Raw genomic sequence first — 60,948 nt, 5'->3', positions numbered from 1 at the left:
TATATTCTTTGTTTATTTAGCAAAGCACGTATATATTTTGATAAATGTGTATTTCAACAGTACATTGTATTTTGAATAAATCAAATACAGGTCATCTGAAATGCATGTATCATTATATTTGTAAAAGCCAAGAATATTCTGGATATTCCTCTTTTTTCAATTGTTTTGAATATCCTCAAGATTTGATTTCCTGAATGTTGAAGAAAACTTATTAGATAATAATACCACATATTTACAACTCACTTTTTTAATAGAGACCATAAATAGTTTTAAAAAGTGGTTTAAATTGTATATTTACTTTTTCAATAGGATACAACCATAATTAAACCAAGAAGTTTATGAAGAAGGGATCACTGGATTTTGTCACTTTGGTACAAGAAACAGAAAAGGTATACTTATTTAGCTGCATTTTTTTCTGTTGATTTCATTTGAGAATATTGAAATAATTTGTAGATAATGTTTTCAGATATTCAGGCAAGTTGAGATTTCATTAATTTTTTTTTTATGTCATTTCACAATATTCTTGAATGGAAACAGAAAAAAACACAGTTCAACGAACTAATTGTTGATATATAAAACAAAGTCTTTGTATGTAAAAGAATTTAAAAAATGATCCTACACTACATTAGGTGAATATTGAAATTTTACAAAAAAATCTGACAGGAATGTTAAAAAAATGGTGTCATGAAAAATAAAAAATTCTATATGTACATGTAGCTACATCTTGTGTCAAATTCTTAGCTTTATGTTCAAAACATTTATTGTTAAATGCAGAAATGTCTTTTCAAGGATATCATAGACCACCTTACTTATACGGAAGCATAGGAGCTGTTGAAGGAAATTGCTGCCAGACAGTCAGCAGTTATCACTGACAGCCTGTCCTGGCCCAGCTGGGACCATCCTCAAGCTAACCATGATGATGTGTTTGCAAGAATTGTCCATTTGGTAGAACATGATGAAGACGAGCTTTGTTGTGGCATGGCCTGACAATACTGTACAAGCCAGAGACCAGTATGTTTACTGTTGTTGAATATGACCCATTTTTCATGTTTATTTTTCTGTGGGCCTGTTTAACAGAATTAATAATGCACTTTATCTATTTCAAATATGTTATTTTTTTGTGGACTGTTTAACAGAATTATTAATGCATTTTATCTATATCAAATATTTTATTTGTCTGTGGGCTTGTTTAACCGAATTAGTAATGCATTTTATCTTTATCAATTATTGTTGCTTGTAATATGAATATAGAACACGTAAAACTACTTATGTAATTGTCTCAGCTTAAAATTAAAAGTGTAGAAAATTTAACTCATTTACTGTCGAAACAGTGGCCATTATGTTCCTGCATCTTAAAAGTTGGACAATAACAGCTAATATATATATATATATATATATATATATATATATATATATATATATATATATATATATATATATATATATATATATATATATATATATATATATATAGATAGATAGATTTAGCAAGGGGTTTTGAGTTTTTTATGTGTTCTTATTTTTCAGAAAAAGGGTTAAGTGGTGACTGATCCTCTCACCCTCCTTATCCAGGAAACGTTTCGGAACAACGTGTTGGCACTGAAGATGTGGAGGACACAGATTGGTCACAGTACATCCTTTGGATACATGAACACCTTCAACGGGACGACAACAAAACTGTACCTGCCTTTTTTTTGAAAGGAAGTAGTTAATAAAATTATTGATAACAGCTTTTTTTAGTTTTGTTGTTTAAGAATGCTTGCAACATTTAAGTGGATAAACGGTTGTTTTAAATTTGAAGCTTCAGTAATGCATTCTTTATTAAATGATGTAATCTTATTTCTTTCAATATAGTGTAAATAATAAGAACATAATTATCCTTTGTATACAAAATGAAAACCAAGTTTACTGTTCTATTAATCATTATTTATTTATCTTGTTCTTTTGTCAGAAATATTACAGGGGCATACATACAGTATTCCTTAAATAAAAGGGGCAGTTCTTAGAAAATTAACATGTATTTTAGCAATGCATATTCAAACTTTTTCCACATTTATAACCAGCAACAATATGTAAGTATTATAATGTAACACAAATTAATACTATAAATTTACTACTGATTTTGCCGTGCTTGTCATCAAATAAACATGTTTTACTGAAAGTTTCTTAAAAGATGTTATGTGGAAGACTTAATCAATCAATTAATAAATATTTGAGCCTCGCTCTTGGAAAAGGGGGTTTAATGCATGTACTTAAGGTTGTCCAAGATTAGGCTGTGCAGACTGCACAGGCTAATCAGGGGTACACTTTCCGCCTTATCTGGATTTTCTCTCTCCATTTCAACAAAAAATACAATAAAGCAGCAATTGTCTGCCTGATTGGTATGATCAGCACATGTTAATCTCGTACGACAATTTACGCACATGCATTAAGCCCCATTTTCCCAAGGCAAGGCTCACCTATTTAGGTTTTAGCTGTCTATATGCTCTTTAACTTTTGAATCATGATGCAGTTTCATATAATAATGTATTATGAGTCGTTTTTAATTGATTCGTATTTTTTTGTTCAGTGTTGAACTCAACATGTATTATAATAAGGTGTTCACTTAACATTCTTGCAGTAATGTTTTGCTGTGTAATATACATGTAATAATAAATCAAAATTGAACAACTAGCTTCTTATTTCTTCTTGTTATTTATTAAAACATTTTAAACCAAAACAACAAAATCCATAACATAATGAACACAAAACATAATACTCTATATTCATGAAACAAAACTATAATTGATAACATTTTGAATAAATGTTTCCAACTTTTAACATTTGACAGATCAAATTATTTCTGAATTCCACCAATTTTTTATTTATGAATAAACATCACTTTATCATCTTTATGACAGTTTATGTAAGGCTATTACAATAAATGGTTGTTTATAGACTGATAAACAATGGAAAACAATACATAATCTATATATAGCATTGTGCTTTGATGTCATTGTTAATGGAACATAAACAAATGTGGTGTGCAGCATGCACTCAACATTGACTATGGTAGCTTATACCTAAAAGAGTTAATAATTCCTTTTCATAGTCTTTACTTGTGACACAAAATCAGGAAAATGCTGAGCCCAGTGTTTATTTAGCTATTTGCCAGACAAGGTAATCACAAATTCTTCTGTTTCAGAGTGACCTATGATCGAATACTTTGGATCCTCTATTGTAATAACAAAACAATTAATTCACCATGTTTGATCATGGGTCTCCCATAAAAAACTTAACACAGATCATGATACATAACACCTATAAGTGTCAACAATTCCTGTTAATGGTCTTGACTTGTGACAAAAAAATCTGGAACTTGGCAAATTGTTTATGTAGTTATTTGCCAGACAAGGTTTTTACTTATTCTTCTTTATCAGAGTGATCTATGATTGAATACTTTGGATCCTATATTTATGCCCCCCTTCGAAGAAGAGGGGGTATATTGCTTTGCTCATGTCGGTCGGTCCGTCCACCAGGTGGTTGTCAGACGATAACTCAAGAACGCTTGGGCCTAGGATCATGTTACTTCATAGGTACATTGATCATGACTTGCAGATGACCCCTATTGATTTTGAGATCACTAGGTCAAAGGTCACGGTGACCCGAAATAGTAAAATGTTTTTTGAATGATAACTCAAGAACACTTATGCCTAGGATCATGAAACTTAATAGGTACATTGATTACGACTGGCAGATGATCCCTATTGATTTTCAGGTCACTAGGTCAAAGGTCAAGGTCACAGTGACCCGAAATAGTAAAATGGTTTCCTGATGATAACTCAAGAAAGCTTATGGCTAGGATCATGAAACTTGATAGGTACATTGATCACGACTGGCAGATGACCCCTATCGATTTTCAGGTCACTAGGTCAAAGGTCAAGGTCACAGTGACAAAAACATATTTACAAAATGGCTGTCAGTACAACTGAGAGCCCATATGGGGGGCATGCATGTTTTACAAACAGCCCTTGTTTTATAACAAAACAATTAACAAAATTCACAATACCTTACACACTTAAAACTCAAATACATATTCTCATGGCATTTCAGGGCACTTGTATGCTATGTTTGTCAGTATTTTATCAATGGTATTTCTGCCCTATGTTTATAAGCAGTTAACTTATCAAAATCACATTTTATCACCATGATGATGACAGCACAGTCGACCATAATGTCACACATTTTGTCACGCCTTCATATTACACAAATAAATTCAAGCATCATTTCAAATACTAAAGTCATCTACTGACTGAAAAAACAGCCAGGGTCACACATGCACTTTCATACTCAATGGTATACATCCTATAAAACCATGCTGCCAAATTCACACAACATGTTCCTACCCATAGTCAGTTATCATTGATTTCAGCTTTGTCAATTTTTTAATTCATAATAATGGTATGTTGAAGTTAGTTAAAACAACATATTTACATACACCATGTACCAATTTGTATGAGTAAATCTTCATATTGTTTCCGGGTTGCTTGCCCTTGACCTATTGGATATTGCAGCTCCTCATTAGCCGCAGGTGGATATATAAGGGGCAATTGTAGGGGCAATCAGCTGTGGATAAGCTGAATCAAAAAGGAACTTTTATCGAAGGGTTTTTTCCTTGATAATCTCTGTGTACTCAGTGCATGTACGTGTATCCCTTCTTTTCATTGACTGGCACCACCGTCCAATTGTTGGCTGCCTTCAATTTACTCTGAAATAACATATAAGCATATTTGTAATTTTGAAATGTACACTAAAACTTATGATAAAAACTATGTATGAAATTTGTTTGCTATTTTAAACATTATTTTATTCATATCATGCCAATCAGGTAACATACCAATACTTTTCTGGGCTACTTGATTCACCAGTATTAACTTATGAACCTACCAATACTTTTCTGGGCTACTTGATTCACCAGTATTAACTTATGAACCTACCAATACTTTTCTGGGCTACTTGATTCACCAGTATTAACCTATGAACCTACCAATACTTTTTTTGGCTACTTGATTCACCAGAATTAACTTATGAACCTACCAATACTTTTCTGGGCTACTTGATTCACCAGTATTAACTTATGAACCTACCAATACTTTTCTGGGCTACTTGATTCACCAGTATTAACTTATGAACCTACCAATACTTTTCTGGGCTACTTGATTCACCAGTATTAACTTATGAACCTACCAATACTTTTCTGGGCTACTTGATTCACCAGTATTAACTTATGAACCTACCAATTCTTTTCTGGGCTACTTAATTCACCAGTATTAACTTATGAACCTACCAATACTTTTCTTGGCTTCTTGATTCACCAGTATGAGCTTATTATATGATGAAGTTATCATACTTGAGTCACTAACTGACAATTACTGTACAACTAGAGATTGGAGGAGAATGGCATTGAAATAATTTCATGACCAATCACCATGTAAGTTATCTAAACGGTTCAGAAAACAAACCAGCTATCGGATATCCTCTGGTTTTCATAACATAAAAAGTTTCTGGTAAAAAAAATGATAAAGCAATTGTATTACCAAGGAACTTTAGAAAGCACATAGAATCTTATTGAATATAAATATATTATTTTATCAATTAAAATATGCTAAGACAGGGTTGTTTGCATACTCTTAGTAAGATGTTATCTCTCCAATTCCTGACACATGACCAGGTGTGGTACTTCCTTGTGACACAAATGACAGGCCAGGACCTGGCGGGGGCTGATGACCGTGCATAGGTGAAGAGTTTGTTGTTCTAACATTATGCTGAACAGTCAAACTTGCAATAGTTTGGCCGGCACGTCTTCCTAAATACCTTAAAAAGAAGGTTTGTTTTAGAATATAAAATTGATCTCATATCAATTTAAAGAAACAACAAAATTGATGTTAAAATTAGGGAATAAACTGTATAATCATATTATCATATCATGATAATTGATTACATAATATAACATATACATTTGCATACCAGTATATTTTATAATATAATATATACCGTATAAATTAATCATTCATAATTCATCATTTATCATTAATTTCATGCTTCATTTGACTCGTGTTGGAGTGTTCCTTATAAGTTATAACGAATTCATTAAATTGATACGAACATCTTGGCATAGGGGCATAAAGGCTTATTTTAAAACGCGCAATGAACAAATTATGTTATCAGTGCGTATCTGGTTTCGTTGCAGAGTAAAATATCCATACAATAAAACTAAATACCTATCCCAACTTTTGCTAAAATTCCTTTGTAAACAGGCAACACTTGCCAAAAACTAAACGTAGCTTCTAAAATATGACTTACAATTCGTGTGTTAAAGCCATTACCCTGTCTTCGTCTCTTCCAACGATACTCCTATGGTTCTGCAAACACTCAGTCTTGTCGCCAAGATTGAATAAATTCGAGCGATGTCGCTGGCTCCGGCTTTTGTTTCTCTTTTTTTATATTTTCGATCACAGAAATAAGATGCATTGTTTGTAAATCAAAAGCGGATAAGCGCAGCGCGCATGCGCAGGCTGCATTCTGGTATACTAGTTGGGATCCCATTCACAATTTCTGACTTAAAATAACTCATTTCGCGTTTGAGACGCTTTATAATTTTCAGGTTTTCAAATCGTCAAAAGTTGCATTTTATGGAAATTTTAGAGCATGGAAACAATTGGGTATTTTTTTTTAAAAGCAAATATCATAACTACAGTAAAAATTTGCAAATCCGAAACAATTTTTTTCAATTTTGTCAATTTATCAAAGTGTGAACAAGCCCCTTTAATATGGGTTCAACAGTTTATATTTACTTTTAACATGCGTTCAGCATTTAAATTTTTTTAAAAATATGTTTTAACTAAACAAGACTAGTACCATGTATTGCGTGTATTATTATTTAACGTCAGATACAAAATTAATGTTCGACCTAGAAATTAATAGCTTTTTAATCATTTATCATTTTATATCATAAACACCTTGATCCTAGCAATAAAACAAAGTTATTTTACTATTATATTCTGCAGCCAGTAGGTCCTGTAAAAAAAGAAGGAGGTCCTGTATTTTTTCCCATTTTACATTACCTACTTTCCTGATAAAATTTGCCTAGTTTGGATTTGACTGTAAGTTTATAGTAGCAAAGATCCAAATGCCAGAGTTGCAAGTTTTTAAGTAGTTGTTTATACCAACTTGCCGCCTAGAGTACAGGTAGCACTTTGAACAGTTGTATTTGTTTCCAAACTTAATATTTTTGTTTAAGAATATATGATAAAGCTATGATCATTATGCCATTTTACTTGGTATTTGCTGCTAACAGAATACAAATATTAATCCTCGGCTTGTGTCAAACAATTATAAATCCTCCCAAACTGTATATCCTTTTCAAGTGATAACGCTGAGAAACACCAAATCAAAACCATCAATTAATTGAACCCAAGTAAGAAATTTAAACAAAGCATGAACAATGAAAGGGGCAAGTCAAGTTTAGATCAAGGTCACAGTAACTTAATATTTCAAAATAGTTTTCGCCCAATAACTTAACTTAAGTTTGGATGGAGGTATGCACTGACATTGTATGTGTAGGTTGTTGTCTTTTAGAAAGAATATATCGTGATGAAGTACACTGTAAAGACCGATAAGTGTGATTAATATAACAAGGCCAAGAAGCTGCCAAACAAACACTAAATAAACATTTGTTAATGACATGACGGGGATCATTTACGCATCACTGATTCACAACCCTTTGCGCTTTTAATGCATTGTGTCGATAAAATATATGCTTTGTGTAATTATTATGCCCCCCCTTCGAAGAAGAGGGGGTATATTGCTTTGCTCATGTCGGTCGGTAGGTCGGTCGGTCAGTCCGTCCGTCCACCAGGTGGTTTCCGGATGATAACTCAAGAACGCTTGGGGCTAGGATTATGAAACTTCATAGGTATATTGATCATGACTCGCAGATGACCCCTATTGATTTTGAGGTCACTAGGTCAAGGTCACAGGCCAAGGTCACAGTTACTGGAAATAGGCATTTTAAGGATTTAGCATGGTTCAAACAAGGGAAACAAATACTGTTTATGCATGTTCTTTTTATTACAGCATTTGCCTCCCTTTAGTTCATTTAAAATCTCATTTTACAGCAGAGATTCCAAATCTGACCTGTAAATGAGCCCCATATTTACTGCCAGTGCTAGGTTACCTTTTCCCATTTGATCATTCTTAAGTATTGGTATTGTAATGCTACTGCTACTGATCCTCCTCCTCCTCCTCCTCCTCCTCCTCCTCCTCCTCCTCCTCCTCCTCCTCCTCCTCCTCCTCCTCCTCCTCCTCTACCACCACCACCACCACCACTACCATCACCACCACCACCACCACCACCACCACCACCACCACCACCACCTTATAGCCCATATAGGGGGGCATCTGCTATTACAACTTATAAACTTATAGCCCATATAGGGGGCAGGGTTTTTTTTTACCAAGAAAGTGACGCGGATATTCGGCGTCTTCCCCTACCAGAATTTTTCCCCTAAAAATACCATTTCCCCTCCAAAAATATAATTTTTCACCAAAATTTAATATTTTACCCTCAAAGAAATGTTTTTTTTTCTTTTGGGAAGTCGACACTTATCCAATTTGTACCATGTACAACGATCTCGCTCTCTCTTTCTCTCTCCTGACGAACACTCAAATCTGGGAATCCCAGTGATTCTATATATAGCTCTTAAATTACGTCATGGAAACCGGGCAACTAATCGTATAAATCATGTGACTATTTTACTGGATTCCGGTCTTGCGCGAGAAGGGTGTTTCGTCAATTGATTACCGGAAACCAGTCGAATTTTCATCCGGGTTATGTGAAAGCAAAGATATAAACGTTAAAACAGAAAAAGTCTCACAAATGGCGAATATATACACGAACAAAATGAAACGTTCGGACTCGGAAAATATTAATTGCGTTGACGCATTTTTTAAGAATGAATCATCAAAAACCGTTGAAACCCAGCAGGATTCGGAGGTACATGTAATCAACATCGATTAATACTGTCGGATTATTGTGAAAGTGAAAGTAGACAATCGGCAGCTGCCGCACCTTTCCCTTCCAATACTGTAGCAGATCTAGATCGTCAACCCATTCATCATGAAAGTGAAATCACAATATTGACATCGTTCCCCTGCCCCAGTTGAAAACAATTCCCATTATTAGATCTACCCCTGCAACTTTATTGAGGACTCTGACTTTAATATCATAATTGTTCATGTGTTTAAGAACAAAAAGGTCAGAGACATGCCACTTTTTCTATAAAAAAAAACCTGAAGTCTGTAGGTGAGTTATAGACATTGAAATGAACAGTTTTTATTTTTTCCCCAAATATGTCTCTTTCGGCTCGATTTTCCCCCTTTTACCCAGGGTCCAGCGTCTTCCCCTTTTTCTAAAAAAACCCTCTGGGGGGGGGGGCATGCATGTTTTACAAACAGCCCTTGTTCTTACATAAATTCTTTTAAGCAAACATCGCACACCCAGATGAGGCCCCGCATCATGTGGCGTCTCATCTGGGTCTACACTGTTTACCAAGGCCCTTTTTCTAGAGGCTAGGCATAAATGGGTTAACAATTACACTTGTATGTCTATGCGTTTGTATGTTTGAATGTTCATACTGGAGCATGTGTTTTTTTACTACTCTTTAACAACGTGGTAGATATCTCTAAAACTTTCAGGGGTATAGATGATGGTATAGAAATGAATTTGCCTGCAATTAGTTTTGGCAAAATTATGGCCCTACCTCTGTTTTCCACGTTTGAATATATATATATATATATATATAATTAGGGCTGCAACAATATACCGGTATATCGGTATATATCGCAATACGCAATCCGCATATTGTATTGCGATATGATTTTCATCATACCGGTACGAAAATTTTACAAAAATTCATTCACATTTCGTCCAGAAAAGCCATCCGAAATAATGATAAAAAGGTAAACAAAACAAAGCAGTGTAAATTATTTTTCACGTAAAAATAGCATTCTAAAAAGTGTATTATACGGAGTAGCGTTGTTACATGGGAGCATTCATTCGATGCTTTTGAACAGATTATCGTTGAATTAATTGCGCACAGCTGTAAATGTTTCGTTTGATTCTGATTTGAGCATTATTTGTAATCCGAATTTCGGAAACACGCTTCCAAATTTGAATGCTAACGCGACAATAAAAATTATAGCATCAAATAAAAAGTGCTTTATCCTTTGTCTCAATAAAAACCGCGCGAAAATTATACAGACATGTAGAACGTCGCATGGAAAGTAAGGGTGTATTTTGTGTTGTATAAAAACGGGAACATCACGTCAGCTGAATTACGCGTGTTCAGTGGGAAAAACGCCCCGGTTGGACGTTATTTCATGACATCTTTAAATAGTAACAATTGCAAAAATGTATTTGATACTTAAAGGGGCCTTTTCACAGATTTTGGCATTTTTTTAACTTATTCATTAAATGCTTTATATTGATAAATGTAAACATTGGATCGTAAAAGCTCCAGAAAAAAATTAAAAAAAGGAAAAGAACATTGCCCGGAGCAGGTTTCGAACCAGTGACCCCTGGAGTCCTGCCAGAGTCCTGAAGTAAAAACGCTTTAGCCTACTGAGCTATTCCGCCGAGTACACATTCTTTACGTATTTTATACCTTATATAAGCAATCTTCAAAGTTTCACAAAATTTAACGACAAAAACAGAACTCTCCAAATTATTCAATCGTTTCGCGTTGCAACGCTTTATAATTTTTAGGTTTTAAAATCGTCAAAAGATGCATATAATGGCTATATTAGAGCATGGTTAATGTTCAGTATTACTGTTTCCTCACAAATATCATAACTAAAACGAAAACTTACGAATCTGAAACAACTTTTTTTCAATTTTGTCAATTTACCAAAGCGTGAAAAGATCCCTTTAAGAAAATTTGCGAATGTTTGTGTTTCTTATTATTCTTGAGCACATTTATAGTAAATATTTACCAGAATTTGCTTTAAAATTGGAATTTATGGGATTATCGGGTAATTGGCAAGTTATAATTTTGGTACAAGTTAGCAATATATTGCGATATATTGCAATACGGGTTTTTGAACTGACAATATATTGCGATACGGTTTTTGGCGTATTGTTGCAGCACTAATATATATATATATATATACCCTAGAAGTTTGTGTTTTCACTTCAATTTAAAAATTCGGTCCACATTGCATCAATTTTCACAGAAAATGACCTTAATGTGAAGAAGATCTTTCAGAAAGAAATTTACGGGCAGCAGAGTTTTTTCAGAATTATGGCAGTTTGTCTGTTTTCCCACAATAGAATATATAGTCCCGACATTGTGTGCGTTCGACACCTCTAATAGTGTGGCAGATTTTGCTGAATGTGTAGATGATCATTGTGGAAGGAATTTTAATTGAAACTTAAGTTTTGCCCGTTTGTCATTTTGTCCGCTGTAGAATAAATCGTGGATTGGTGCGACAATTACATTGTTATGGGCATCTGTGTCTGTGAACACAGTTCTAGTTCTTTGAGCCTTAAAATACAATCAACATTGCATTTGGGGTGGGGGCATCCGTCAGATTCACCGATATTCATGTTACATGTGAACTTTTCAACAATCAATGGATGCATTTGGGGGGGGGGGGTGGGGGGCATCCGTCAGATTCACCGATATTCTTGTTACATGTGAACTTTTCAACAATCAATGAACGTATCTCACTTATTTTTACCATACATTTTATTCATTAAAAAAGGTACAAAAAATCAATTTCACATTTTAATTCATTTCGTTATTATGTAAAATGCACTTGACCAATTACAAATATTGATGTGATACATTATTAATTGTAATGGTGTGACATTTGTTTACTCAGTGTCTCATAATACTCAGTGGCTCATAATATAGTTGATGTATAACCGCATGAGGCTGGCATTAGATGGCAGGGCACTGTCCTGCTTGTTGGACATTTCAGATGGAATTGTGGCATTCAACACAAGGTTTTTGGGGTAGTACCATGTCAATTTATTTGTCTGCTTTTACTGCCATTCAAAGAGTTGGTTCTGAAAAAATTTGATACATGTAATGTAATTTGTTTTTATAAATATACTGGGCATTATTTCACTTGTATATCTTTATTATTATTTCACTTGTATATCTTTAATATTATTTCAGCATTGATAATTATGTCAACATATTGCAGTTTTCTAAGAAAATAAAAATCTGGAGCCAGCAATATGATGTATAATTTTTTTCTTGGGAGCCGGCTGGTTTTCCTTTTATTTTAGTAGTGCCTGTCAGTGTTTAAATGCTGGCTAAAGCAATTTTCCCATCATTCTGTTTGACAAGTAATGAATGGGTCACATGCAACCAAAAGTGTACAGGGTACCAGTAAATAATCTCCTTACGCATTGTCAATGGAGATGACTTTAGATCAGTTGTTACTGTGAATGCAGTCATCTCCCATATCACTAGATAATCATAAAGTTATAAATACTCAGTTCTCTGGCTAGTTATGATAAATGATGAATTATTATTTACATGAAATCGGATAAACAGAGACCCGCTATAGTTACCTGCTATTGACCTTCATCACATGACCTTGGGTGTTGTATTTTCACATTAGATAAATCTCTTTAGATGAAGGACAATGCTCTTATAGAAAAAACACAGAAAAAAAAAGATAAATTATGTACAAGTGCTTGTTGTCAGGATTTATTATGTCTACAAGCTTTTTGTGACCTTAAATCTCTCTCTTAATGATCACCCTGAGTCTGGCTCTGGGAAAATGGGGCGCCATTCATTTTTGTTTGTTTTGTTGCTTTTTGTTTGTTTAGAGGAAGTCTCTACTTGACAAAACCCAGTCTAGGCAGAAAGTGTCGTCCCTGATTAGCCTTATGGGGGCTGCACAGACCAATCTGGGACGACACTTTATGCCCGGGCATTAAACCTTTGCATGCTGGGAAATTTGTCGTCTGCTAAAATGTTGTCTGCTAAATTTCAAAAATTAGCACTTTCTTCGATTTTTTTTTCAAAGAATACTATCAGAATAGCAAACAGTTTGGATCCTAATGAGACGCCACGTTTTGTGGCGTCTCATCTGGATCCAAACTGTTTGCAAAGGCCTTTAAAATTCGGTTCCAGCGCTGAAAGGGTTAAACCTAGTTTTCTCAGAGTGCGACGCAAATAAAATGTTTCACCCATTATATGAAACTATTTATGAACCATATGATATATTAATTTTCCTTTAGTATATATTATATTTTAGAAAAGAGATCAATCGTTGATTAATATATAAATAATTTAAAACAGCTGACCAAAATATTTCCGGAGTTTTAAAGTAAACTTTGTTCACATCAATTAATTTTTATGCCCCCCTTCGAAGAAGAGGGGGTATATTGCTTTGCTCATGTCGGTCTGTCTGTCGGTCGGTCCACCAGGTGGTTGTCAGACGATAACTCAAGAACGCTTGGGCCTAGGATCATGAATTTTCATAGGTACATTGATCATGACTCGCAGATGACCCCTATTGATTTTCAGGTCACTAGGTCAAAGGTCAAGGTCACAGTGACCCGAAATAGTAAAATGGTTTCCGTATGATAACTCAAGAACGCTTAGGCCTAGGATCATGAAACTTGATAGGTAGATTGATCATGACTCGCAGATGACCCCTATTGATTTTCAGGTCACTAGGTCAAAGGTCAAGGTCACAGTGACCCGAAATAGTAAAATGGTTTCCGGATGATAACTCAAAAACGCTTAGGCCTAGGATCATGAAACTTGATAGGTAGATTGATCAGGACTCGCAGATGACCCTTATTGATTTTGAGGTCACTAGGTCAAAGGTCAAGGTCACAGTGACCCGAAAAAGTAAAATGGTTTCCGGATGATAACTAAAGAACGCTTAGGCCTAGGATCATGAAACTTGATAGGTAGATTGATCATGACTGGCAGATGACCCCTATTGATTTTCAGGTCACTAGGTCAAAGGTCAAGGTCACAGTGACAAAAAACATATTCACACAATGGCTCTCACTACAACGGAGAACCCATATGGGGGGCATGCATGTTTTACAAACAGCCCTTGTTTATATATTTATCTAACAAAAATTAGCAAAAATGTACAAGAAGAAACTTTGAATCCAGACCTTAGTTAATTATTTATAGATAGTTATTTAGCTTTTAACAGTAAGGTGCTATACAAATTAGTAATTTAGATTTTAACAGTTAGGTGCTGTACAAATTAGATAATTAAAAATAGTCGATAAAAAGGTTGATCAAAGGGATGCATGTCATTAAATAGTAGTCTGTTATGCAAAATCCATTAGCTTTTATGTAGGATATAAAATGGAAATTATTAAATGAAATGAATATTATGCAGCTTGAGACAGTAATAAAACATGCATTTTGAATAGACGATGTCTCCACAACATAAACCAAACATGACACTGATTAATAACAACTTGTATAATCTATAATTAATGGCTGGCTTAAATGTTAATTCTTATTTAAAAATCAAATAGCAATTTTTGAGTTGATAATTTATTATATTGATTCGTGAATTGAGAGAGAGAATATTCCTGTCTACACTGAACATTAGATTGAAACTTTGTTAAGCTTTATTAAATATAATTTTAAAGTTGTAAAGATTGTGCGTTATGTTTAGACTAACATCACAAAAGATTATTTGTTTACTCCTAATAAATTGTTTTAATTACCAGCTGAAAGATGTTATGAAACTTTATCATTTTTTATGCCCCCCTTCGAAGAAGAGGGGGTATATTGCTTTACACATGTCGGTCGGTCTGTCGGTCCGTCCACCAGGTGGTTTCCGGATGATAACTCAAGAACACATACGCCTAGGATCATGAAACTTCATAGGTACATTTATCATGACTCCCAGATGACCCCTATTGATTTTGAGGTCACTAGGTGAAAGGTCACGGTCAGGGTGACCCGAAATAGTAAAATGGTTTCCGGATGATAACTCAAGAAGGCATACGCCTAGGATCATGAAACTTCGTCGTTAGATAGATCATGACTCGCAGATGACCCCTATTGATTTTGAGGTCACTAGGTCAAAGGTCAAGGTCACAGTGACCCAAAATAGTAAAATGGTTTTTCGGATGATAACTTTAGAACGCATACGCCTAGAATCATGAAACTTCATAGGTAGATTGATCATGACTCGCAGATGACCCCTATTGATTTTGAGGTCACTAAGTCAAAGGTCAAGGTCACGGTGACCCAAATAGTAAAATGATTTTTGGATGATAACTCAAGAACGCATACTCCTAGGATCATGAAACTTGATAGATGATTGATCATGACTTGCAGATGACCCCTATTGATTTTCAGGTCACTAGGTCAAAGGTCAAGGTCACGGTGACCCGAAATAGTAAAATGGTTTTCGGATAACTCAAGAACGCTTTTGCCTTGGATCATGAAACTTCATGGGTAGATTGATCATGACTCGCAGATGACCCCTATTGATTTTGAGGTCACTAGCTCAAAGGTCAAGGTCACAGTGACCCGAAATAGTTAAATGGTTTCCGGATGATAACTCAAGAAGGCATATGCCTAGGATCATGAAACTTCATAGGTACATTGATCATGACTCGCATATGACCCATATTGATTTTCAGGTCACTAGGTCAAAGGTCAAGGTCACGGTGACCCGAACAGTAAAATTGTTTTCGGATGATAACTCAAGAACGCTTTTGCCTAGGATCATGACACTTCATAGGTAAATTTATCATGACTCGCAGATAACCCCAGTGATTTTTTTTGCCAGAAATTACAGCCGATATTCGGCTGCTTCCCAATTGCAAAAAATGACGTTTTTTCCCAAAAATTTGATTAAAATTTCCCAAAAAAAGACAAAATTTTCCCAATAAAGCCAATAAGATTACAATGTAATTTAGCAATAATTTCGAACAAGTGCCGATCGAGTTGCCGAGTCGTCGCTGAACAACAACTGACTTACGTATTTTTCGCGACTTTAGCCGAATACGATTTTACGTTGCTATCCACATCTCTCTCTATATTGCGGAGGATACCGACGATAATCGATGTATCCAGATTGTAAACGCCTGTTTTTACACGCGCCCAAGATGGCGGCAAGCAGACGAGAAATTTGCGATGAGCGGCGAAAATGATAAATAACATTCAAATTAACAACGGATATCATATGGTTATTACGGAATAATTTAATGCGTGTGTCAATTTACGCAAAATACAACGTTTGAGATAAAAACAACAAATATTTATTACAAATCTTCACAGTGAATGTGCATCACGGAAATCAGTGTTGGGAAATTGGAGTTAGTCTACCGTTACTCACAAAGTTAATGCATTTACGATGAGTATCGTTCGAAAATGGAAAGAGACAAACATGATATGATTTATATGTTAGTGGATCTGTGTAAAATCAGATTCATATGTATATTCTGCTTTATTATGTTTGTCACGCTTTACAGTCTACTGAAATAGCATTGAAGTGCAAGATGTTGAAAGGTAAAGAAATGAAATAAATTATTTTAACTCCATTTAATACATCATTGACATAGCAAGACCACTAAAGCGTTTTTTTATAAATATTTGTTAATGTTTTCACCATATGATATTTAATTTAAAAGAATACTGAATTAAATTCTTACTGTTAAAGAGGTTATGATTAAATGGTATATTTAAGAATCTATATAGATTATTGCAAGTTCAATATGAATGTGGAAGGATATTAACTTAACATTGTCTTCATTGTAAGAACTTAATAATATAAAAATGCTGTCAAACATACTTAAATAATTTTAATTCTGTTCTTATAATCAAAATTATAATGTTTCCCAATTTCATGGTTTATCGCGCTAATTTTCCCAATCCAAAAGGCACAGGCTGTAAGAAAAAAAAATCAAAAAAATCACTGAACCCCTATTGATTTTCAGGTCACTAGGTCAAAGGTCAAGGTCACAGTGACAAAAAACGTATTCACACAATGGCTGCCACTACAATGGTCAGCCCATATTGTGGGCATACATGTTTTACAAACAGCCCTTGTTTTAAATTTGATTGGCTTCTGAGAAGGTCTTGAAAGGTAAAAATTTATGTTATGTTAAACAGCTAGGCCTAAAAAAATGTTTACCTGATAATTAAGATTCTGTGCCATTAAATTTGAATCCCAATATGCTGGGAAAGAAATTAGCTTCCTTGAAATAATGCTTTTTGTTAACTTTTTCATATTTTTGTACTTTGAAAGTCCATCAGTTACTAAAAAGCTTACGCCAGCTTGCACAAGGTTGCAGAATTTTGTATTAAAATACTAGCAAGCTTGTACAAATTAAAATTAAGCTTCGCAAGCTTGCCGCGAGCAATCATTTTGGTTTGGGTTATTAATTTGAATAAAAGGCGATAACAACCAATTTAGCGTTATAATTTCCGGGTACGTTTCTGTATATTTTTTATACCCAGGGTACATTTAAGTATACTTGGGAGTATCCTGGGTACATTTAAGCAGTACCCGATGCTGACAATGACCAATCAAGCTTTAAAGTATGCTTTCAAAGAATTGGCTTGTATAATGCTGTGCACATGCCCACCTTGGGTTGGTCGTATGTAGACTATTTCGTTCTGCTTGATATCTAGTGAATGAATTGGTGTACAATCTTGCAAATTGGTTTGATGTTTATTTGTGAAAAACTTAATGCACCTGTTAATGTTTTGGAGCAACGGTCAAAGGTCAATGTCACAAGGATCAGTGATTTATTTGGATGAAAGTAATAAACATATAAAGTTTAAGGTCGAGGTAACATGATCTGGTATCATAATATTGGTTTGCACAGACAATCTAGAGAACATATTCATGTTAGGACATACTGAACAATAATTGTGATTTAATCAGAGAACATATTCATGTTAGGACATATTGAACAATATGCGTTATGTATTCGGAGAACGAGTTCATGTTATAGAACATACTGAACAACATTTGTGATGTATTCAGTTTTTCAATCACAGCCTAAATTCCCACAAGACATGTGTAAGTTATTAAGCGTTTACCACTTTACCACAGGAATAAAAGCATTAAAATATATGTCTTTGATATAGCATTGTATGTCATGCACAGTCTTTCCATAACCCCATATATAAATCTTCCTTTGAGAGAGCTATGTTGACAATTATCTCTTGTGTATTCTGCCTTATTTGTTTATCCCATAGATTTAACTAGATTCCCATATATGTTGTTTGAGATCACTTTTTAGATCGACATGTGTGTTTAAACAGGACTGATAAGCCATTTTGGTTTTCAATTGACTGCATATTTTTGGCGGCAATTGAAATAATATAGGTCGTGTAATATTTCCAAACTATATTTACCTAATAAGATAATATGTAGAATGATTTATTTTCACAAGGTCTTGGTTGAGTAATGCAGTGTACTTTCTATATTCCTTACTTTCTATAAATTAAAAAAAAATTGAAACTAAAAACCAAGATGGCTTCCGTCTTTACGGATTTATGCACTCAAGATTTAATGCACAAAATATTGCAGTCTACCAGACTCTGTATATTACATATACCAAACAGCACTAGCGGTACATTTGTTTTAGTATAACTACATATAATATAAGTACTCTTTATTGTCCCCTTCCGGTTTCTGTCGGTCTGTCACACTTTTCTGGACCCTGCGATAACTTCATATTTCTTCAAGAAACTTGAAACATGGACAGATGGCAATATGGAGATTATGTACCTCATTTCATTGTGTTCCTACATCAAGAACAACAAATAGACTAGCAATATTGCTGAAAATAGAAATTTTGCTAAACATGGTGAATCCTGCAATAACTTTAAAAGTTCTTCATATTTTTTCTATGAAACTTGAAAGATGGATAGATTGCAATATAGACTTTATGCTGGTAATTTCATTTTCTTCCTACATTAAAAATTATGGTTGCTATGGCAACAAATATACAAAAAATTAATATTTCTGACATTGTAGGGCTGGTAGGGGACATATATTGCTTGGCAATAGTTGTGTTATTTATAATGTGTGGGTCCTTGTGTCAGTTTTTATGTCCGCCACCATTATAGTGGGGGACATATTGTTTTTGCCCTGTCTGTTGGTCTGATAATTGTCTTTTTTAACCAGGTAATAATAACATTTAAAATAGCAAGCCAACACAAAAGAATAAACATTTTTTGATATCATGGTTTATTATTCTGAAGTTATGTGAGGTTATTAATATGGCATTTAATTAAATACATGCTACTTCTTGACAAAATCTGCTTTATCTTATAGGAAAAGGCTTTTTCCCCCTGAGGTGGTCTACTTAGTACTCGTGGAACAAACAAATATTTCTTTACAATTATTATACTTACACAAAAAAAAATCAATTAGCTCAGTCATTTTTGTTTCTGTGGTGTGTTTCAGTTGATGTACAGAAGACAGATAGGTTAGACAAGGAAGTATGTTCTGTGAGTAGCAAGAAAATGGAACTTGAGTCAGGCACTGAACCTGTACTGAATTCACTCCTGTCTAGGTGGAAGTTTCTCTGGTTGGAAAAGTGTTCTTGGGAGCATCAGTAATGGAATTGAAACCAGACACTGGATTTTTACTTACCTCCCACCTGTTTAACTGGCGGTGATTGTGGCTGAGATTGAGGATTGCTACCTAGAATCTTTAAAAGGTAAGATTACATAGGTATCAACAACAGTAACTCCCTCAGTTGCATGCTGTTTGAGATTTTATGGTAAACCGTTATGCTCATGATTGAACTTTTGTGATCAGTCAGTGTCTGTTGTCAAGTGTTTTGTCAAGTGTTTTGTTTCTGTCATTAACTGGTAATAGTTTTGGTTTTGAAACCAAACCTTAGATGTTGAAACCAAAAAATGTTTAGTTTTTGTAGTTTTATAAACATATTGCATATTGCATTAAAGACAATTGTATTGCATTGTAATTGTATTGAATAGAGGCCATAATCCCACCAAGTGAAGCATAGTTTTGAAGTATGTTGAAATCAAGCAATGTTCAGTGAGTTAATCCATACAATTTAAATCTCTGTTATTCTATGATTTCAAATGCATGTTTTCAGTTGTTATTGCCAACGGTTAGCTAACAATTATTACAAGTTTCATAAATATATGCACTTATAAAAATTAGTTGATGACAAGACTTGGTCTCAATATGCAAAATGTTTGTTTCACTTGAGATTGAACTTTGGTAAACTTTTGTATTTTGAGTTGTTTCCCTTGAACTGATGTAATTTGACTGGTCATGACAAAATCTAAACTGTTCACCTTAAAATAAGGTTTCCTTTGTTAGAGGAAACACAAAACAGTGTATATAATATAAAATGGTGCCCTTTATTAAAATGTTAAATTTCATATTATGCCGTGCTTGTGTTGCTTTTTATTCAGAATCTGGATATAACAAGTTAACAATACAATCTGTGCAATGGAAGTCAGTTAAACATATAAACACGGTAATGTCAAATGCCATACCTTTCAAAGAAATATGAAGCAAAACTATTTTATATACATTATTTTTTTTATAAATTGGCAGCAATGTGTGTGACATGTTGACTTGCATGAAATTTGCATACTAAATCAAGGCCTAAATGTTTTACAGCCAAAATGTTACGAACCCAACTCTTTATGAATGGCTCTATCAATACACACAAATATATATCTTATTGTCTTAAAACTCAGGCAATAAGGTGCAAGACTGAACAATTTAACTGTACATTTATTAATGCAATCTGGGTACAACAAATTAAAAATGTTAAACTAAAGATTGTGCCTATGAGTTGTATCATGTAAGTGTTAATCACCAGAATGAAATGGGTTAAGATACTTTGACATGCGTTCTTTTTACATGGTTGAATGCCAACTGTTAAGATACTATTTTAGATAAGTATTCTAGAAAAAAGTCAACTATATATGTGAGTAGTTAGCTCCTTGCAGTACTGAGGGTAGTCATGATAGACAGAAGGATGAATTATTAGGTTTGTCATAAGTTACATCCCTGTTATTGTGATTCAAACTTAATTTTATTCCATGTGTAAGGTCTTTTAACCTTCTTATAAGATTTATAAATTATTGATGCACATACATACATTGATCAAAAGAACTGAAAATCAGTCACAGGTATTAGAAAAAATAATGGTCTTAATTGTGACTATTATGAATATAAGAACATTCCCAGCCTACATTCAATCTCAATATATTACATGTTAAGTAGTAGTAGACAATATAACATCTTCTCTTGCTTTAACTTAGGCCTAAATTAAAATTGAGTTTGTTTGCCCTTTACCGACCGACCCACTTTTTACCCCCCGACCCAAAATTTTTTATTGCAATTTCTGAAAACGTATTTTTTTTATTTTCGTTTTTTTCGCCGATCATAAAAGAGCCGACTGCAATATTTATTCGTGCGCGTATTTATATCCCTGTCCATTATTATCGCCCCTGACCGATCTAGGTCGCTCAGATGGTTGGAATTTCATATGCCCCAGAATAGACAGTAATGCAAGCGTCTATAACCAGCATCGCGATCGGCGGTGTTCCGTGAAAATGGCCGAAAGACATCATAATTAACTATTGGTTCGCAAAAGTAGTCGGACATATACGAGTTTACGTTCGTTGTACACATGTTGTTAACGTGATCCAAGATGGCGGACAATTAAAAGAAATAACGATGCTCAGTGAGGATAAATGACTATCGAATTTACGACGGACATCATATAATTAGTATGGATTAATGAAAAGAGCATGTCTTTCTACGATGGAGCATACATTTTAGATACAAATAAAACTCTTTTTTTTTGGAAATGTATGAACTGAATGTCACAGAACAAGTGTTTGAAAATTGGAATGCAGTCTACTCGCAAAGAAAAATACATCTAACAGTTACAGGATTATCGTTCGAAAATGCAAAATAAAAGACAAACATGATTTGATTTATATGCAAGTGGATCTGTGTTTAATCAGATTCATGTGCATATTCTGCTTTATTATGTTTGCACACTAAACAGTTTACTGTATTGGCATGTTAGTGAAATGGATATGTAAAGGTAAACTTATTTAATATATTAATGTCTCTTAGCTAAATACATCGACAACACTCAAGTATATATGTTCAGGGGTTTTTTTTAGAGAAAGGGGAAGACGCTGGACGCTGGGTGAAAGGGGAAAAAAGAGTGCGAATGAGAGATATTAGGGGAAAAAATAAAAACTGTTCATTTCAATGTCTATAACTCATCAAAAGAGACTTGTCTCTGTCCTTTTTGTTCTTAAACACATTTAACACGTATTAAAGTCAAAGTCCTTAATAAAGTTGCAGGTGTAGATCTAATAATGGGAAATGTTTTCAACTATATTTTTGTACTGGGGCCGGGGGACGATGTCAATTTTGTGATTTCAATTTCATGATGAATGGGTTGACGATCTTGATTTGCTACAGTATTGGAAGGGAAAGGAGCGGCAGCTGCGGATTGTCTACTTTCACTTTCACAATGTTCGATGTTGATTACCTCGGAATCCTGCTGGGTTATAACGGTTTTCGATGATTCTTTCTTTAAAAATGCCTCGATGCGTTCAGTATCTTCCGAGTTCGAATGTTTTATTTTGTTTGTGTAAGAACGCTAATTGTAACATTTTTTTTCTGTTTTCACGTTTATACCTCGGCTTGCACATAGCCCGGATGAAAATTCGACTGGTTTCCGGTAATTAATTGACGAAACACCCTTCTCGCGCAAGACCGGTATCCAGTAAAATAGTCACATGATTATTGCCCAGTTTACATGACGTTATTCAAGAGCTATATTTAGAATAACTGGGATTCCCAGATGTTGTGTGTTCGTCTGGAGAGAGAGAGCGCGAATTCGTTGTACATGGTGCAAATTGGATAATTGTCGAATGCCCCAAGGAAAAATAAACATTTCTTTGAGAGAAAATATTATATTTTGGTGAAAAATGATATTTTTGGTGGGGAAATTGTATTTTAAGGGGAAAAATTCTGGTAGGGGAAGACGCCGAATATCGGCGTCACTTTCTTAGTAAAAAAAACCCCTGATGTTTAAAGCGTTAATATATCCACAAACTGAAACTAACACCCTTAATTTATTTCCCCAAAACAAGTTTTCGTGCTTATGTTAAAGTGTAGTTGCAATAATACAACTCCCAGCTATTGACCCTCTGAGCTGTACGTATGTACTCATAAAAGCTCAGAGCATTCAAGAAGAAATAATGCTTTATAATAATGTTCAGTTTGCCCTTTTATGAATTTACTTTGCCATGCCGAGACTATGCACTAACCGGTCAAACAATTAAAATTGAGGCCTGTAAAAATTTCAACTGGCCTGTGAATTGTTTCTCCTGGTAGGCAAGTCTGGCCTGTAAAATGTGACGGTCTTTCGCCATGTCTGAATTTTTCCATTAAAGGCTTTGGGCTGTCTTTCTACACTCCTTCAATGCTTGTTGCATGCTAATTAAGCCCAATTTAAGGAAAAGGTTTAAGTTAAAAATAAAAGCTGTCTGGCTGTTAAATAATTACAAATGCATTTGAGCAATTAACATCATATAATGAACAAATATTTGATGTAATTACACACAAGCATGCATTTGATATTAAATATATGCAAGAAACAGCAAACAAGATAATGTTAAGCTACATAGGGCTTCGTACACTGCAACAGTGCTTTAATAACAGTGTTTTAAATATTCATAGACTATTAGTGTATTAAAAATATAATTTCTCAAATAAAATAAAATAATTTTCCTACCTACCTACCCACCTGTTAAATTTAGGGTCGGTAAAGGGCAAACCAACAATATTTTAATTGTGGCCTTACACACTTTTTGTATGCCCCGCCAAAGGCGGAGGGATATAGAATTGGCTTTGTCTGTCCATCTGTCAGTCGGTAAGTCTGTCATTCCTTCAGTCTGTCTGCCACAAAAATTTTCAAGGCTTTTTCTCAGAAACTATATAAGATATCAACATGAAACTTCATGGGTGTATAGATATAAATGAGGAGAATTGCCATGCACATGAGCCATAACCCTACACTCTCTTAAATAAGAGTTATATCCCTTTTTAAAAAAAATATCTATATCTCAGATACAATACAAGACTTCAACATTAAACTTTACTGGCGTATTGATAATAATGATGAGAAATGCCATGCACAAGAACCATAACCTTGCCCTTTGTTGTTTTTGTATTGTGTAGCTTGAAAGGGGTATATCTCAGATACACTACAATATTGCAATATTAAACTGCATGGGTGTATAGATATCAATGAGGAGAATTGCAATGCATAAAAACAATTACCCTGCACTTAAATATATTTTTTGGATAATTCCATATACCAAGGGATTTGAACCCATCCATTAACAAACTTTATTTTGCAGGAGATGTCAATTCAATGAATTTGCTTGGTTTCAAACAATTATGGTGTTTTAAAACAACCCTTCTCGAAAAAGTGCACTAAATGCGCATTTAATGCGCATTAAATGCGCATTTAATGCGCATTAAATGCGCTTTTAATGCGCATTAAAGCGCATGTTATTGGCACCGTATTTTTTGCTGAAAAAAATATGGTGCCAATAACATGCGCTTTAAAGCGCATTTAACTAAACAAGTGCATTTTTCTGTTCAAATAATACACTTTTTGAGTGTATAAATGCACTTTTGTGTGTATTTTAAAGTGTACTTTAGTGTTTTTAAGTGAATTAATACGCTTAAGTGTATTTAAGTGTATTAATTCGCTTACCGTTTTTTTTTGTTCCCCAAAAAGTACACTTGAAGCGTATTTTAAGCGTTTTAATTTACTTAGGAAAACATGAAAAATACACTTAAATACGCTCTTGTGTATTTTTTGAAAAAAATACGCTCTAGTGTATTTTTTGAAAAATTTGGGGAAAAAAATACGCTCAAGTGTATTTTTTTTAAAAATACGCTCTAGTGTATTTTTTGAAGAAAAAAAAACGCTCAAGTGTATTTTTAGTGTATAAAGTGCACTTAAGTGTATCTTTGAAAATGTCTATTAAAAAAACATTCATTTGGATATGAAAAGTGGCCGGTTTAAATATGATTTGAGAGAACAACAGCAAATAAACTTTGAAATAAACACATTTATTCACATAAATCATTTTAAAATAAACAAGTAGTTAAGGCCATTCTATGGGTGCTTAAAAGCTTTTCCGCTTTCCTCTGCAACTGCTTCCCCCTGTCCCTATACTTTTTGGTTTACATTGTTCCATACAAAGAATGCATTGAAAAAAAACATGTCAATATACAATTTTTTCAAACAATATCACAATAAATTAATGTGAATAAATAACAATGGCAAATAGAATATGTTGAAAGACAAAGACATACATGTAGGCTTACCAAATTGTCAAATAGCAAAATAGTTTTTTTTTTAATCTTTCTCAATCCTCACATGGTTTTTAATATTGTTAAAGATTTTTTCTTGCCAAACTTGTAATGTGGCGCACAAATTATGTAAGTTTTTCGAGTTTATATGAAAAAACCTAAAATGACATCAAAGATAATTCGTTCTTATTATTAAATATATAAGCACTATGGACATGAAATCACATTTGAGATCTACATAACTTTCCAAACTTGGAAATATATACAACCATTTACAACTATTTACTCACAAGTTATCTCAGTTTTAACTATAAAGGGGACATTATCAACAGCTAGAACAGTATTTTATAGTCTGAAATAGATTTATTTATTAAAAATAACGTTATAAATAATTTCTAAACACAAACACTTTCAGAGGGTAAGAGAGACATTCGGAGGCCGTGGGAAAATCTTAGGAGTGACACAAATTCAAATAAACTTGTAATGTGGCGCAAAAATTATGTAAGTTTCTTGAGTTTATATATCTAAAAAAAATACATTAAAGATAATTCATTCTAATTATTAAATTTATAAGCATATGGACAATGAAACGCACACTCGCTAGGTTTTGGCAAACAATAACCTGCTCAGTAAGTTTTTGTGGGTTTTTGGCAAGGTGGTTTCCTGTGGGTTTAAACACTTTTTTGTATTAAAGTATGTTAAAGTCTTTTACAATTTTGTGCTGATATGTTTCAGTAAAAAAAGTAATAGCCCCATGCAGTTTTAAGGGAAAAAAACACAATGTGCAGGAAAATCATCTTTATAACACAAACAAATATGAACATAAGAATTGTACACTTCATTATAAAATGAGGCATTTGTGGAAGATTGAATGGAAAAAACGATTAACCGCAGTGTTCCACAGTGGGTCAATATATTTAGATCGCAGCTGCTGCAGAGAACTAGGTCACAGCTTTTGGGGGTACCTGAACCGCAGTGGCCGGAGGAACCTGGACTTCAGCATTTGGAGAGACCTTGACCGAATATGGTGCTGGGACCAGTAGTCCAGTACAGCAGCCATTTGAGAACACGACCGCAACCGCCAGGGGGACCTGGATGGCAGCCAGTGCCTAGACCTGATCTTGGCAGCTGGAGGGACCTGGAAAGCAGCAGGCGAGACCGGAAAAGCAGGGGCTGGAGTGACATCTACCACTGATGTTGCTTGTGTCCTTCTCTTCTTAAGGATCTTGAATGCGTATTGATCTGCAAAAGATAAACATGATATCACACACTATCAAAAGGGTGAGGCATTCTTCATACTTGTTAAATTGTAAGGTTTTTGTTTCACTTCACTATGAAATATTGCTGTAATGGTAATCTTGTTGCGATTATAATTATAAATTTAAATCAATGCAAGTTTGTTTGCTTGTTGTTTTTGTTTGTTTATTTTTGCAATTTTTTAATCCTGTGATCACATGTGACTAAACTCTTATCATCAAAGAAATAGCGTTTTGTAGACAATACAGTTTGAAAATGAACTAAGATGCGTGGTCTCATTTGGCTGTCTGGACTGGCTGGAAGTGTGATGCATTTTAAATGCAATAACCTGTATAGTTTTACCTCTCAACAAATCCAGCTTTTCTTAGTCAAGCACAGCCCACTCTCCTGCTTCACTCTAGTTAGCCAACTCTTGAAGGGTAAAAACCTGGTGTTAAAGTCCATACATCAGTCAGTATCCCCCTGTTTCTTCCTTTTTTAGCAGGTGATAATGCACATTCTTTCCTTGGGGCAAGAGTTTTACCTTTAAAATCAAAATATAAAAGTTCTCATTGAAATATGAGGGAAAGAAGTCCATTCAGTAATGACCAGACTTAGCTATAAATAAAGTTTAAGATGACAATAACCATAAAACACAGCCATAATAATTCACTGTACACAACATTAACACTTTTTAATTTGTATATTTATCTATTTTTGTTTCAATTGGTGTTAGTTTTCCTTAAAATTACAATGCATTTACTTATCCTTATACCAGAGACAATACATAAACATGATAATGATCATAATTAATTCAATGAACTTTATTAAAAAAGGGATGCAGAAATAAAAATACAAACCTGTTACAACTGTTCTTCAGTATCCAGCCACTTTGGACCTCCTTTGATTTACTACATTGTAGTAAATACACTTTGTTTTCATCACACAATACTTCATGCTGACAGTATTTCAAGACATTTGACACTACAAGTACAATTTAAAATCTTAATTTGCTAAATCATGTCTAAAAATGTAGCTCATTATCAGTTGCTGACACCTGCTTGTTTAAACAAATTTACTTCCTGTGTCCTAAACCAATCAAAAGTGGCTTGTTTTCAAAACAAAAACTATCAACCAATCAAAAGTATGCAGATGATATGCACCCCTTTGTTAGGCATTGCTGCATCACTGATAAGAGATTAGTGTTTATGATGCATATTTGATTTAATTGGGGGAGAGCTGATCTTTTATCTGTTGTGTCAGCTTGAGATATATCTACTGATAAAGGCAAATTTCAACACCAAAATATTTATGGAATAATACACATCACTGATAACAATTCTTCTCTTTGTGACCTTAAATTGAATATCATTACTGAGAAATGACAATCTGTTTATTGTTTATGAAATCACAAATTACAATACATGCACATAACCCTTAGCATATTATATTTATTTGTGAATATTTCAATTTGACATACTGAAAGGTGTTAGAAAATTATAATTCTATTATAAATATTATTTTAATTGCCTTTAAAAAATGTGTTTAGTAGACAATGTGGTTGATATTAATTTTATTTGGGTTAAATATCAGTATAAGAAATTTGAGAAAATATATTTTAAATATTAAAAATATTGAAAGTGTCAAAAATATTATGTGGGCTTGCCAGAAGCCCACATAATATTTTTGACATGTTCAATATTTTTAATAAGTGACCCACAGCCTGATTTAGTTGAACTTGTGGTTTTTAAAGCTGTTAAGCATTGTTGTTAAAAAATTTATTATGAATAGTATTATTTTCTTGATGTTTTCAAATAATCAATAAACATTTGATAATGTCATACATAACACTTGTATTTGTGTTGTTTTTGTAAATACTACAAAATTTTTACTACTAATATATAATGTATGAAAAGTATAAAATATGTTCAGACCCAGAAAAGATACACTTATTAATACACTTAAATACGCTTAAATTGAAAAGACACACTGTCTTGGAAAAGATATAGTTAAAAATACACTTCCATTGAAAAGACGCACTCAATCATATAAAAGTACAGAAAAAATACACTTGGCAATTCAAAAGATTATGAAAAAACGCGCTCTAATTTCGAAAAATACACTTTAATGCACTTAAGTGTACTTTTTAAACGAAAGACGCAGGAAAAATACACTTTTTTGGAGAAAGCGCAGAATAAATGCACTTCTTAAAGTGTATTTTGTTAAAAAGCGTATTTTATTTTGAGAAGGGAATGTAACAATTATGGTGTTTTAAAAGAATGTAACAATTATGGTGTTTTAAAAGAATGTATCTTATTGTTCCTACTTAGAAAACCACATTACTTGTGTTTTGAATACTGTTGAATTACTTATTTGGGAAGAGGTCTAATTTCCATGCGTTTTGTGCTCCTGCCCTTGCGCCAATTATGACCACTGTGAATATTTACCGATTTTACCAATTGTCCTGTTACATGTTTTTTACAGAAAGCATTTGAATTACCTCACACATAGACATTTTTTAAATAAAAAAACATTGTACAGAAGACTGTTTGGTTTCAATAGTTGACACACAGGGCCGTCACACTACTTTGGGGGAAGGGGTCCGCAGCCCTTAGGAGGGGGAATTTTCGCAGCGTTTCCCTTTTTGGGGGATTTTTTACTTACTCTCTCATTATTTCATTTGTACATGTTTGCACCATATTCCTTGCACTTTTCATAATTTAGTATGTTTGAAAAGATTAAATTGAAATAGAATTGAGATATAATAATCATGAGACACATCTTTCAATAAAAAAAAAAAAAAAAAAATTTTTTTTTTTTTTTTTTTTTTTTTTTTTTAGGGGGAATTTTTCCCCCCAAAAGGGGCGATGTAGAGCGTTTATTTAAAGAAAGTTACCATTGAACAGCATCACATCAGTTTGACACATGTTATAGTAATTAGCTGTTGTTTGCGCTTATAAGAAGTGGACCCCTGCAAATTAAGACCCTTATCAAATACCAACTGGTGTACATGCTTAATGCAATAAACAAGCAGTCTTAATAGGGCATTTCACTGGCGTTTGCCAGATATCACGGCTGTTAATCGCTGATGAGACCTCTTTTTTGAGATAAGCACATGATAATTCCAAAAATTGTTTTGTAATTTTTAAATTTTTTGTTAAATGATGTTTACAACAACAAACAATGCCTATGCTTTAAAGAGATAAAATCACTTTTATTTACATTAATAGATACCTAAGATTTAATTGGTCTGGGGACCGTTTCAATAAGATATCGTTTCGTAAATATAACGATATCGTAACTCGGGTGGTTGCAATTGGATCTACGATTCTCGTAAACCGTTTCAATAAACCCCTCGTAAACGTCCTTGTAAAACGCTCTGGTAATCTATGATTTCTTTATTGTACATTCTGTTTTCTTTGGGGTTATATATATATAATATTAAAACTGTCAACATCCGGAAGAATTTTTACACCGTGTTGTTTACTTTAGTGTGTTGCTGAAAATTGAGAAAAACCACATATAGCAAACATTGAACAGAGAGCGAGATGGCTCACACGGGATCAGTAGACGATTTATTGCATAAATCAATCTTTCGTACCGTTTGACAGTGGAATAGTGTTATTTTTCTAAGTTTGTTCAAAGTCCTTGAGCTGGAATTGTAACTTACGTCGTTAGTGGAAATGGAATTTAGAAATATCTAATCATCATGCTGAATTATCATCAGCATCATTTCTGTGGAACACTGTGATATGCTTTATATTAGGGTTTCATATTTATGTAGCTTTTAAAATAGTTCACTAGCCGCCAAGATTGGAATGGTACTTATATACAGGTAAAACAAATTGTGCAGTATTTATTTAACTGACATGTTTATCATAAAATATCACACATAAATATGTATTAAACTCTATTTATTTAAGCTAGATTCCTGCAAAAGTCTGATGCTTATTGAGACACTTGAGTTTATTTCCTGGGTCAGGGTTTTTTTTTGGTTGTGGGGGAAGGGGCCTTTAGCCCTTATGTGGGGGAAATTTTACGCGGGATTTTCCACTTTGGGGAAAAAATGTGGGAGTGGGAATTTTCGCGGCGTTACCCTTTTTGGGGGATTTGTTTACTTACTTTCTCATTATTACAATACATTTGTACATGTTTGAACTATATTCATTGTTTTTTTTCAAAATTTATTACGTTTGGCAAGATTAAATTGAAATAGAATTGTGATAATATAATCATGAGACACATCTTTCTATTAAAAAAAAAAAAAAAAAATTTTTTTTTTTTTTGGGGGGGGGGGGGGGGGAAACCAGCCTAGTTTGGTGGGGGAAGACGCCGATATTCGGCGTCTGTTATATAAGGTTAAAAACCCCTGTGGGTACAACCAATACTTGGTGTCATCAGAGATGATCTTGAGAACCATCCCTCATTTACAGATGTTATTATGGGGGATTTCGTTACTCGGTGGGCTGATGAAGAATAACCCCAAATCCCCGCAACAAGTCATTATTTTTCAAAAGAAGTAGGATATTGTTGTAAAGTTTTTGCCTGTACCACTGTTTTTTAAATATCAAAAAAGCTCCTAGATGATTTTTTTGACTCTTGAAGGTATTTACAGTGGGGATTTCGGTTCCTGACCTTGCTTTGCACAATGAATTCATGCCTGTTTTTCCCGCCCTGGGAAATACTCTGAAAATGGGAAATACATCACATGAACATGCTTTACACTTGGTTTTAGACTTATTTCCTTCTGTGATTTTATCATAAAATCCCCAAATAGGATCTCTAGGTTTCATGTTTTTGCACATTACAAAGGAATTACAATAACACTCATGAAACTTTAAAGTCATTTTTATTTAGGTATCATTGAAGAAATACTTTCGTTATATTGAAACACAATTAACAGGAATCTGCCACTTACTGTAACAATCAAAGAATGTTTTCACAGTTTATGGCAGGGCTCTTATTGGCACTTATCTGTGTATCTTTTATGGCCCCTAATAAACAGTAAGAGGGCCTTTGTCTGGCCCTAATAGGTCCAATATTTATCTAAGTGGCCCAGTGTTATTGTTAGTTGTACAAACTGATTACTGGAATAAACCCCCTTTGGAAGAAACCCCCTTCCCTATAAACGGCATAGTGGAAGAAACCCCCTTTCACATTTTGCATACACGGAAGAAACCCCCTTCCATTGCGGAACAAACCCCCTTCGAGTTTTCAGACAGGCGGAATAAGCCCCCTTCCTAAGTGTTAAGTCTCTCCCGCAGAGATAGTAAAATCCCAACTCGAACGATTAATTCCCCAATACATCCGTTTTAACCCGAATCTATCACTGCATACTTGCAACTTTTCAAGTTTATATTCATTACCCAATAATCCCGTTTATAACATTTTTAAAGCACTTTCTGGTAAATATTTACGATAAAAGCTCTCAATAATTTCTTAAACACAAAACTTGCCATTTTTCTTTTGTATCAAATAAATTTCGGCATAAGTGAATATTTATAGATTTGATGAAATATTGCCTCCGAACATGCGCCAATCCCTGACGTGTTGTGTGCTTGTTAAAACGCTCAATACACTTTCTATGATGCTTAATTTTCGCGCCCTTTTTATTGAGCGAATGAGTCAACACAAAATAAATTTACACTGCAAGAATACTGTGTGAACTGTCATTAATGATGACAAAAAACTGTGAAAGCCAAGATATAAACGTTAAAACAGAAAAAAATCTCACAATTGGCGTTCATACACGAACAAAATAAAATGTTCGGACTCAGAAAATATTAACTGCGTTGACGCATTTTTTTTAGAATGAATCATCAAAAACCGTTGAAACCCAGCAGGATTCGGAGGTACACGTAATCAACATCGATTAATACTGTCGGATTATTGTGAAAGTGAAAGAGACAATCGGCAGCTGCCGTACCTTTCCCTTCCAATACTGTAGCAGATCTAGATCGTCAACCCATTCATCATGAAATTGAAATCATAATATTGACATCGTTCCCCGGGCCCAGTTGAAAACATTTGCCATTATTAGATCTACACCTGCAACTTTATTTAGGACTTTGACTTTAATATCATACTTGTTCATGTGTTTAACAACAAAAAGGTCAGAGACATGCCTCTTTTTCTAAAAAAAACCCTGAAGTCTGTAGGTGAGTTGAAATAATAGACATTGAAATGAACAGTTTTTATTTTTTCCCAAAATATGTCTCTTTTGCGCTCGACTTTCCCCTTTTACCCAGCGTCCACTAGCGTCTTCCCCTTTTTCGAAAAAACCCCCCCTGGCATTCAATAACATTGTCATATACATACCAATGCCTATTAATGAGCAGTAGTCCTTATTTGGTTTACTTATGGTAGAAACAATGCATTTTGTATTGCTATTATTTCAAAATAAAGCTATTGTAATGTTAAATTAAACACACTATGTGAAGTTGGAATATAACAACTTTTCAACTATGTATAATGTGCTGTTTTACCTTTAATGTTTTTTTATTAAACCAAATTATAAGTAAAATAGACAATGCATATTCAAACTCATTTCATGCTATGAATGTATTTTTAAAAAATGCTGTGTATACTTTTTGTTTTTAATAGTAGTACTTTTGTTATGTTTTTTATTAACAGTGATGGTTTTTTTATCATTTTCATTGTATTTTTAAACTTTGTTCATGCACACATGAACATGGTTTCAATATTTTTTAGGATTTAAACAAAAATTCAAATTATAAAACACCCAGTCTTGAAGTGATATCAATTGATATGATACAATTATATATGAAAGTGTCTATTTTTCTGATGTATATTTTTTAAATAATAACAGGTAAAACTGCATGTAATGCAGTGTTTAAAAACACAGTTTATTCCCAAATTGATGTCTTATTCCAACTTCACATAACAGTGTGTTCCTAGAATAATTAAGAAATACTGGAATCTCAAATTGTGTCATATCATTGTTTCTAGTATCTGCATCAGCATGCAGTAACCCTTCTCAAAATGAAATGTGCTTTTTACCAAAATGCACTTAAAAAATTGTATTTTATATGCACTTTTTCTTAAAAAGTGTATCATCCAATTTTTTTTTTAAGAGAACACTTAATTGTATTAAATCTGCAATTTTAGAACCAGATGAAGCTGTGGGAGTGTATTTTTCTGTACTTTTTTTATAAATACATGTAAACATGTAATCCACTTTTTCTTAGAAAGTGGATTTGTAAGTGCATCTTTGTAATTTAAATGTATTCAGTGTATCTTTTCAGGTCAGGGAATATTTTTACTTTTGAAACAAATTAACACATTCTTAGAGTTTTCTTAGGTGTATGCTAAAATTTAAATAAGCAAACAAGTGTTTTTCCATTGGGGGCATACAATCAAAATGTTCACCACATTTCAAATAATGTAGCCACTTGTTGTGAATTTAATTATATCATAATAATGTGCATTACCATGTCGACTGTGCGCTTCGGATCATGTTGTGCCGTTGTTACTACCTCTTCCTCAAAGGAAACATCCAGCCACTCAATGACTCTATATTAAAAAAAACTTTTCTTTATTTTGCCTTCGAGAGATAACCAATACATCTGTGAGAAACGCATACATGCTAAAGCGTTGTCGTAGCGAGGCATATACGTATACTGTCAGAGACATGATCACGCCTAATAAAAGTAATAATAATAGCCTTTACTTCTGATAACTGGGTCACCCTACATATTTCTAAACACACAAGTGGCTTCAAGATACATAGATCAATTTGGAAATAGTAAAATTGTGTCATTTAACACAGTTGTAAACCTAAATTGCATTTTTTTTTTAAAGTGAAACTTTACTTCGGTTTGATAAATCAGCGGTATATTTCATGTTTAACCGCATAAACCAGACACATCTTGGATTATAATTTGATGTAACAGACCTATGAAATTTCATTGTGCTTAAATTCAGAGTTTTGTCAGTAGAAAAGCATAATCTTACATGTTTTAAACACAATTTTCTACTAATCCGTTATCGATGTCATGTGTATTTTAACAATGTTTTCGTAGTGAAACATATACCCGACGTCGTAGCGAAACGGACTACGCTTTGACCTCGTCAGCCCCCAGTGGTAGCTAATGAATAGAATTCTCAATGAAATGCTGACAACTTCAAACATCATTCTTTTTAAGAAAGTGCTTCTTCTGTGTATTCCAATATCGCATCCAATTTAATCATTAAACTTTTATTACATGTTGTTAAAAGTTTGTGAAGTAATAAACTGAAGTGACATTATTCAAGAAGCTTCTTCTGTTAAAGATTCACTAAAAACAGTTTAAACAACTTTATGCACAACAACAGTAAATATTATTTTGTAGTGTTAACAATAATCACACATTTAAATATTATTTAAATATTTTTTTTAATAAACATTCTGACTTCATATGTAAAGGATTATTTTAATATCTGTTGAAAATATTGGGATATGGAGAAGCTGAACAAAATTTAAGTGGAACATTTTAAGTACAAAAAGGGGCATTATATTCAGCTAAATGCAGGTCAGAGATTCGAAACATTGTCAGGAGTGACCTCACATAATGACCCTGAATACATTAGTGCTTTTATAGTGAAAATCTATAGTAGAAACAGTGATATGAAGATGTAAAATTACATATATTTTTATGTCTTCCACTATAGTAGTGGGGGACATAAAAATGTGGTTTACAAGTCGTAACATACCTACGAGAGCTTATTTAAACGGTCCCCAGGTTAATTTAATTTTAGTCATGCAAGTTTTGGCAGGTTGTTAGATGGATTCTTTTGGTATGCTTTTTAAAAATGTATTTAGAGCCAAACAAAACCTTTTACTTCCACTACTATTAATACTATTTGACAGCACTTGTTTTTAAATGCATCATTTGAAAAACATATTTTTGCCATTTTTATAATAGGTGATACATGTATTGCAGCTAATGTATACTCGTCATTAAGAAGCCAGATTTTTTTTGATCCTCATAGTCCTAAAACAATGTCAACAAATTTAAAAGATAATGATAGGCTTAAAACATTCTATGGTCCACTTGACAAGAATGAAGTTTTAAAACCTTGCAGTAATAATATACCAATAGCTTGACAAGTGAGTAACCCCCTCAACGAAGAGTTTCTGTGTCCACTTAACAAGAACGAAATTTTAAAAGAAGGCAGTAACTCTATACCAATAGCTTGACAAGTTAAAACCCCCTCAACAAATTCTTTGTTTCAGGTCTAGATTTGTTATCCATTGTGGCATGTTCTGGATATATCAATTACAGAAGGTTATAAGTTATAAATGATCTATAGTGGTCTGTATGTCCTGTTATTAGATCTATTGAACACAAATTATTGCTCATCCTTAACCTGTGTGATTGCCAGTTCATATTTCCATGTAAACAACTTCATTATGCCTTGGCAGATTTTTGCAAATTTCACAGGAACAATCCTCTGTTTACCGTCTTTCAAAGATGTTAATAATCAATATGTTTAGCTGCATATGCATATATTACCAGAGTAAACAATAGATTTGAAGTGCTAAAAAACAACTTAATTGCCCCAAAAAATCATATTGGGTATATGATGTCGTATTTTTCATCTTCAATGGAGAATTTAAAATTTAAACTTAATTTGCATGAAATATGTTGATTTTATTATAGAACCAAATATCAAAATTACTTCAAAAAAGCAAATTGATTTCAAAAATGCTTTCAGAAATATCAAGACTGAAAGTTTTCTTATTTGGTTTGTAGCAGGTTGTTTTTATGTCCCCCACTATAGTAGTGGGGGACATTGTTTTTGCCCTGTCTGTTGGTCTGTTGGTTGGTTGGTTTGCGCCAACTTTAACATTTGCAATAACTTTAGCAATATTGAAAATAGGAACTTTGGCATGCATATGTATCTCATGGAGCTGCACATTTTGAGTGGTGAAAGGTCAAGGTCATCCTTCAAGGTCAAAGGTCAAATATATGGGTCAAAGTCGCTCATTTAATGTACACTTTTGCAGTATTTCAATATTCAAGATGGCAACTTGATATTTGGCATGCATGTGTATCTCATGGAGCTGCACAATTTGAGTGGTGAAAGGTCAAGGTCAAGGTCATCCTTCAGAGGTCAGAGGTCAAATATATGTGGCCCAATTTGCTAATTTTATTAATACTTTTGCAATATTGAAGATAGCAACTTGATATTTGGCATGCATGTGTATCTCATGGAGCTGCACATTTTTAGTGGTGAAAGGTTAAGGTCAAGGTCATCCTTCAAGGTCAAATATATGGGTCAAAATTGCTCATGTAATGTCACTTCTGCAATATTGAAGCTAGCAATTTTATGTTTGAAATGCATGAGTATCTCATGGAGCTGCACATTTTGAGTGGTGAAGGGTCAAGGTCAAGGTCATCCTACAAGGTCAAACATCATATAGGGCGACATTGTGTTTCACAAACACATCTTGTTTTTCCACTTTTTGGAAAGATAGCCCATGGCTTTGTAATTGGGAATTTTATCGGCATTGTTATGAAATTGGGAAAATAAATTCATTAGCCTTTTTATTCCAAATGAAAAGTCCACTGATTGCAGGGATATACTAAATCTGCTATAACTCTTTATAATCATTCAAATTAAAAGAACACAATCATATAATACTTTGTTAGATGTAATTGAATTAAAATTGAGATAAAATACGCATTAGACACTTTCTAAAAAAAATTTTTTTTATTTTTTTTGGAAATTGGGAATTTTTTGCCACATTTTGGTAAAAAAGTATACTTTTTGGGATTGGGAACATAGCCGAATTTCGGCTATAAAATCGGGCCAAAAAAAAACACCCTGTGTAGCATCAAAGCACTAGTGGTAAAAATGTTTTATTTTAAAGGGGCCTTTTCAAGTTTTGGTAAATTGGCAAAAAGTTGTGTCAGATTCGCAAATTTTCGTTTTAGTTATGATATTTGTGAGGAAATAGTAATACTGAACATTTACCATGCTCTAAAATAGCCATTATGTGCATATTTTGACAAAAATTATAAAGCGTTGCAACGCGAAACGAATTAATAATTTGGAGAGTTCTTTTGTTGACGTTTGATTTTGTGAAACACGAGGATTGCTTATATAAAGTATAAAATACATCTGTAATTGCATTCAGAAGAATGGCCGAGTGGTCTAAGTGGTAGACTATTTACTCCAGGACTCCAGGGGTCAGTGGTTCGAGCCCTGCCGAGGGTTACCATTTTTGTCTTTTTTATGCCCCCTTTCAAAGAAAAGGGGGCATATGGTGATCAGACTGTCCGTCCGTCTGTCCGTCTGTCTGTCCGTCTGTCTGTCTTTCTGTCACACTTTGCGTTTAGGTTTCGAAAAATGCTCATAACTTCTATGTCCCTTGAGATATAACCTTCATATTTGGTATGCATGTGTATATGGACGAGGCCTTTCCATACGCACAAAAATGTTCACCCCTGTGACCTTGACCTTGAACATATGCGTTTAGGTTTAGAAATCTGCGTTTAAGTTTCGAAAAATGCTCATAACTTCTATGTCCCTTGAGATATAACCTTCATATTTGGAATGCATGTGTATATGGACGAGGCCTTTCCATATGCACAAACATTTTCACCCCTGTGACCTTGACCTTGAACTTAGGGTCCGCGTTTAGGTTTCGAAATCTGCGTTTAGGTTTCGAAAAAAGCTCATAACTTCTATCAAGCGTTTATAGGGGGCATAAGTCATCCTATGGTGACAGCTCTTGTTTAATTTTATTGTTGATTTTTTACTGGAGCTTTTTGTATCCTATGTTTACATTTATCAATATAAAGCATTTAATGACAAACTTCAAAACATGCCAACATCTGTGAAAAGGCCCCTTTAATATGAATATAAATTCCATTTCATTATTTTTTTATTACGATAAGTAAAATGCTGTGTATTGAGAAAATTCCTGACAATCGGAAATAATGTATCCATATTCACTTGAACTCAACAGAAAACAGTTTTGTTTTGATCATTTTCGATATTATTGTTTTAAGCTAATCTATTTAAAAAAAAAGAAAGATCTACATGTATTGTCATCAACTGAGCATCTGCGTCGGTGTCCGGTAAAGTTTTGTGTTTAGGTCCACTTTTCTCATAAAGTATCAAAGCTATTGCATTAAAACATGGCACACTTACTAACTTTCATGAGGGGACTGGGCAGGCAAAGTTAGATAACTCTGGCTGGTATTTTACAGAATTATGTGCCTTTTTATACTTAGAAAATTGAAATTTTGGTTAAGTTTTGTGTTTACGTCCACTTTATTCCTAAAGTATCAAAGCTATTGCTTTCATACTTGCAATGCTTACTAACTATCATAAGGGGACTGTTCAGCAAAGTTATGTAACTCTGACTGGCATTTTGACAGAAATTATGCCCCTTTTATACTTAGAAAATTATTTTTTTTGTTAAGTTTTGAATTTAGGTCCACTTTATTCCTTAAGTATCAAAGCTATTGCTTTTATACTTGCAACACTTACTTACTATCATAAGGGGACTGTGCAGGAAAAGTAATGTAAATCTGACTGGCATTTTCACAGAATTATGACCCCTTTTATACTTAGAAAATTGAAAAGTTGATTAAGTTGTGTGTTTAATTAGGTCCACTTTATTCCTAAAGTATCAAAGCTATTGCTTTCATACTTGCAACACTTACTAACTATCTTAAGGGGACTGTTAAAGTTATGTAACTCTGACTGGCATTTTGACAGAATTATGGCCCTTTTTTGACTTAGTAACTTTGAATATTTGGTTAAATTTTGTGTTTAGATCCATTGTACTTCTAAAGTATCAAGGCTATTGCTTTCAAACATCAAATACTTTCTTACTATTATGAGGGTATTACATTTTGCTATAATTGCCATAATTTCTTTATTTATGATCATATTTGATTCATACTTTGACAATACAACACTTACCTGACATACCACAATAGACTCCACCCAAACCATCCCCCATGCTCCACCCAATAATCCCCCACTCATTATTTTTTTCATTTTTGAAAGATATTGTAATAAATGACCAGACTCAAACATTACACCCCTCCCTCCTTTTTGATTGAAGTATTGAGAAAGGTCCCTTCACCTTTAAAAAGAAAAATAGATGAGGGGTCTGCACCCACTTGGCGGTGCTCTTGTTGATATATGTTTAAATAATACATTTTGACCCAGTGCTATGTTAATGAATTGTGTGGGGAAGATATAATCGACTATCAATAAACATTGATAAGACAGTTATAATTGCTTTCAATATGAGTGAAGAAAAAAATACCGAAATATAATAGTGTCATGATAAGATGGAAATTGTTTCATTATCTATGCACAAATGCTTGCGGTACTCGTTCAGTCGGTATGGAAATTGTTCTTCAACGACTGAATAGGCTACCAAAATTTGCCAGTTTGCTATAAATAACTCAGTTTGACTTCAATTACCTATCAAAAAGTATTGTAAAAAGACTGATGTTCCATTAATAAGAAACAAATTTATTTTTAAAGACCTGTGGAATGCAAAAATAGGTCTTATGCCATATGCCGCCAACGTAGCTATGGTCGAGCCTGCGCATCAAGCAGTAGGTCAGAAGATATCAAATGAGACCACAAAACCTTGCGTGACATTGCAGCTCCTGTTGTTTTAATGAATTTTCTAATTTCTTTATTTCATTTTATATGACAAATACACATGCGCAGATACGGGTGGTCTGGTTTATTATATTTTCGCATTGTACTTGCCAAAAGTTGCAACTAGAAAGAATATAAACAAGTACAACAAGTTAGTGTTCAGGGGTTTCCCTCCATAGGGGCTCTGCCCTTTATCCCTGTTGAGGACCTGCTCCAGACCCCCTGCTTCATTTTCTGGATTTCAAATTTGGGATGGTGAGGTGGTGAGGCTCAACTTCCTCATTTCTGCGGCCACTTGCGCTGTCTTCATGGTCTTGTACATGGTTTGGACATTCCTTGTTCCGATTGTGGTTGTGGTCCTGCATAAGATTATAGTCTTTGGCCTGTTTGGCTGCCAGTTTATATTAGCTTTCACCGTCATGCATCATTATCTGCTGGAGGTCCATCTTCTACCAGGTCTGAAATGTCTGTTCTTAGGCTGTTTTGCATTTTCGTAACTAGTAGATTTTCATAGGAAAGGTTATCTGGCTCCACACCTAATTTTAATTTTTCACCAGGCTTGGGACCATTCATGGCAAAGTTGTGAGTGTGGATTTAATATTGAAATTAAATTGTGTGTGTATGTAGCTTATGCAGACCTAACATAGGATTGCATTTGGGGCCGATCAGGCTATGATAAAGGTCGCTGTTACTAAAATAGAAAATGGTTTTTGACGATGCTGTTTCAGCATTGTCTAAAGTATGATACCATAAAAAAAATCTTCACAATGGCGACCTATGTAAAAGACCGAGCCAGTCCGATTGAGATAATGCTCGGTGTGTAGAAATACCAAAATCACCGTAATTACAGAAATCCCCAGAAATCCCCTGAAATCCCCCTTAATATTGATTATTTCTCAAAATACTGTGGATATTGATATAGAATGTTGCAAAATACACTGAAGTCACTGATGAAACATTGTTTTTATCCAAGTTTGATCGTGAAAAACTAAACTATAAACATTATTATTGGGATTCCCAGTATGAATTCATAGTGCATATTTGCACAAGCACGATCAGGTACCAAAATCCCCGCTTTAAAGACCTTCAAGTGTCAAAAATTCATCTGGGGCTTTTTATGTCCTCCACTATAGTAGTGGGGGACATATTGTTTTTGCCCTGTCTGTTGGTTGGTCTGTTGGTTGGTTGGTCTGTTGGTTGGTTGGTTTGCGCTAACTTTAACATTTTGCAATAACTTTTGCTATATTGAATATAGCAACTTGATATTTGGCATGCATGTGTAGCTCATAGAGCTGCACATTTTGAGTGGTGAAAGGTCATGGTCAAGGTCATTCTTCAAGGTCAGAGGTCAAATATATGTGGCCAAAATCGCTCATTTTATGAATACTTTTGCAATATTGAAGATAGCAACTTGATATTTGGCATGCATGTGTATCTCATGGAGCTGCACATTTTGAGTGGTGAAAGGTCAAAGTCAAGGTCATCCTTCAAGGTCAGAGGTCAAATATATGTGGCCCAAATCGCTTATTTTATGAATACTTTTGAAATATTGACGATAGCAACTTGATATTTGGCATGCATGTGTATCTCATGGAGCTGCACATTTTGAGTGGTGAAAGGTCAAAGTCAAGGTCATCCTTCAAGGTCAGAGGTCAAATATATGTGGCCCAAATCGCTTATTTTATGAATACTTTTGAAATATTGAAGATAGCAACTTGATATTTGGCATTCATGTGTATCTCATGGAGCTGCACATTTTGAGTGGTGAAAGGTCAAGGTCAAGGTCATCCTTAAAGGTCAAATATATGGGTCAAAATTGCTCATGTAATGTCACTTCTGCAATATTGAAGCTAGAAATTTTATATTTGAAATGCATGTGTATCTCATGGAGCTGCACATTTTTAGTGGTGAAGGGTCAAGGTCATCCTTCAAGGTCAAACTTCATTTAGGGGGACATTGTGTTTCACAAACGCATCTTGTTTATATTAGGCGTAACAAAAAAAGTTGTTTGTTTCCGGTGGCCCGACCCTACCTAATTTTTTGCCGCCGGTCCTAATCTTTTTTGAGCCCAAAATTCGAAAAAAATCGGACCGCGTATTTTTCGGCGCGCTCAATAAGCGTTCAACGTTATCGGCGCCGTACATTAAACTTTCAACATAAACAAGATGGCGGCGCCCAGCGCCATTACCGGATCATTACGCATAGCGGATCACTTTGATGTTCAAGACTGCGTTTTGCGATAAATAGTTGAAATTGTTAGATGATATTTTGCACATAGCATCTTCAAGGCCTATTATTTAAACGCATTGATTGAGACGTAATTGGAGCGTCTCTTTGTCAAACATTTCGGTATGTTTTGCTGACATGTATATACGACTTTGTTGACTTCTGTCTCGTTTCCAAATCGAGGTTGAACATTTTTTGTGGCCACTTGCTATAACTCTGTTGGAAAGTAAGAAGTTTACCCATTATTTTAAAGGCCATTTAGTAGTCTTTCGGCATGCAAATGTCCATTTCAGTTTTGATTCATGTTTAAGATTTTGTCTGCGTGTAAAAATAAGACAATGTGCTGAATCAGTTAGCAACGGTAATTTTTAATCAAACTGGTGTTAAAGAAGTCTCAAACCGTTCATTGTTTTTCACCAGCACAACTTAATTACGCTACTGATCCGGTAATGGTAACTTGGCTGTACTGTTGAAGGAAAAAGTAATACCAGTTTGTGTCTTTGCCAAAGTTTTGACAATTTTAAGTCATTCATATGGTCTGCAACTGACTGTTTTAATAGCTTGCTGGATGGTTTTGTAATTGGCAATTCAAGATAGCAATTTTTTTTCCACAATGGAATACAAAGTTTAAAGATTTCATGTTTTAAAATCCTCTTTAACGACTGGGTGCATCTCTACTAAACTGTTACATTGGATCTCCAAGAAATGAATATTGCCTAGAATTATTTCTGGCAGGATTATGGTCCTTTGTCTTTTTTTTTCACTTTTGAATTTATTATTACAAAATTGTGTGTGTTCAACTCCTCTGCTTGACAAATTTTGCTTCAACTTTCACAGCTGAATGTAAAGATGATCATTATGGTAGGACTTCTGACTGCAAACAGTTAAGCCATTTTTCATTTTGTCTACTGTATATATAGTGTATTTGTCTCTGTCCAAGCATAATTGTCCATGTCAAAATTCTAGTTATATTTAATAAGTAAAAATGTTATCATTTTCAGGGCAAGCACAGTCATAGTGCTATAGTGGGGGACATATTGTTTTTGCCCTGTATGTTGGTTTATTTGTTTGTTTGTTTGTTTGCCCCAACTTTAACATTTGCAATTACTTTTGCAAGATTGAAGATAGCAACTTCATTCTTGGCATGCATGTGTATCTCATGGACCTGCACATTTTGAGTGGTGAAAGGTCAAGGTCATCCTTCAAGGTCAAAGATTTAGCTTCAAAGCGGCGCAGTAGGGGACATGGTGTTTCTAACAAACACATTTCTTGTTTAAATTTATAAGTATAGTTTGATACAAGAAGCATTAAATGTCTGCTTTTCTGTGCTTGGTGTGATTTGATTTTGTGCTTGTTTATTGATTTTTGTGTGTGTAATTGTATGTATATAATACAAGTCGTAATAAATTTTCTGTTCTGTTCCTGAAATTCATGGGTAGATAGACCCCACGCCACCAGTACATAATAAAATCTGAAAATGTGGTCCTTTGGGAACATTAACTGCATCCAAGAAATATAAAAGCACATCCGGTTTGATTGGGTCTTTCCATGGTGATAATGTTAAATGCAACACCACTGGCGTTCCCGTAGCACTGCTTTTGAGGTATTTAATATATTATAAATAATAAATAATATAGAATACACTGCATGAACCCAAAGGACCAGAAAGTATAACAACACTGAATCCCTATAGACACTGAGGGTCAAGCTCTCTGTGACTTGTTATAGTTATGCCTTTTATTGGTCATAAAATGGTATATTTAAGCCGTTGCCAGAAGTCAACATTAAACTCGGAATTAAGGAAAGCAACACATTCAATATTAATGAACAGCAAGTTTTTATTTCATAAAAGCATTTAAATATAGTCATATAGCATTACAGACATCATCAAATTTATTGTACATACAGTTATACACAAAACATGAGAAGAAAATGCACCATGTACGACAATTTCTAAAAAAAAAAATTATTTTTAAAAATAAAATTATTTGCCTACCTACCTACCCTAATTTTTTTGGCCATGTCAGTGGAAACAAACGATTTTTTTTTTTAGGCCTTACAAAACAACGGTACAGTCAAAATTGATAAATAAACAATATTAAGGGGGATTTGGGGGGATTTCGGGGGATTTCAGTAATAAGGGGGATTTCGGTGTTTCTACACACCCCTCAAGGTCATACAACAATGGTGGCGCCCATGAATGTTCACACTTGTATCAAATCTTTCTTTCAGCATACATCGGCTTTTTTGGCTATTTAGAAACTGTCATTTACGATATATAAGTTATTTATTAACTAAATCTCCGCTAATGACAACAATGGATTGAATTCAAAGGATACATTCGATGTGAATGCAGGACTTCCTGGATCTTAAGACTTGACAGCTTGACTGGTATTGTTAGTTATCAATTTAAGTCACATTTTGCTTTGTAAATTGTATTTGAGCATTTTGTGATTATTGAATGACTGATACCCGATATCAACGTATCACATGGGATTTGCAGATCACCAAGATGTCCTGAAAACATTGATTACTAAGTGAGTAAGTCTTTACTCATATTACGGGTTTGTATTATTTCTTCTTTCTATTTTAGTACAGTCGATTGATGTATAGCGGATTTTAGTGAGTAACAGATAGGTTAAAAGTTTTTTGCAAAATACTTTTATTTATGTAAAGATTTATAGTGTTCTATTAATTGAATACAAAATGCCTATCATTGTTCAATAGGAAAGACATTTGTCTTTCGAGGTTTAAAGGTTTAATTTCTGAATGCAAGGTGTTTACGTTGAAATGAGACTCGAAGTCCTTAGCTATCAGTTATACACCAATCGACTGTATTAAATATAATTTTTTAGTCAAATGAACTGTGTCTTAGTAAAAGAGACATTAAGGCTATTGTGGCCAGTTTGGATCCAGATCAGCCTGCAGTTGCTTGAAAGCTGTTTGCTTAAAAGCGGTTTTCTGACAATATATAACAAATAGTTTAATTGGATACTGATTAGACTGCCCTTTCCCTGTGACCTGGCTCAAATAATAGTAATGTCATTTATCAAATGATTTAATTTCGAACATTAATCAAGTGTTTTTTAGCTCCACTGGCCAGAGGCCATCGGGGCTTATGTCATGGTCCTGTGTCCGTCGTGCGTGCGTCCGTGCGTTAGTTTTTTCTTTAAACATCTTCTCCAAAACAACAAGTCCAATTCTGATAAAACTTCTCACAAATGTTCCTGGGATGAACCTCTTTCAAATTTGTTCAAATTATGCCCCTGGGATCAAATTTGACCCCGCCCCGGGGGTCAATTAATTGAACATATGCTAATATAAAGCCTATTTTGTGCAAACTTTAAAAATCTACTTGTCCATAACCATTGGGCCTAGTGCTACCACATTTTGTATGTAGTGACATCTAATAGTCCTCTACCAAATTTGTTCAAATTATGCCCCTGGGGTCCAATTTTACCCTGCCCCGGGTGTACATTGTCCAGGGTAATCATGGAACTTAGGCTGGAAATCCATGGTATAACATGGAATTCCATGGTAATCCCTGGAATTTGAAACAATTTCCAGGGTTTTCCAGGGTTTTGTTCTAGAAATGTCCATGAAACGTGGACTTTTTTTCCAAGCATTTTCCAGCCTTGGATGGAAAAGCATGGAAAAGGAATGGCAAACGCTGGATTTAGGCTGGATAACCCTGGAAAATATTTCCAGATAGCATGGAAAGTGGAACATAGAATTTTTTAAGCATGGAAAAGACTCTAACATTTTCAGCTAACCCTGGAAAAAACTTAGACTTTATACGAGGAGAAAATAACTTATAAAAATGCAACACATTTTATTCAAAGTAAATCAGAGTTCAACAATTTACACAACATATGAATAAAACATAAAACAATGTGCATAGTTTGGGCAGAAATAGTAGTAGTTATAGTAGTAGTAGTAGTAGTAGTAGTAGAAGTAGTAATGCTGGTGCTGGCAGTAGAATATGTTGTAGGAGTAGAAGTAAAAGTGGTTGTTGTATAAGTTGTACAAGCAGTTAAACTACTGATAATTATACTATTGGTGCAAATTTAAGTGACAGTAGCAGTTACTATTGTGTTGTTGTTTTAGCATTTACAGGAATAGTAGCAGTAATGGTAGCAATAGTAGTATAAATAATAACTAGAAATGGCGCGGCAGAGGCCGACGCGTATCCCCACGCCGAATGTTTGACCTAGGTGTGCCCCAGGGTTGGTAATGGGGCCATGCATAGCTGAGATTGACCGTATTGTCATAAGAGAAGTTCATCATCAATTAGAAGTGAATTGGTGTAGAAATGAAGAAGTTATAGTAAAAGGCAATTTTGGGTGGGTGTGACATATGTGGGCAGGGCGCCCCAGGGTTGGTAATGGGGCCATGCATAGTTGAGATTGACCGTATTGTCATAAGAGAGGTTCAGTATCAATTTGAAGTGAATCGGTGTAGAAATGAAGAAATTATAGTAAAAGGCAATTTTGGGTGGGTGTGGTCTATGTGGGCGGGGCGCCCCAGGGTTGGTAATGGGGCCATGCATAGTTGAGATTGACTGTATTGTCATAAGAGAAGTTCAATATCAATTTGAAGTGAATCGGTGTAGAAATGAAGAAATTATAGTAAAGGCAATTTTGGGTGGGTGTGGTCTATGTGGGCGGGGCCCCAGGGTTGGTTATGGGGCCATGCATAGTTGAGATTGACCCTAATGTCATAAGAGAAGTTCAGTATCAATTTGAAGTGAATCCGTGTAGAAATGAAAAAATTATAGTAAATGGAATTTTTTGGTGGGTGTGGCCTATGTGGGCGGGCGCCCCAGGGTTGGGATTGGGGCCATGCATAGTTGAGATTGACCCTAATGTCATAACAAAAGTTCAGTATCAATTTGAAGTGAATCCGTGTAGAAATGAAAAAATTATAGTAAATGGAAATTTTTGGTGGGTGTGGCCTATGTGGGCGGGGCGCCCCAGGGTTGGGAATGGGGCCATGCATGGTTGAGATTGACCGTATTGTCATAGGTGAGGTCCAGTATCAATTTGAAGTGAATCGGTGTAGAAATAAAGAAGTAAATGTAAAATAACCTAAAAAAATGAGTGATAATTTCTGACGCGGCCCCACCCCAACCCCTATAACTTTTGACCCAGGGGTCAGATCAAAATTCCAAATAGTGCAGGGTCGCACATATGCTCATAGCTACCATGTGTGTAAATTTCAAGGTTCTAGTGCTTTTAGTGTAGGAGGAGATAGTGGCCAGGACGGACGGACAGACGGACGGACAGACGGACGGACAGACGGACGGACGGACGGACGGCGGAGATCACCACAATATCCCCACCTTTTTTTCAAAAAGCGTGGGGATAATAACAATACTAGTAGCAGCAGTAGTAGTAGTAGTTAAGGAAGTAGCATTAGCAGCAGCAGCAGTAGTAGTAGTAGAAGTAGCAGCAGCAGCAGTAGTAGCAGTAGCAGCATCAGCAGCATCAGTAGTAGTAGCAGTAGTAGTAGCAGTAGTAGTTGAGGTAGTAGTAGTAGTAGTAGTAGTAGTAGTAGTAGTAGTAGTAGTAGTAGTAGTAGTAGTAGTAGTAGTAGTAGAAGTAGAAGTAGCAGCAGTAGTAGTGGTAGAAGTAGTAGTAGTAGTAACAGCAGCAGCAGCAGTAGTAGTAGTAGTCGCTGCAGCAGGAGTTGTAATAGTAGCAGCAGCAGCAGTAGCAGTAGTAGTAGTAGCAGCAGCAGGAGTAGTAGCAGCAGTAGCAGCAGCAGTAGCAGTAGTAGTAGTAGTTGAAGCAGTAGTAGTAGTTGAAGTAGTAGTAGTAGTTAGTAGTAGTAGCAGTAGTAGCAGCAGTAGTAGTAGTAGTAGTAGTAGTAGTAGTAGTAATAGTAGTAGATGTAGTAGTAGTAGTAGTAGTAGTAGTAGAAGTAGAAGTAGTAGTAGTAGTAGTAGTAGCAGTAGTAGTAGTAGTAGTAGTAGTAGTAGTAGGTAGTTGTTGTTGTTGTTGTGGCTGTTGTAATAGTAGTAGTAGTTTTGCAGAAGTAGTAGTAGTAGTAGTAGTACTAGTAGTAGAAGTAATAGTAGTAACTTTCAAAGCAATGTCTACAAGTTTAAATTCCTTAACCCTGTTCAAGGTGTATACACACTCAATATTTAACTACAGTCCAGGTTTGCAATTAACAAACTATCTGAGGTGCCTGTGTGTGAGTCAGATGTGTCTGCGGCTAATCTATTGGTTATAAAATATCACAGCCTTTTCTGATTGGCTGAGTTCAAATACAGAAAGTTTACCTGTTAGATTGAAATTCTGGAGAAGGCGTATTGAAGAAAAAATGCAGGTTAAACTTGTTGTTAAAATGAAGTTAATGTAATTTCACAAACAGTAGAGTTTAACTTAATGAGTTTTTCCATTAACAAGAATTTCTTAAAATAATAATGTATGGATATCATTTGGAAAGTGACATGAAATGTTGTTAAAAAGTGATGCATACAAGTGTTTCAGAAGTCTGTCTAGGAATAGAACAACAACTGAAGGTTTGTGCTTTTCATTATTTCTAAATATTCCTTTAAATTTATTCTTCTTATGTCATCATTGTAGACCTTTTTTATGTGACATTTTAGGTAAAAGTATGGCAAATATAGAAGTTTAAAAGCAGCTGTCACACACATTTTCACAAAGTGCAGTTTGCAGCTTGATAAAGGAAGTCCTATGTGGAGATATTAATAAGCTTGAATGTAGTATCGGAAGTTTATAATGCATGGCTAGGGAACTGAGGCTAAGGGAGTTATGTGCTGTGCATGATGAGAACTCAATGCTCATTAATGCTGTTAATGTTTATAAATAAAATAATTAAACCAATAGCATTGTTTTTTAGGTTTCACTGTACATTTTCATACCAATAGAATTACACATCATTCTAATTATAGCAATAATAAATTTGTACTAATCATACCTACAAATTTTGTTATGCTATGCTTTGTGATGTATTAACTTCATTGTAAGTTATTATTTAAAGACAATTTTACTAAATATTTAAAACAATACTTGAATTATTTTCTATATACATTTTCATTATGTGATTTAACTGTAGCTGACCAGTTGATGGAAGATACTGCAGAGTTTGGCAGGGAAATAACCCAAGACAGCAAAGCGGCTCTTTTGGCGCATTTACCAAGAGGACTAACATGGCCACAAATTCATGGTAAATATTGTTATGCCCCGGGCTCATATAAGTAATTTAGTGTTAACCACCTGAAAGTATTTTGTCTTTTTGGTATCCAATATTTTGGTCTAGTTTCAATTACAGGTTATTTTTATATGAATTAGCAAATTAGCATATCTTTCATATAGCAATATCTGAATATAAAATTCCTATATATGTTTGAGTTTCCAGATACATGCTAGTGTACCCCGTTTTGGGGCATTTAAGAAAACAACAATACAAATTTCAAAATAAAAGAGAGTCATATAAAAATATAAGTTAAATCAACAATTTATTCACTTGAAAGTCTCAGTTTTCCTATGTGGTTGCCTGTTTGCAAGTAGATTAAAGCCCGCTTGCAAACTTTAAGAGAATAAATTTCAGTAAATGGAAAAGAAATAATTGCTAACTACTTAGGATCGTAAATGTTCGCTCAAATACAAAAAAGCCAGATGTACCGAATTGAGCAGTGATATGAAATATCTAAAATAGATTAAAATATGAATGAGCATTGAAGTATAGATATTCAATCACATGATTGCTGCACATTTACTTTTACAGATGAATGTAAAAAACTTATGACTTTCTTGTAATATTCTTTGCTTTGTTTTTCTTTCAGAGATCATGCAGGAGCCGTACAGTATAACAGCAGTACAAGTTCTATAAAAGATCCACGACCTACTGAATTCCCAGCTAATTAACAAAAAAGTTTTTAAAAACTGTAATTTTATCCCACCTGGGTACTTATAATTTACTAAGCTCCTTTCACAAGTTTTAGACTTGCAATTATATTTTAAACTGTCACTTGGAAAGTAATACATGTACATGCATTCATGTTCTGAATTTCTTTGAACAATAAAATTATATAAAAGTATTTTAATGAAATTGAGCACCTAAATTGCATTAAAGTGAAAGTAGCTGAGAAAAATAGTATTCTTAATTGTTCTCATGGGCAGCTACATATATTGTGACAAACATGAAGTAGCTAAAATAACTTAAATTTTTCATTTTGTTTCTTGTATATCGTTTGTACAGGGTTCGTGAATTGTTACTGTATATTACTTGACTTGCTTGTATTTTGTTACTTTGAATACATGTTGTTAAGGTTGCATTATACTTTTTAACTTTTAAAGTAGCGCCTGTTCTGTTATGTAAGGGCCTGATGTATGATAATGGACCTAGAGGCTTTGTAAGCATGTATTAAACAACACTTGTTTGATCTGAATAATTTGTTAAATAAATGTAACACAATTTGTAATCTGATGTTATATTTTGATGAATTGTGAACAAAATAATACATCGAAGAAACTAAGGCATTATGTTAATTTTTTGTTTTGTTTTAATTTAACCTTAAATTATGATTTATTTAAGCTGTGAGTATTGTATTCATTTAATACATGAATATTGTTTTTAGACCAGAAATTTCTTTTTCTATTCAGTGACCATGGTAAACGCTGGACAATTTTCCATGTTATACCAGGCATCCATGGAATATTAAACAAAGAAAAAACCTGGAACATTTTCCAGGGTTTTCCAGCCAGCATGGAAAAAATACCGTCCGAATACTCCATGTAATCTGGAAAACCCTGGAAAAAAATCCATGGTTTTCCATGGTTTTCCAGATTACATGGAGTATTCGGACAGTATTTATTCCATGCTGGCTGGAAAACCCTGGAAATTGTTCCATGGTAATTATTCCAGGAAGCCTGGAAAACCATGGAAATTATTCCAGGCTATTTCCACATACCATGGACAATTTTCCACACTTTTTTTTAAATATTGACGCTGGAAAAGGCTGGAAACTTAGTCCGAATACTCCAGCCTCATATTTTCCATGGATTTCCATGGAAAACCCTGGACAAAGTACACCCGGGGCCCCGGGGGTCCCAAAAATGAACATATGCTGATATAAAGCCTATTTTGTGCAAACTTTAAAAATCTTTTTGTCCATAACCGAAGGGCCTAGGGCTACCAAATTCGGTATGTAGTGACATCTAAGAGTTCTCTACTTAGTTTGTTCAAATTATGCCCATGGGGTCAAATTTGACCCTGCCCCGGGGTTTACAAAAATGAACATACGCTTAAATAAGGCCTATTTTGTGCAAACTTTAAAAATCTACTTGTCCATTACCGTATGGCATAAGGCTACCGAATTTGGTATGTAGTGGCATCTAATAGTCCTTTACCAAATTTGTTCAAATTATGCCCCTGGGGTCAAATTTGACCCTGCCCCGGGGGTCACAAAACTGAACATATGCTTATATAAAAAGCCTATTTTGTGGAAACTTAAAAAATCTTCTTGTCCATAACCGTAGGATCTAGGGCTACCAAATTTGGTATGCAGTGACATCCTATAGTTCTCTACGTAGATTATTCAAATTATGCCCCGGGGATCAAATTTGACCCCGCCCCGGGGGTCAAAAAATTGAACACATGCTTATATACAGCCTATTTTGTGCAAACTTTAAAAATCTTCTTGACCATAACCATTGGGCCTAGTGCTACCACATTTGGTATGTAGTGACATCTAATAGTTCTCTACCAAGTTTTTTCAAATTATGCCCTTGGGGTCAAATTTGACTCTGCCCCGGGGGTCACAAAATGAACATATGCTTAAATAAGGCCTATTTTGTGCAAACTTTAAAAATCTTCTAGTTCATAAGTGTAGAGCCTAGGGCTACTAAATTTGGTATCTAGTGACATCTAATAGTCCTCTGACCCTGCCCCGGAGGTCACAAAACTGAACATATGCTTATATAAAGCCTCTTTTGTGCAAACTTTAACAATCTTCCTGTCCATAACCATTGGGCCTATGGCTACCAAATTTTGTATGTAGTGACATCTTATAGTTCTCTACCAAGTTTGTTCACATTATGCCCCTTATAGTAAAATGGTTTCTGGATGATAACTCAAGAATGCTTAGGCCTAGGATCATGACACTTCATAGGTACATTGATCATGACTCGCAGATGAACCCTATTGATTTTGAGGTCACTAGGTCGAAGGTCAAGGTCACGGTGATCCGAAATAGTCAAATGGTTTCCGGATGATAACTCAAGAACGCTAAGGCCTAGGATCATGAAACTTCATAGGTACATTGATCATGACTCGCAGATGACCCCTATTGATTTTCAGGTCACTAGGTCAAAGGTCAAGGTCCCGGTGACCCGAAATAGTAAAATGGTTTCCGGATGCTAACTCAACAACGCTTATGCCTAGGATCATGAAACTTCATAGGTACATTGATCATGACTAGCAGATGAACCCTATTGATTTTCAGGTCACTAGGTCAAAGGTCAAGGTCATATGACCAGAAATAGTAAAATGGTTTCCGGATGATAACTTATGAACGCTTATGCCTAGGATCATGAAACTTCATAGGCACATTGATCATGACTCGCAGATGACCCCTATTAATTTTGAGGTCACTAGGTCGAAGGTCAAGGTCACGATGACATGAAATAGTAAAATGGTTTCCGGATGATAACTCTGGAACACTTATGCCTAGGATCATGAATCTTTATAGGTGCATTGATCATGACTCGCAGATGACCTCTATTGTCACTAGGTCAAAGGTAAAGGTCACAGTGACTCAACTTAGAAAAATGGTTTCCGGATGATAACTCTAGAACGCTTATGCCTAGGATCAAGAAACTTCATAGGTACATTGATCATGACTCGCAGATGACCCCTATTGATTTTCAGGTCACTAGGTCAAAGGTAAAGGTCACTGTGACTTGACACAGTAAAATAGTTTCAGGATGATAACTCAAGAAAGCTTACGCCTAGGATCATGAAACTTCATAGGTACATTGATCATGACTCTCAGATGATCCCTATTGATTTTCAGGTCACTAGGTCAAATGTTAAGGTCACAGTGCCAAAAAACGTATTCACACAATAGCTGCCACTACAACTGACAGCCCATATGGGGGGCATGCATGTTTTACAAACAGCCCTTGTTTCACATAAAGAACAGTGGAGAGATACAGGGCCATCATGGCCCTATTGTTTCCGGTCCCTCGGGATCGATGACTCCAGCACTTTCTTGTTGAGAATTAAATACTGCTTAAGGCGATGCTAGGGGGCGTGAGAGATGTTTCATCTTCCATTATCTCTCATGAACTGACTCAATAATACCGAGTCAGCATTATTTGACTTAATTTTTGGTTTGGTTGCTCTGATGAGGGATCGAAATTTTTTAGAATCTTCCTAAAAGCCTAGTGGTAGAGTGTCGTCTTTGATTGCAGGAGGATATGCTGCGGGTTTGATCCCCAGAAGCGACATTGAAATCTAGCCAACTTTGTTATCTTAAAGCGGGTATATACGATTTTTAATATGTGTTTAATTGTAATATATTGATAAAATATGTTACAATAACACAAAATAGGCAAGAAAAATTATACATTAAAGCCGAATTTCAGAAAATGCAGCAAAAACAAATTAGCGCCCCGAGCCGATAGTGACGTACATATTTTCCTACAATAACCGAAGCATTCGTCTTTGTATTAGGATCGGAGATAGTGTTCGTGTGTCGTATGAATAGATATCGTTGCAGGAATTCAAATAAACCGTTAAACTAAGTTTAGATGCACATCGTACATGTATGGTATACATGCTGGCGAATTCGGCTGTACAGCCGTTTTCAATTTCAGAATCAAATATCTGGCTTATGTCGCATTTTTCGACATATGTTCTTCTTAACTTTTATTTAAATTTATATTGAAAAATATATATATTAAGTTTTTTACACAGTTTATATAAATTCATAAATATTTGACAAAATCGTATATACCCGCTTTAAAGGCTGCTAAACCTGATATACTAAGATAATGTGAATTTTCTCTCACATGATGGTCATCAGTTATATGATATAAAAACTCACAGTAGTAGTAAACAATGGGACAATAATTAATGAACGCATCTTTCATTTGTCTTTGACACTTTGAGATTGACATGGCCTAGATTGAAATATGTGACTTGACTTTGGGTCAAGTTCCCCAGGGGAACTACGTCCCCGTACCCCCATTTTTTTCTGTACCAAAATGGTTTCGTACCCAATTTTTTTTTCGTACCTAATTTTTATTTTGTTGCAAAAAATTTTTCGTACCCAAATTTTTTACGTACCCAATTTTTTTAGTACTCTATTTTTTTTCGTTACCAAATGTATTTTTGGATTTTTTTTTTCGTTCCCAAAATGTGTGTACCAAATTTTTTTATTGTACCCACATACACAGTTGTCATAATGTAGATCAACTTAAATTGATGCTTGTATTTATCCATCCTCTTCAAAAGTATCGTCACACCAGTAACTGTCAGTACTTTGATAAACTAAATAACATGAGTTTGTATGCAGGTATTACAAAAACATTTCATATGAAGGTATCGTACATGTAAACCTAGAGTGGGATTGCACACATATTTAAATTTAACAAATAACTAAAATAATATCTAAAAATCTGGTTTTGTGGTTTTAATGTATCTTGTTTAGAACTACAATTTACAACTATCTTTTAAAATTCATATTGTTGGTGTACTAATGTTTGTAATTTCCAAATAAACTGTGTTGGAAAAAGATAAAATAAATAAATTGTACAACTATTACAATTTTTTTTATGCCCCCAAAGGAGGGCATATCATGATCCGTCCGTCTGTCTGTCTGTCTTTCCATCACACGGTTTAGCATTTAGGTTTTGAAAAATGCTCATAACTTCTATGTCCCTTCTGAGATAGCAACTTGATATTTGGCCTGCATGTGTATCTCATGAAGCTGCACATTTTGAGTGGTGAAAGGTCAAGGTCATCCTTCAAGGTCAAAGGTCAAATGTATGACTTCAAAGCGGCAAAGAAGGGGGAATTGTGTTTCTGACAAACACATCTCTTGTTAAATAGGACAATCTTTGAATAAGTTTTGTACTTAAAGAGGACTTAAAGCCAGGAATAAATGCCCTTGTGATAGCAAAATGTTTGATCAATAAGATCAATTATTTCAAAAACTGTCTGTAATACTCTTTGTGAGGTAAGTGTATCAGATTTTATATAAAGTTTGAGGACGTGTAGAATGGCCAAGTCACGTTTTTTTTATACACAAGAGATTGAATTTCTTTTAATGTCTTTCTGTATGAGGCATTTAAGACCTTAAATGTTTCATGCTAATTACGTGTTCGTTTATTAGTAAAAATGATGTCAAACATGCTCACTCGGTCAGCTTTACTTAGTTTTCACAATGGAATTTCAGTTTACACAATAGCATTCAGTGTAAATGCATGCTTGTGTCTATATGTCCTATCTTATCATGGCTGTTAAATTATTATTCAGACATTTTTCAAATAAGTTGGCCAGATGTATGTATAATTTACTCCATTGTCAGTAAATTCTGCAACACAAGTTTTCTGAGCTTTTGCACGTGGATTGCAGCAGTTCTGTCATTCTTGATAAATGTTATGAGGGAAAAGGCTTTGGGTTTCGTGTCTTTTCAGCTGAGATGTCATTTTTAGTCTATAATGATCACAACATGGTGAATTTGATGCTTGCTGTTATTAAGTGTGCCTCAATCGGGGGCATATAGTTTTTGCACTTTCCGTCGGTAGGTCAGTCTTTCTGTCATACTTTTTGTGTCCGCTTTCTTATTCAAGAAGTTCTCATCCGATCTTCACCAAACTTGGTCAGAAGTTGTATCTACATTTATTTTGTCTAGGCCAAGTTTGAACATGGGTCATGCCTGGCCAAAAACAAGGTCATGGGGTCACTTAGTGCGTTTCAAACATTCAGCATGGTGTCCGCTCTCTAATTATGACCCCTTCGAAGAATAGGTGGTATATTGTTTTGCACATGTCGGTCCGTCCATATGTATGTCCGTCCATATGTACGTCCGTCCGTATGTCTGTCTGTTTCATAATCCTAGGCATAAGCTTTCTTGTGTTATCATCCAGAAACCATTTTACTATTTCGGGTCACCTTGACCTTTGACCTAGTGACCTGAAAATCAATAGGGGTCATCTGTTAGTCATGATCAATGTACCTATGAAGTTTCATGATCCTAGGCATAAGCGTTCATAAGTTATCATTCGGAAACCATTTTACTATTTTGGGTCACCCTGACCTTGACCTTTGACCTAGTGACCTGAAAATCAATAGGGGTCATCTGTGAGTCATGATCAATGTACTTTTGAAGTTTCATGATCCTAGGCATAAGCGTTCTTGAGTAATCATCCGGAAACCATTTTACTTTTTTGAGTCACCTTGACCTTTGACCTAGTGACCTGAAAATCGAAAGGGGTCATCTGCGAGTCATGATCAATGTACCTATGAAGTTTCATGATCCTAGACATAAGTGTTCCTGAATTATCATCAGGAAACCATTTTGCTATTTTGGGTCACCCTAACCTTGACCTTTGACCTAGTGACCTGAAAATCAATAGGGGTCATCTGCCAGTCATGATCAATGTACCTATGAAGTTTCATGATCCTAAGCCTAAGCGTCAAGGTCACAGTGACAAAAAACGTATTCACACAATTGCTGCCACTACAACGAACAGCCCATATGGGGGGCATGCATGTTTTACAAACAGCCCTTGTTTGTATAACAGCCTTATCGAGAATGGGGTTAACACATGGGCTGGACAGAATGTAAGCACACCATTAAGACTATCACAAGTTATTAAAATGCAGTTGTAATAATCTTTAGTGCATAAAAGACAGTTTTTCTTTTAGTTTGTGCCGATATCTTACGATTTAAGAATAAAATTTTTAATACGTCTGCAATCGGTGACACAATTTCAAGCTGGGTGCTGCATACCTGTGTAAATGAATGATGCACACATCAAAGTTTTGACCAAGAACACAGGCTTATTAAATAAAGTGATTCTACTGTATTTCTATTTGGGATAAGCAGCATACAAAACTGTATTTTTATGAACAAGTTGAAATTCTTAAGATAAATAATTGTATAAAGTTATTTGAAAAAGCACAACTTACTGCATGGTGCGTTTACATCCATTAACGTTCAGTTGTGAACCCCACACAGTCACATGATCCTGCAACCTGTATTTTATTCTTCATAATTAAACATTCATTAATAATTTCCAAAATTCAAGTACCCTATTTATATAATTATGGCTGTTATGATAAAAGCAGTGATTTTTTTGCTTTTTTTTCTTACAGCCTGTGCCTTTTGGATTGGGAAAATTAGCGCGATAAACCATGAAATTGGGGAAAATAGCGCGATAAACCATGAAATTGGGAAACATTATAAATAAGATGATAAGAACAGAATTAAAATTATTAAAGTATGTTTGACAGCATTTTTATATTATAAAGTACTAATTTAATGTGTTCTTACAATGAAGACAATGTTAAGTTAATATCCTTCCAAATTCATATTGAACTTGCAATAATCTATATAGATTCTTAAATATACCATTTAATCATAACCTCTTTAACAGTAAGAATTTAATTCAGTATTCTTTTAAATTAAATATCATATGGTGAAAACATTAACAAATATTTATAAAAGAAAAACGCTTTAGTGGTCTTGCTATGTAAATGATGTATTATATGGAGTTAAAATAATTTATGTCATTTCTTTACCTTTCAACATCTTGCACTTCAATGCTAATTGCTATTTCAGTAAACTGTAAAGCGTGACAAACATAATAAAGCAGAATATGCATATGAATCTGATTTTACACAGATCCACTAACATATAAATCATATCATGTTTGTCTCTTTCCATTTCCGAACGATACTCATCTTAAATGCATTAACTTTGTGAGTAACGGTAGACTAACTCCAATTTCCCAACACTGATTTCCGTGATGCACATTCACTGTGAAGATTTGTAATAAATATTTGTTGTTTTTATCTCAAACGTTATATTTTGCGTTAATTGACACACGCATTAAATTATTCCGTAATAACCATATGATATCCGTTGTTAATTTGAATGTTATTTATCATTTTTGCCGTGCATCGCAAATTTCTCGTCTGCTTGCCGCCATCTTGGGCGTGTGTAAAAACAGGCGTTTACAATCGGGATACATCGACTATCATCGGTATCCTCCGCAATATAGAGAGAGATGTGGGTAGCAACGTAAAATCGTATTCGGCTAAATTAGCGAAAAATACTTAAGTCAGTTGTTGTTCGGCGACGACTCGGCAACTCGATCGGCACTCGTTCGAAATTATTGCTAAATTACATTGTAATCTTATTGACTTTATTGGGAAAATTTTGTCTTTTTAGGGAAATTTTAATCAAATTTTTGGGAAAAAACGTCATTTTTTGCAATTGGGAAGCAGCCGAATATCGCCTGTAATTTCTGGCAAAAAAAATCACTGAAAAGATATATTAATTATTTCTAACATTGAATTGTTTTTTTGTATACAACTATGTGCCTGAAATATTTGTTACTTTACAGCTTCATCCAGTGACATTGTAAGCAAACGCCCTAACCACATTGCCCATGGTCTTTATTTATTAATAAATAAACATGCCTAGTCCAAGGATTGAATAATGGTCAGCTTATATTCATACTGTTGTTCTTTTTTTAGCTCACCTAATTGCTCAGGTGAGCTTGTGTGACCGGTCTTTGTCCATCGTCTGTCCGTCCGTTCACATTTGTTTGTAAACACTCTAGAGGCCACATTTTTTGTCCGATCTTCATGAAACTTGGTCAAAAGCTTTTTCCAAATGCAATCTCGGTTGAGTTCAAAACTGGGTCGTGCCGGGTCAAAAACTAGGTCAATAGGTAAAAAAAAAAAAAAAACAAACTTGTAAACACTGTAGAAGTCACATTTCATGCTCAATCTTTTTGTAACTTTGTCAAAATGTTTGTCTTTATGATATGTTGGTTGAGTTTAAAAGGAGTTCCAGTCCGTTAAAAAACATGGCCGCCAGTGGGCGGGGCAGTTTTCCTTATTTGGCTATAGAGAAACCTTGTAAACACTCTAGAAGTCACAATTTTTTACCAATCATCATGAAAGTTGGTCAAAACACTGGTTTTATTGATATCTCGAGTTCAAAAATGGTCTAGATCGGTGAAAAAACATGGCCGCCAGTGGGCGGGGCATTTTTTTCTATATGTATATACATGTAGTAAAAACATGTGAACACTCTAGAAGTCACATTTTTGACCCAATTTTCATTAAATTTGGTCAGAACATTTGTTTACTCAGGGTTTTTTTTGGCCCGATTTTATAGCTGAATGTTCCCAATCCCAAAAAGTGTACTTTTTTCCCAAAATGTGGCAAAAAATTCAAAATTCCCAATTGCAAAAAAAAAAAAAAAAAAAAAAAAATTTTTTTTTTTTTTTTTTTTTTTAGAAAGAAGTCTTATGTGTATTTTATATCAATTTTAATTCAATTACATCTAACAAGTATAATATGATTTTTTTTCTTTTAATTTGAATGATTATAAAGAGTTAAATCAAATTTAGTATTTCCCTAATCAGTGGACTTTTCGTGTGGAAAAAAAGGCTAATGAATATATTTTCCCAATTTCATGAAAATGCCGATAAAATTCCCAAATCCAAAGCCATGGGCTATCTTCCCAAAAAGTGGGAAAAAAAACCCCTGTTACTTGATATGAGAGTTGACTTCGAAAATGGTTCTGGTCAGTTGAATAACATGGCTGCCCGGGGGGGGGGGGGGGGCAGTTTTCTTATATTTATATAGTAAAAAAAGCTTGTGAACACTCTAGAAGTCACATTTTTTGCCCAATCATCATGAAACTGGGTGAAAAGATTGGTTTTATATATATCTCAGATGAGTTCGCAAATGGTCCTAATCGGTCAAAAAACATGGCTGCCAGGGGGTGGGGCAGTTTTTCTTATTTGACTAGAGAGTTACCTTGTGATCAAACACTATAGAAGTCGTGAAACTTACTCAATACATTGGTTTTATTGATTTCTCGGACAAGTTGGAAAATGGCTCAGATCGGTGAAACACACTTTTTAGCTCACCTGATTGCTCAGGTGAGATTTTAGGATTGGTCTTTGTCCGCTATCCGCCCGTCCACTTGTCCACATTTGGTTTGTAAACACTTCAGCATTCACATTTGTCAAGCATTCTTTATCAAAGTTGCTGAAAGATCTCGGTCAAGTTTGATAATGAGCAAAATCACATAATTAATGCCATAATTATTGCCCTTAGAGTGTCCAAATTTTCATTATATTATACAACATCCTTGAAAACACTCTAGAGGTCACAATTTTGTTTCAGATTTTATGA

General features: G+C 34.5%; 4 long non-coding RNA genes across 6 annotated transcripts; 2 read left to right on the top strand and 2 right to left on the bottom strand.

Moving 5' to 3' along the window:
* The first annotated feature begins 297 nt into the window (after positions 1-297).
* Positions 298-2,124, top strand: LOC127839026 (uncharacterized). The gene is made up of 3 exons (XR_008030118.1): positions 298-389; positions 790-1,011; positions 1,528-2,124. It is a non-coding gene; the product is annotated as an uncharacterized LOC127839026 (long non-coding RNA).
* A 2,518-nt stretch (positions 2,125-4,642) lies between these two features.
* LOC127839233 (uncharacterized) lies at positions 4,643-6,514 on the bottom strand. Of its 2 annotated transcripts, none has more exons than XR_008030235.1 (3): positions 6,343-6,514; positions 5,668-5,853; positions 4,643-4,747 (listed from the first exon to the last, which is right to left on the bottom strand). It is a non-coding gene; the product is annotated as an uncharacterized LOC127839233 (long non-coding RNA). The 2 variants fall into 2 exon arrangements; XR_008030234.1 differs by having other exon boundaries at positions 6,366-6,514.
* An 18,923-nt stretch (positions 6,515-25,437) lies between these two features.
* Positions 25,438-28,130, bottom strand: LOC127839351 (uncharacterized). Of its 2 annotated transcripts, none has more exons than XR_008030303.1 (3): positions 27,519-28,130; positions 27,008-27,202; positions 25,438-26,664 (listed from the first exon to the last, which is right to left on the bottom strand). It is a non-coding gene; the product is annotated as an uncharacterized LOC127839351 (long non-coding RNA). The 2 variants fall into 2 exon arrangements; XR_008030302.1 differs by having other exon boundaries at positions 25,683-26,664; positions 27,022-27,202; positions 27,519-28,122.
* A 20,349-nt stretch (positions 28,131-48,479) lies between these two features.
* Positions 48,480-50,451, top strand: LOC127837348 (uncharacterized). Its single transcript, XR_008029246.1, has 3 exons — positions 48,480-49,054; positions 49,612-49,722; positions 50,342-50,451. It is a non-coding gene; the product is annotated as an uncharacterized LOC127837348 (long non-coding RNA).
* Positions 50,452-60,948: the final 10,497 nt, after the last annotated feature.

Source organism: Dreissena polymorpha, chromosome 7, assembly GCF_020536995.1.
Source record: "Dreissena polymorpha isolate Duluth1 chromosome 7, UMN_Dpol_1.0, whole genome shotgun sequence".
Taxonomy (NCBI): domain Eukaryota; kingdom Metazoa; phylum Mollusca; class Bivalvia; order Myida; family Dreissenidae; genus Dreissena; species Dreissena polymorpha.
The sequence above is the reverse complement of the archived record's forward strand: the minus strand, read 5'-3'. Positions and strand labels throughout refer to the sequence as shown.